This window comes from Plecotus auritus (assembly GCF_963455305.1).
Source record: "Plecotus auritus genome assembly, chromosome: 2".
In the NCBI taxonomy this organism is placed as follows: Eukaryota; Metazoa; Chordata; class Mammalia; order Chiroptera; family Vespertilionidae; genus Plecotus; species Plecotus auritus.
In genome coordinates, this window is record NC_137771.1 from 9,958,298 (window position 1) to 10,027,869 (window position 69,572).

General features: G+C 55.0%; 2 protein-coding genes across 2 annotated transcripts in view; both read left to right on the plus strand.

Moving 5' to 3' along the window:
- Nucleotides 1-30,687: 30,687 nt before the first annotated feature.
- Nucleotides 30,688-60,729, plus strand: PADI1 (peptidyl arginine deiminase 1). The gene is made up of 16 exons (XM_080655999.1): nucleotides 30,688-30,806; nucleotides 41,377-41,557; nucleotides 42,690-42,762; nucleotides 43,376-43,437; nucleotides 44,958-45,075; nucleotides 45,206-45,331; nucleotides 47,098-47,270; nucleotides 47,364-47,467; nucleotides 48,537-48,660; nucleotides 48,971-49,078; nucleotides 50,382-50,533; nucleotides 52,979-53,123; nucleotides 53,907-54,000; nucleotides 55,094-55,173; nucleotides 55,411-55,536; nucleotides 58,660-60,729. Exons 1-16 carry the CDS (start codon nucleotides 30,715-30,717, stop codon nucleotides 58,891-58,893), a joined length of 1,992 nt encoding a protein of 663 aa, XP_080512125.1. The 5' UTR covers nucleotides 30,688-30,714; the 3' UTR covers nucleotides 58,894-60,729.
- Nucleotides 60,730-62,778: 2,049 nt separating this feature from the next.
- PADI3 (peptidyl arginine deiminase 3) overlaps nucleotides 62,779-69,572 on the plus strand; it is a gene marked incomplete at both ends in the record, with an annotated part of 24,504 nt that continues 17,710 nt past the window's right edge. Inside the window, 2 exons of the mRNA XM_080656000.1 lie at nucleotides 62,779-62,870; nucleotides 68,391-68,571. Of these exons, the coding sequence (XP_080512126.1) occupies nucleotides 62,779-62,870; nucleotides 68,391-68,571 (273 nt within the window). The remainder of the gene's footprint in view (nucleotides 62,871-68,390; nucleotides 68,572-69,572) is intronic.

Sequence of the window (69,572 nt, forward strand, 5' to 3'; positions counted from 1 at the left end):
TGAGCTACCTTAGTCCAGGGAGGGCAAAATGTTGCATCTTCCCTGGCACCCCCATCCTTGGTGCTTGGTGGCTGCTGGGAGTTATATGTTGGAGGCTGAGATGTGTGTCAGCAGGAAAGTGTGTTGTGATCGATGAACAACGCCTGCCGTGCGTGGTGGAAGGGAAAGGCCCGCGTGTTATGCAACTTGCCATCTGTAACCTAATGATTTTACAGATGGGGAGACTGAGGAGGAGGGAGTGGAAGTGCCCTACTTCCAGTCCCAGGACAGTATCTGTCACACGGTGTCAGGAAAAGTCAATGCACTTGACTTGCATGAGACTAATAGCCCAGTTCTCCCAAGTCTTCGTTTCGCATTCTCTCTATTAAAACTGGACAAGTGGCCCGAGTCGTTTGGACTCAGTGGATAGAGGCATTGGCCCGTGGACTGAAAGGTCCCAGGTTTGATTCCGGTCAAGGGCATGTACTTTGGTTGCAGGTTCCCCGGCCGTGGTTGGGGTGCGTGCAGGAGGCAGCCAATCGATGTGTCTCTCTCTCACATAGATGTTTCTCTCTCTCTGTCTCTCCCTTTCCCTCCCACTGTCTCCAAAAATCAATGGAAAAATATCCCCGGGTGAGGAGTAACAATAAGTAAGTAAATAAATAAATAAAATAAAACCGGGCACGTGGCTGTTTGGTGCATGAAATCTTGCATGTTTCAGGGAGATTTTCTGCAAAGGAGAAGCTGGGGAATCAGAGTGACACACCCTTCCGGCAGCTGCAGGCTGCTGGGGGCAGGGAGGCGGGGGACAGACCCAGGCACCAGGGTGCAGGAGAGCTGACTTCGCCTGTTCAAAAAAGACCGATCCAAAACTACTAAATGTAAGAGCAGAGGCACAACCCCAAGTCTGAAGGCCCTCGGCAGACTTTTAGTTCAACCCAGCTGGAAAAAAAGGTACAGACCTGAGTTCAAATCACAGCTCTACCTCTTCCTAGGCGTGTGACTTTGGGCAAGTGACAGAACCTGTCTGATTCCATTCAGTTTCTTCATCTGTAGAGCAAGGCTAATATCTCCAGCTCAAAGGATGCAATGAAATATGCAAGCAGGTTGCCAGCCTAATGCTTGGCCCTGAAACTAGGAGCTTCCATTTTACAAAGTAAAAGAAAAAAAAAAAAAAGAAGAAAAATGGGCAAATTCTGGTTCCACAGCACGAGGGTCCATATTTCCAGCAGATACCCGTATAAGAAGGCACAGTTTACTGGCTTGTTCCACGCCTTCCAGCATATCCCATCCCCTCACGCCTCCCACTAGTCTTCAGGGCACCATCTTGTCTTTCCCACCAGTTCAACGTGGAGTTCTCTCTGTTCACTCAACATCGACTCCACGCCAGGCCCCCAGGAACAGCCAATGACAGTCCAGTGACCAGGGCTTCCACAGGGAAATCCAGCTCCGCTGGCCCTGGGCAAGTTCCTGCTGGGCCTCAGTTTCCCCATCTGTGACTCGTATGTCAGCCTGGACCAGAGCTGCGGGCATCCTACTGGCTCTGGCCTCGGGATGGGGTGGGGCGGGGGTTGGCTGCTGCTGTTGGGAGGCTGAGGGTGCGAAGGGGTGAACAGCGTGTTGTGAGCTGGGCCAGAGAGGCATGCCCTGCAGGTCCCGTCCCGTCCCGTGAGGGCCAGGCTGGCCCGGGAGTGAGCCCACAGCGAGGTTTTAGGGAGACATTAGCCCGGGATTAGGACGGGCGGCGAACGAATTAGTGACTAAGCAGCCGAGCCACAGCCCCAGGCGCCCGCCCGAACTCCTAGAACTCCTAGGAATCGGCTGCGCCCTCCTTCCATCCGAGGCCTGGTCTCACCCCGAAGCTCATTGGCTGGCAGCATCACAGCTCCAAGTTTGTGGAGGCCCCGCCTCCTCCCCGGGACAAGCCAGATGGGGCGTACGTGGTCCCTAGCACACCCCACCAGCCTGGCACCTGGAGGAAATCTGTGTTCCCAGTGCATGTGCCTGGGAGCTAGCTACTTTTACAACTTTTCCTCCCCGTTTTCCAAGTGGGGTGACTGAGAATCCATCGGGAGCTGATGGCTTATTTCTTTCTCCCAACCCACCGGCTGCCCTTGGCATCTGGGCCAGGCCCTGGGCCCTGCCTCTGTGTCTGGCAGCCTCTCCCTTAATCCCTTCTGTTTTGACCTGGTCAGGTGAGACGGCTCAGGATCAAAGCACCAAAAGGATTGGGGTGGTGCTAGGCCAAATGCCTCACTGAGGTGGGGACAGGCGTCTCAGGGGGCAAGCAGAGGGCTGATCCCCTTGGGGGCCTGGCTGGAGGCGACCGAGACTCTCTTGTGAGTCTGCTTTTGAACCCTGGACTTTGTGATTTCAGGGCTGGCCTCTCAACCTCTAGTTCTCCCAGGACGCGGTGGAGGCTCAGTGTCTGCATTCATGGCTCTTGTAACGAATTGCCACAAAGTGGGTGGCTGAATAATACACATTTGTTATCTTCTAGTTCCGGAGGTCAGAATTCCCAAGTAAGTCTCCCTGGGCAGAAATCGAGGTGTCAACAGGCCTGCATTCCTTCTGGAGGCTCTGGGGTCCATGCATGTCCCTGGCTTTTCCAGTTTCTAGATCCACCCACAGTTGCTGGCTCAGAGCCTCCAGCCTCCTGCGTTAGTCAGCAATGTTGCATTTCTCTGACCCTTCTCCCGTGGCCACGTCACCTCTGACTACAGCTGGGGAAGATTTGAACTTTTAAGGATTCATGTGATTAGATTGGGCCCACTGGGGCAGTCTAGGAAGATTCCCTATCTCAAGTTCCCTAATCTTAATCACATCTGCAAAATCCCTTTTGCTATGATTACAGGTTGCGGGGATTAGGACGTGCAGGTCTTTGGGGACCATTGTTTTGCTTGGCACAGAGGGGGTAAGTGATCTGTCCAAAATCACAGCCCAGAAGCAACAGGGCCAGCCCTTGAACCTAAACCCAGACCCCAAATCCCAGTGACCTCTCCCACCATGCTCCTCTGTCTCTGGTTGTAACCTCGATTGACTGGATGAGGGTCACACAAAGGTTTCAGGAACCTTCTAAATTAATAAAACATTTTATAAACTAAGACATCTCAGTAGGTAGGTAGGATGGAGGAGTTGGACTGCTCAAATGTCATTTCTGTCCTTGGAAGTCAGTCTTTCTACCAAGGCTGCTGAGAGGCAGGAACTTGTTTGTGAGATGTGGCTCCTTTAAGGTGGAACTGGGAAGACTGGCCTGGTCCTGGCCACTTTTCTCCACGGTGGGCTCTTTAGGACTGCCTCCCCACTTACCCAGCAGCCTCCAGGGCTTCATCCTAGATTTGCATTTGGGGGTAGAACCTTGAGGTCATTATTTAGCAAACGCTGTGGAGAGAAGAGGCAGTATGGGTGGAGCTGGAGGGTGAGTATAAGTTCCCTTGCTGCTTGCTTTCCTACAATCTACCTCAATGACAACTGGGGTCAGTCCTGTGTTTATCATGGGGATATTGTTGAAACTGCTTATATCTGTTAGTCTACTTTTCAGCAGCTATAAGTTGTAGAAAACCCAACCCAAGTAATAAAAGGGGATTTATTGGTTCATGGAACTGAAAAGCCAGAAACAGGTTAACCTTCAGGTACAGCTTGATCCAGCAGCTCACTAATGCTCAATCCTATAGCCTCAATACAAGCTCCATTCTCAGCCAGTCTTTACCCTGTGTTCCTAAGACAGCTCAAGAAGTTTTTGGGACCCTGTTTCTAGCTACAAATGCAATAGAAAAGAGAATGTTCACTTCCCTGGTGGCTCAAAGAAATTCTGGAATGGGATTTGTTGGCCCCTGTTGGTCTGCCCTGGGTCATCTGTCCATCTTCCAATCAATAACTGTGGCCAGAAGGAGGACATGTTGAGTGACTTAAGCCAGTTGGTGCCTGCCTCTAAAGCAGGGGGTGCAGTCAATTCATTCCAAAACACCAGGTTGGCAAATTCCAGGCCCCATTAGGAAGGGAGAATGGATGCTGGGGCATATATGGCCCTTCCAGGCATCATCATGGCCCCTTTGTGAGGATGCACAGCTTTGCTCTTTCAGATCAATGGGCATGTTTGTCCCTTTGGATGTCATGACACGTGTGTGTGTGTGTGTGTGTGTGTGGCATTCAAATGAAAGAGAAAATAAAATAAAGTTTCAGATAGAATAAAGCCAGGGAGAAATTAATATCACAAGCTTATACTTTGTCCCAGGCTCTCTGAGCCTGTTTCCTCACCTATAAAGTGGGGATACTAATCTTTATAGTATCTAATGATGGGGATCTAATGATGGACAAGACAGATGTGATTCCCTGACACAAAGGGTCCAGAGTTTTCCAAGTGTAAAAAGCTGTTTTTAGTATCAAAAAACACTAACATCAGGGGAGCCTCCCCAGCCAGTCATGGAGAGGTAGTGACATTTCCAAGGCTACACAGTGGTGGAGCTGGGACTTGAACTTGGAGCCTTCAGCTCCCCTGGCCTCCATCCACACCTCTCCCCTTCCCACATGGTAACCACTTCCTGGTTAATGGTCCAGACTTGCTTCTGGTGCACTTAGGAGCCGGTGTTTGATGTTGCTCTTCTTCTTTCCAGGAGCGGACAGGCCCTTCTGAAATTAACGCAGGTAATTGAGGTGGAGCGTTAATCACGGCTTTGCATTCCACTTTCCCCTGGGGCAGCCTGGCAGTGCTGCCCAGAGAGGGAAGCAGAGTGTGAGTACGAGGTAATGATTTTTTGTTCTGGGATGAAGCCATGGGGAGGAGGTCAGGCCAGTTCTGCTCCGTGTATGTGTATCTGGGTGCTTACACACAGCTCTGTGTGTGTGTGTGTGTGTGTATGTGTGTGTGTAGTATTTCTGGGTCACTAGGGCCAAGTCACCTCTCGCCTCTTGGCCTCAGTTTCTTTAGCTGTAAAATGTGCATAATCCATACCTTGGTCCTTGTCTTCACTAGAAACAGTGATGATGGGAGGGCTTCCAGGCAGTGTCCTGAGTTTTCCAACCTCACGTGGGGTGCAGAGTAGCCACAACTTCCAATGGTGTGTGGTGGCACCGTGGAGTCCTTGACTCCAGGCCAAGCAAGGCAGCCGAGACTCACAACCAGAAACCAGGCGGGGCCGCAGACTTCAGACTCCACATGGCACAGTGTCCATCTCTGATTCTGCCCGAATGCTAGATGGCCTGGCTCTGATCAGTGACATTATGATGCTATCTTTAAGTTATTAACTGAAACTTAAATGCAACTGAGAAAGGAGGAAGGGGTGCGGGATGGGGAGGATGAACCCTGCATTTATGGCACTCACCCTGATTTGCTCAAGTCAAACAAATCTTAATTGGCTGAAATTAATCTGAAGTGACCAAAGTTACCCATTGGCTAGTTTAGGTGTCCACCAGCAGGAAACAAGGAGCTTGAAACATAAACTACGTTCAGTTGCAGAAAAAGGAAGTCGTATTTCTTGCACACCTGAATTGGGAGATCCGCAGCCACTGCATACAGGGTAGGGCAAAAGTAGGTTTACAGTTGTGAGTACCTGAAACACAGATTTTATTCTTGTATTATTATGTACTAATTATTGTACTATTTTCCATATGAACAACTGTAAGCCTATTTTTGCCCCACCCTGTATTTAGATACATGTGCCTGTATAAACAGACGATCATTCGTGTATCTATTGATAGAAGTAGGAAAAAGAATCAAAGGAGAAACATCAAATATTAACATAGGTTTCCTTTTGATGGGGCTTCCCTGGTTTGTATTCAGTTGGCAAACGGGTTTTGCAACCATAACCAAGGCCAGAAAAGCAGTGGCTTTCACAAAAGAGGAGAGGAGCATGCAGAGCATATACTGTCTAAGAGTGACTGACATGCTGGATTCCAGGCTCCTTCTGTCTTGTTGCTCTGCCCTCCTCAATACTTGGCTTCCACCTCATGATCTAACCTGGCCGCCACAGTCCCTCCATTACATCTGTATTCCATCCAGTGAGAAGGCAGAAAAGGGAAAAGGAGGGTAGATTTCTTTCTTTTGTTTCTTAAGGGCACAATCTAAAAGTTGCATTTATCACTTCCTATTGTCTGACTTGGACATATTTCGGTCATATGGTCACATCAGCTGCAAGAGATGCTGGGAAACGGAGTCCTAAGCTGTGTGGCCATGTGCCCAGCTAAAGCTTTTACTATTAAATAAGGGGGGAGTAGCTCAGCCGGTGTGGCTCAGTGGTTGATCGTGACCTATGAACCAGGAGGTCAGGGTTCGATTCCCAGTCAGGACACGTGCCTGGGTTGTGGGCTGGATCCTCAGTGGAGGGCGTGCAGGAGGCGCCTGATGGGTGATTCTCTCTCATCATTGATGTTTCCATCTCTCTCTCCCTCTTCCTTCCTCTCTGAAATCAATAAAAATATATTTAAAAAATAAAAAAAGAAGGGGAGAGTGGATCTGGGGGATGGGCATCGAGCAGTCTTCTGCATGGATGGATTTCAGTATTCCTTTTTATACTTTCACGGTCAGTGAAATAATCCTGCCCTAAAATTGCTGATTCCATTTTTATGTTTTTTTTTTTTTTTTTTTTTTCCCCTTTCCTCTCTGATGGGAAGCAGAGTGAAACAGAAGGAAGAATGAGGCTCTGAGGAGGGCCTTTAAATTCTGGGTTTGTCATTTCTAGTTGGCAAGCCATTTAGACTCTAGTGGATATTGCCGTGTGCTACTAGATGCTCCCCCTACCAAAAAAAACCCCAAAATTTCCTGAAGCATATTTTCCAGCTTGAAGGGATAGTGATGGCTGGTGGCTCTCAGGTCAGTTTCTCTCCAGGACTTGCCCTCAGCCAGAGGGAGCTCTGCCTTGCCCAAGGCCGTGTCCCATTCCAGAGGGGCCAGCCCATATCCAGTATCTGGTGACCCCTCGCCTCAGCGGGACATCTCTGAATGTAGGACACTCAAACCAGCTCCCTCATCCTGTAAAATTGAAACAATAGGGAGGATCCAAGATGGCGGCGTAAACACCTAAACTGCTGCCTCGCACAACAATTTCAAAACTACAACTAGAAGACAAAACGTCTATCACCCAGAACCACAGGAAAGCTGGCTGAGTGGAAGTTCTACAACTAGAAGGAAAGAGAAAAGAGCATAGAGACGTGCACAAGCGCTGAAAAGCTGAGGTATGGAGGCGCGCGAATCGGGCTGGCGGCGGGTGGCTGGGAGCGGTGCTTTTTTCAACCTGAAGGGAGACAAGCTCCCAATTACTCCGAACTCCAGTTTCTGGGGAGACGCGGGGGACCCAAACTCCTATGGGGAGAAGCTGGACTGTCTGCCATCGGGTTGGAAAGTGAGGGTGGCTTGCTTGCAGAGCTACACACAGGAATAATTGTTTACTGCGCTGGGGTGCGGGACGCGGGGACACGGTCAGAGATGCAGAGCCGGCTAACTGGCAGCCATCACTGTTTGCCACGCCCTAGCCTAGTGATGCCCTGAGACCCCGCCCTGCACAACCTACAAACCCACCCAAGCTCCAAGCAGCAGCTTTAGCATATGAATGGCCTGCCCTATCGCAGCTTAACCTAGCAAACTTGCAGCCCAGGTCAGACAGCTCCAAAACTTCCAAACCCCAAGCAAAGAGGAGAAAACTGTAGTTCTCACTGTAGCGCCTGCTGGGTGGCCTCAGACAGTAGCTGACCTGCACCCCATTGGAGATCCAGAAGCCAGTATACCTAGTGGTCAGTGTGAGACACCAGATTGCAATCCTCACATCCATAAGTGACACATTCAAGAGGCAGACTCAGTGAGCACCAAAGCCCCACTGAAACAAGTCCTGCACCATAAGCGTGTCTCCAGCGCAGCAGTTCTTCCATTATAGACACAGCGGGTCCTCACAGCCAATTGGCCTGGAGGTCAATTCCTCCCAGTGTACCAACAGCAATCAAGGCTTAACTACACCAAGACTTTGCACTCAGCCCACAAAGGGGTGTACCAAGAGCGTCCACCTCAGGTGATTGGGGAGGCTGAGCTACTGGCCCCTATAGGTCACCTACCACACAAAGCCACTCCATCAACACAGGGAAGCAGCAAAATGCAGAGACAAAGAAACATGTCACGAATGAAAGAAATGGAGGAAAGCAAACTACTGGACGACATAGAGTTCAGAACCACATTTATAAGGTTACTCAAGAATCTTCTAAAAACTGCTGAGGAACTTAGTGAGACCTTTAAGGATCTTAATGAGAATGCCAAAAAAATGGAAAAGGACCAGTCAGAAATTAAGCATGCACTGTCCAAAATAAAGAATATACAGAAACTCAACTGTAGATCAACGTACCCCAAGAATCAAACCAAAGATCTGAAATATGAGGAAACAAAAAACACCCAACCAGAAAAACAAAAAGAAAAAAGAATCCAAAAATATGAAGATAGTGTAAGGAGCCTCTGGGACAACTTTAAGTGTACCAACATCCGAATTTTTGGGGTGCCAGAAGAAGAGAGAGAGCAAAATATTGAAAACCTATTAGAAGAAATAATGACAGAAAACTTGCCCTACCTGGTGAAAGAAATAGACTTACAAGTTCAGGAAGTGTACAGATCCCCATACAAGAGGAATCCAAAGAGGACCACACTAAGACACATCATAATTAAAATGCCAAGGGCAAAAGACAAAGAGAGAATCTTGAAAGCAGCAAGAGAAAAATGGTTAGTTACCTACAAGGGAGTACCCATATGACTGTCAGCTGATTTCTCAACAGAAACTATGCAGGCCAGAAGGGAGTGGCAAGAAATATTCAAAGTGATGAACAGCAAGAACCTACAACCAAGTTACTCTACCCAGCAAAGCTATTATTCAGAGTTGAAGGTCAGATAAAGAGCTTCACAGACAAGAAAAAACTAAAGGAGTTCATCACCACCAAACCAGGATTACATGAAATGCTGAAGGGTATTCTTTAAGAAGAGGAAGAAGAAGAAAAAGGTAAAAATAAAAATTATGAACAACAAAATGACATCAAATACATACCTACCAACAAGTGAATCTAAAAATCAAGTGAATAAAAAATCTGAAGAACAGAATGGACTGGTGAATATAATAGAATCAGGGACATAGAAAGGGAGTGGACTGACAATTCTCAGGGGGAAGGGGGTGTGAGGGGTGCAGGAAGAGATTGGACAAAAATCTTACACCTATGGATGAAGACAGTGGCTGGGGGTAAGGGCATGGGGTGGGGTGGGGAATCAGGTGGAGGGGAGCTATGGGGGGAAAAAAAAAGAGGAACACCTGTAATAATCTGAACAATAAAGGTTTATTAAAAAAATAAAATAAAATAAAATTGAACCTAAAAAAAAATAAAATTGAAACAATATTGTTATGAAGGTTAAATGTGATATTTTAAGTACATAGTAGGTGCTCAGTAAATAATGATGTTAGCAAACACTTAAATGGTTAGCACTGACTCTGCCAGAGGGTGTTCTACGCCCTGTACACGCATAACATCATCTACTCTTCACAACAAGCCTATGAGAGAGGTACTACTATCATCCCCATTTTACAGATGAGGAAACTGAGGCCCACAGAGGTTAAGTAATGTGCTCCTGGCACCAGTGTGTAAATACTCAGATGCAGCACAGATTCCTGTCAACTGGTGGGTCCGGATTACGAAGTCAGAGCCAGGAGGATGGGCTCGGCGACTCCAGGCAAGGAGCCTGGACCTCTGGAGCCTCTGCTGAGGACCTTCCACCCACGTCACCTCACGGAGGTTCCCACGAGACCGCGGATGGAAGTGTAATCCGTGCTGCCCCGGGCACCTCTGAGCGTGGCCATCTCCTGTGACTCTTTTTCTAACAATGCTAATTGTGCCCACTTATGGTACACTCACCGCATTAAACCCTTGATAAACATTGTCATTTACTTCTCATCCACCCCCAAGGCAGGTGGCTGTTAATGTCTGTGTTTTATAGGTGAGGAGAGAGAGGCTGGGAAGGTTAAGTAAATGGCCTCAGGTCCCAAGGCTGGGAGGTGCGATGCCGGATGCAAAGCCAGGTCAGTGTGAGTCTGGAGGTTGACCCTCAGCTGTTGGCCTTCGGCAGGGTGAGGCTCTGAGTGGCTGCCTCCAAACAGACCCCAAAGAGAGAGGATACGTTTACCAGGGCTGGCCAGTCTCCCAGAGCCAGGGGCCCCAGGGGATGGGGAGACACAGGTGCCCTGGAGCAGCCCCCAGTTTGATGGGCAGGCTCAGAGGCCCCAGGAAAGAAGAGACAGTGGTGAGAAGGGGCCAAGGAAAGGGAGAAGCTGGAGCAGGAAGCTGGCCAGAGGCCAAGGCCAAGGCCAGTCTCTATTGCTTCACTGCTCCTCCATCTGTTCAGCCTCTGAAACAAGCCTGTGAGTAACTGCCCGGTGGCTGGGCCGTCAGTCATGAGGACGTGATGGGCCTCACGAGGAAGCCACACAGTCCGGTGTGTGGGACCTGGTGACTCAGGAGCTGCCCCGTAGGGTTGTGGGTGGGCCAGCTCCCCCATCGCCCCTGGCTGCTCCCCTCCCCCGCTTGCTGGGTGGCGCTGTTTTTCTCTCTGGGCCTCCGTTTCCCTGTCTGCCAATGGAGGTGAATGGCCCTGGACAGCTCTGTCCCTCTATGGCTCAGTCATCTCAGGCCAGACCTCCCAGGAGTCCCCAGTCTGGGAAATGTGGTTCTGCAGACCCCTCCCCTGGTCCTGTCCCTGCTGCGTCATTCCTCACACCTTCTCAGCTCCCAGCACCCCCAAAGAGCCCCTCCGGAGGAAGTCCTTTCTGTCCAAGCCAGGGGTCAGTCCTTGACCGCATAGTGGCTTTGACTTTATGACCTACCCCGCCCCTGCGATGGGTGACATAGCAGCTTCCCAGGTCCCCTCCTTCTTGCCCTGACTGCCATCTCCTTTCCTGTGCCCTTGCAGGGTGCTGGGGATGGAGGGCACTCAGCCAGACTCAGCTGTCCCTCTGTGAGAGGACCTCCCAGGTGCACGTCCAGCTGTACATCCAGCTGCACATGGGGTTTCCCTCTGGGGTGTCCCCAATGCAACCCGACAGGGTAAGTGATTGTGACGCTCCCTGCAGTTCCCTCTGGATGTGCTATATATTATCCCCTTCCCCACACTCAGTAATTAGTTAGTGAGGCCTTTGCATGCCCCCACCCAGGGGTGGTGGCTGGGACCCAAAGGCAGGCACCCCTCAGATGGTGTGCTCTGTAGAGATGGCACTGTGTATGTGTTGCACATTCGTTTACCCCATTCCTGGACTCTAGACCTGGCACGTAGTAGGTGTTCCATACATTTTCGTTTAAGTAAATGTGGGTGACTGGATGATGGATCCGTGCAGTGAGGATGGCATTGGTTCTGACTTCGTAAGTTGTTGGGAGGAGAAATGAGAAATGCCTGTGAGGGGCTCAGCACCCGGTGAGTGCCCCGTGCCTGCGGACTGAGGTGGTTATTAGCTGGCTGCAGTTTGGCAGGGCAAAGTGATGTGAACTGGCACATGTCGCTCTGCTGGTCTCTTTTGGGCCTGGATCAGATTCCTGCCCGTGGCCTTTTGGAGTGAGTCCAGGTCAGCATCTGATGGAGGAGCTCAGAACCGCTGAGTCTCAGTCTCCAGCTGCTGGGGACTGTGGGCCACCCAGACCCCTGTGTTGTTATCGGCTCGTGCCCATAGCAGTAACTAGAGGGCAGCCCGCAACCCTTCAGTGGGTGAGGCAAGACCCCGCACAGAGGGTGACTTTGGGGCTGGACCAGCCTTTGGATCAGTTTCTGTCTCTTTACTGAGCACCTGCTCTGTGGCTCCACCCGGGGACGGTGGGATCTGGGTAAGATGTGAGAGGCAGCTGCTTAAATGGAGCTTGGAGTCAGGCAGACTTGGGGTCACATCCTAATGGGGGTGACCACAGAGGAATCCCTTCACCTCTCTGAGCCTCAGTTTCCTCAATTTGCAAGTGACGGCGTGAGCACAGAACACAGGCTCACACAGACATGCTGCTGGCACAGTAGCATTCGGAAAACAGCACCTACCTCTTACACATAATGTGAGGATATGGTCTTAGCCCTCAAGGATCTTACATTCCAGCTGAGGAGACATGACGGTAAGAAGCAAGCCGGGAGTCCTAATTCCAGCCATGATATGGGTTCCAAGTGCTATGCATCGGGGAAGAGTTAAGATGGAACCTCACCTGGCTACGGTGATCTGGGAGGGCTTTCTGGAGGTGGGGTTCTCTGAGCCAATCCCAGGGGAAGAACAGGCACATGGAAGAATGGAGGGCATTGGTCAGGGGAGCAAGGTACAGGGGGTGTAACAAGAAGGGTGCGTGAGGCAGGGCCCACAGTCTTCTGGAGCAGGTAGTGTTTGCTGCGGGGCCTGGTTTAAGGAAGGTGTTCATTGGTTCTGCACCCAGCAGGGTTGAGAGCTAGTTTCAGCAGCTCAGGGAAGAGATGAGAGGTGTGCAGCCTCCAGTTGCCTTCAGGGTCAGCCCAAGCCCCTCAGCCTACCCCAAGGACCTTTGCCACCTCGCCTCTTCCCACCTCTCCAACCTGAGCATCCCCCCGGGAATTACGCCCTGTCCCTAAATGTGCTTCTGGGCCTTTGCTCCAGTCCCCCCAAAGCCCTACAAATCCCTTAGGACCTGGCTTAAATGTCGCCTCCTCTGAGAAGTCTTCCTTGATTTGTCCAGGAGGGACGGACTCTCCTTTGTGTCCCACATCACACCCTGTCTGTATCCATCATAGCAAATGCATTTTGCTCTGCCGGTTACTGGCTGTGTGACTTTGGACACGTTATTAAATGTCTCTGTACCTCAGTTTCCTCACCTGTAAAAGCCGGGGCAGTCATGGTGCCTACCTTGAATGGGTTAACCCTTGTCCAGCATGTAAAGCAGTGCCTGGCACTTACTAAGTGGTAAATGTTACCCATTATTAAAATAATGACTGTGACCTCAGAGGGCTGTTATGAAGATTATGAGGTAATGAGTGTCAAGTGCTTAGCACGGTGCTGGGCACATAGTGAGCCCTCAACACATGGGACCTATCATCTCCACTGTCACCACCATCACCACCACCACCATCATCAGTTTGCCCACCTGCCTTTCCCAGACTGAACCCTGAGGCCCAGTTGTGTCTGAGCCAAATGTGATCCCCATGGCCAGCTCAGAACCAGGCACACAGTAGGTCCTCAGTATTTCTTGAGAGGATGAAGGAAGCAAGGCCCTGAGCCAGGGATGCTGAGGAGAGGAAAGACGTGAGGTTTTTGGAGGGAGAGTCATCGAGACCGGCCCCAATGGTGGGGTGGGCGTAGGGAAAGTGCTAGGCTGGCCTCAGCGTGGGAGCAGCCAGGACAGGGAGGTTCTGTCGTCTGCAAAGCCAGTCCAACCTTTGGATCCAGAGCTGCGGTCTCTGTTGGAGGGTTCTAAGAGGACCTGCGGGAGAAACAGGTCCCCTCTGAAGTCAGCACCCTACGCCTCTGGTCTCAGGGAGCACAGGCCCTGGAACCCTCTGGGACACTGACAGGACACTGACAGGACCGAGCCAGGCCCATCCTTAGAGTCCTGCACCTCGATGCCCGCCCACCCATGTGCATGCGCGGACACCCTGGGGCCCGGTCAGGTGGCCTGCCCCTTTGGATGCCCCGCTGTTACCAGCAGCCGTGCGGTGAGTCACGCAGCGCTGCCTCCCTGGCTGAGAGCCCAGTCAGCTGCCTTCTGTGCATCATAGTTTTATGCCAGTTAATTATCGCCATTATTGTCGTTATGAAAAAGTTATGCGATCTGGGAGGCCCAGGCAGCCCCCAAACGCCCCAGGGCAGCTGGGGAGGCTTGTCATCCTCCATGGGACCAGGAGCCTTTGAGGATAACGATGCTGTCTCCCTCATTCGTCTGGCGCTCTGGGCACAGAGCTAAAAGAATGTTTTAAAATGCATGACTGAGCCGGCAAGAAAGTAGACGAAGCACTTAAACACAAAAAGGTAATCATGAAAATAGTAAATGAATACGAATGTGTACACAAATCAAGAGAGGCTGGGCCCTGAACTGACAACCCCCTTCAAAGATTCCCGGAGACCAGACCTATGTTGGTTTTTAAATTGAGGCCAGATTTACAGAGAGTGCAATTCACCCCTTTGAGTGTAAAGCTCTTTGAGTCACTTACCTGTTTTCCATCCTAATCTAGTTTTGCCCTTTCCTGAAGGTCATGTAAATGGGTCCATGCCGTAGGTCACCTTTCGGGTCTGGCTCTTCTTAGCAGAATGCATTCGAGGGTCCTAGGTGTGATGGTGTGTGTCAGTCGTGTATGCCCTGGCACGGGTGTACCACGGCTTGTCTATCCATCCACTTATCGCAGGACAGCTGGGCTGTTTGCAGCGCTGAGGAATAAAGCTGTTCTAAACACTGTGTATAGGTTATGGTGTGCCTGTAGGGTTCAGTCCACTTGGGTACATAGCTGGGAGTGAGGTAAGTGCATGCTTCTTCGCTTTAGAAGAAACCTTCGCACTGTTTTCCGAAGAGGCTGTGCCCTTTTGCATCCCCCTCCGTGACCAGCCACGTGGAGCTTGGGTCTTAGAGCATGGGATCTGAGATTCCCCATCGGGTCAGAGCCTCCTCAGCCTACTCCACTAATGAAGGGGTAAACTTGAAACAGATCTGACTTCCCAAAGGAGGTGGCAAGAAAAATGGTTGGCCGTGGCTTTGACTCAGGATGGGGGTGGGGGGGGGGAAGAAAGTCTTCCCTGACCCCCTCAGTGAGATCAGAGCCCCAGTCCCTACTTCTTGCTCGATTCAGAGACCTCGAGCTGAGAACTTAGTTTAAAGTCGTTCTTGGCGAATAGCACTCCCAGGGTCCAGTACAACACAAACCGAAATCCTCTCTGGAGGAAAGCATAGCAACCTAAGCCTCTTAACACTCCCACAGATGGAGTCCTCAGGGTCATGAGCTCACAATAAAAAATCAAAAACCACAAAAACCAAGATTCCATGAACAAGTTTTGCTAGAACAAGAAACAGGAGACTCGGGCCTGCAAATACTCCCGGCATTGGAATTAGAGCATGCGTATTAGGAAATAAGGGCGCTCAACAACTTAAACAAATAAAAGAAAGCATGGAATGCAGGAACGCAGGATATGAGACTATTCAAAATGACCAGGCCCGGTTTCTTATCAAATTAAACATGTATTTGCCATACGAGCTAGCAATTCCACACCTTTGCCAAAGAGAAATGAAAGCGTATGTCCTGGGAAAGACTTAAATATGAACGTTCATAACAGTTTACAATAGCCCATGGGTCAGGGGGCCAGGGGCAGGCCCCAGCTCCGCTGCTGATGTGCTGTGTGACCTTGGGCAAGTCATTGCCCGTCTCTGGTCCTCACTCTTCCCTCCTGTAAGAGGCAGGGGTTGGCCAGCTCAGCCCTGGGGTCCCTCTGGCTCTGACTGTTGAAGAGTTCCAGCCTCCCCCAGGCATTTCCCTTGGCTCATGCCAAAGCTGTGCCTCGGGCTCCCTGGGCCAGATCAATAAACTGGGCTCGTAAATGCCTGGCAGGGCAGCAGCCTCCCTCAAATAAAAAACGTCTTCCAAACCGGCCTGAGAAAGGCCTGCTCTGGCAGCCCTAAGTCAGGCCCCCACAGGGGCACTGGGGCAGAGGGCACCGGCTGCCCAGCCTTTCTGGGCCAAGGGCCTGGGGAGCCAGCTTCCTTAGTTATCCCCCCTCTTCTCCGCTTTCTCCCTTCCCTCTGGAGATAAACTCGGGCTCCAGCCTTGCCTTGCTGTAGAGCCTCGCCCCTGCCGCTTCTCTTTCCCCAGTGTCCCCACTGGTCAAACACAGAGGCCCGTCTCTGGCTGGCCTCGCTCCTGGATGGTGACGAGGCTCCAGGGAGACAGCGCGTGGGAGCTCTTCGTCAGACGTAAGCAAGTGTGCATTAGAGAGAGCGGGTCCCTTCCACCGACGGGGAGAGAGCTTCCGGAGGGCTCCTCCATCAGACTGGAGAGTCCTCCAGGACAGGGGCTGCACCTCCTCCATCAGATCCGAAGATTTGCAAAAGGGAGAGAGGGGCTTTGCCTAACCCTTAACTCCTGTGAGGGAGGAGCTGTGTTTGTCCAGGCAGACTAGATGGCCTGTGTGGCTGGACTGTCTCCCCATCAGACAGGAAGCTTCCCAAGGATAGGGCTGTGCCTCCCCCATCAGACAGGAAGCTTCCCCAGGACAGAGACTGTGCCTCCCCCATCAGACAGGAAACATTCCCCAGGAGAGACTGTGCCTCCCCCATCAGACAGGAAGCTTCCCCAGGACAGAGACTGTGCCTCCCCATCAGATAGGAAACATCCCCAGGATAGGACTGTGCCTCCCCCATCAGACAGGAAGCTTCCCCAGGACAGAGACTGTGCCTCCCCCATCAGACAGGAAACATTCCCCAGGAGAGACTGTGCCTCCCCCATCAGACAGGAAACATTCCCAGGACAGAGACTGTGCCTCCCCCATCAGACAGGAAACATTCCCAGGACAGAGACTGTGCCTCCCCCATCAGACAGGAAGCTTCCCCAGGACAGAGACTGTGCCTCCCCCATCAGACAGGAAGCTTCCCCAGGACAGAGACTGTGCCTCCCCCATCAGACAGGAAGCTTCCCCGGGATAGAGCTGTGCCTCCCCCATCAGACAGGAAGCTTCCCCAGGATAGAACTGTGCCTCCCCCATCAGACAGGAAGCTTCCCCAGGACAGAGACTGTGCCTCCCCCATCAGACAGGAACCTTCCCCAGGATAGGGACGGTGCCTCCCCCATCAGACAGGAAGCTTCCCCAGCATAGGGACTGTGCCTCCCCCATCAGACAGGAAACATTCCCAGGATAGAACTGTGCCTCCCCCATCAGACAGGAAGCTTCCCCAGGATAGGGCTGTGCCTCCCCCATCAGACAGGAAGCTTCCCCAGGATAGGGCTGTGCCTCCCCCATCAGACAGGAAACTCCCCAGGATAGGGCTGTGCCTCCCCCATCAGACAGGAAGCTTCCCCAGGATAGGGCTGTGCCTCCCCCATCAGACAGGAAGCTCCCCAGGACAGAGACTGTGCCTCCCCCATCAGACAGGAAGCTTCCCCAGGATAGGGACGGTGCCTCCCCCATCAGACAGGAAGCTTCCCCAGGATAGGGCTGTGCCTCCCCCATCAGACAGGAAGCTTCCCCAGGATAGGGCTGTGCCTCCCCCATCAGACAGGAAGCTTCCCCAGGACAGAGACTGTGCCTCCCCCATCAGACAGGAAGCTCCCCAGGACAGAGACTGTGCCTCCCCCATCAGACAGGAAGCTTCCCCAGGATAGAGCTGTGCCTTCCCCATCAGACAGGAAGCTTCCCCAGGATAGAACTGTGCCTCCCCCATCAGACAGGAAGCTTCTGAGGGACGGGCAGTTGGTCTACACTTAGTCGGGGGATCTCACAGAACATGGACTCTGCACAACCCGCCCGTCCTCTGTCTTTCTCCTTCAGAGCCAGCAACCAGGAGGCGGGTGTTGTGTGTGGCTGGTGCCTGGGGACCAGCGCTGGGCATCTGGGAGGAAGGAGGCCACACGTGACCTCAGGGGAAGTGGAGCAGGAAGCAGGTGCTAAGGAAAGCAGTGGTTCGAAACGAGGCGCCCGCCCTGCCCGGCCACGCTGGCAACTAGAGCACCCAGGGCAGAGGGCCAGGGTCGGGCTGGGTGATTCAGGCCTGGGCTGGGGCTGGTTGGTTCTCAGACTCAGTCCCACCCTGACTGGCCTCACTGTGGGTCACGTGGGGAGCGGGTGTCACTGAGGCTGGGGGAGCTGGGCTGACTGACGCGGGGAGAAGTGGGGGAGGGGGAGCAGGAGGTGTGGGCTGAGTCTCTGAGTCAGAGCTGGACAGCTCTCTGAGGATCAGCTGCCCAATCCTCTCCTTACAGGTGTAAAGACCGAGGTCACGGCCAGGTGCCCAAGGCCGCCCAGCCAGTCTGCCGGGTGTTAGGGCTGGAACCCAGGGCTCCTGACTCCTGGCCTGGTGCCCCTTCCATTCTGCTTGGCTACTTCTTGGGGAGACCCAGCTTGTGCAATTAGGGGGCCTCCCCTCCCATCCGAGGGTGGATAGAACCCCTATTCTCACCCCCCTGTTAGCGCTGAGCCCAGCTCACCCAGGGGGAAAGCCTCGGACTTGTCTGGAAAACTCCCTGCGCCTTTCAGCCTTCCTCCCGGCATCACCATTCACCCTCCTTCCCTTTCCCTTTCCCCTGGGCACTTTGCCTGAGACTTTCCAAAATTTACCCCCAGGAAAGGCACACGTGGGTGCGTGCCTCGGGGGGCTGGGGTCGCAGCGGGGAAGCTGTGGGCGCAGACTCCCGCTGAAGGTCTTGCTTAGGATCTGGGGCGTGTGGAGTTTGAGTTCCACTCCACCTACAGGGCCTGTGGTTTGTCCCTTCACGTCGATTCGCAGGCATTTCTCATTCTGTTCTGGGTGTCAGGCCTTTGGCCGATACAGGAGTTATGCGTATCCTCTCCTCTAAGTGGAAATGTAACTCCTTTAGTCACCAGTTCCGGACGTCAGTGACGGATGGGCTGGGCCCTGTTTGTGCTGGTGCTGGGCACCAGGTCCAAGGCTGGGGCCCCTGCCCGCCAAGGGAACTCACCTCTAACAGAGGAGACACGTTTCAATTAGAAGGAAATAAAGGGCCAGTTCCACTCGCCAAGCTTACATCGTTTTCTTTACGAAGGTTAATGAAGAAGACTGTGTTCAGAACCCAGGCAGGGTGAAAGGAAAGGTTTCCCCATGTTTGTTTTCTGGGCTGGGTCTTTAATTCTTTGCAGTGACACTGCTTCTAGAAGTTTCCTTGACTCCACCAGCCCCATGGGCTGACCCTGACTGAGCTCACCTGCTGACCTCTCCCCTCGTTTCCACCCTGGTTTGGGTGTTCAACAGGACATTGTCCAAGTCTTGGCCCTGGAACCTGGTCCCCAGAGCTCAGTGGAGGTGAGTCATACAGCCGGGAGGGTGGGGCCCTGGTGGGGAGCAGGGGTGGGTCAGGCCTGGGGAATTCGCTGCTGAGCTGGGTCCAGTTTTGAAGTCCTCACCCGTCCTGGGGTCAGTGTGTGCCATGTCAGGCAAAACCAGACTCCCCCTCCTGCCCTTCGGGCTGCCAACCCTGACGGGGACTTCGGAGGATGTGAGCTGGACAGGGAGCAGGCCAGCGCTTGGAGGGAAGGGGCCAGGCAGGGGCCGGGTCGGGTGGGCCTGCATGGAGGCGGGCCCAGGCCACAGGAACTCTGCAGCCAGTTGCACAGATGACAGGGCCTCGCAGGCTCGGGGACAGGATCGGCAGTAGGCAGAGGCAGAGGGTGCCGGCTGGGGGCGGGAGGGGCCGCTCAGGGCCTCAGTGCTGTGATCTATGAGGTGGCCTTACCAGCTCTGGCGGGCTCTGAAGCTTGTCTAGGAAGGAGATGCTGTGAGCACCTTGGAGCAGGTTCCCAGGGGACTGACAGAGAAGCAAGGGGTGCGTTTGACCCCGGAATTGAAAACTCAGTCCTGGAATAGATCTAGAGATGTGTCCACAGAAGCATGGGACAGACTGCAGGCCCTCAGAGAGAAGGCGGTGGGTGGGAAGAGATCAACCAAAGCACTTGCATGCATATATGCATAACCCATGGACACAGACAAGGGGGTGAAGGCCTGGGGTCGGAGGGGGCAGGCTAGAAGGGGTCAATGGGGGGGGGAGGGCAGGCAGCACTGTGGGGATATGTGGTCACCCATGCACGGCCTCTGCTGACTACGCTGACCCGAGCTCTCGCCCCCACCCTCTTGAAGTCTTGGGGTCAGTGTGTGACCTGTTGTCTCTGCCTAATGTCGGCCTTCCTGGGTCAGGAGGTGGGAACAGGGGACCAGGCAGATCACCACATCCATGCCCTTCCCGCTGTCCCCCAAAATCCGCGGGTGCTGTCTCCTGGAGGCCTGGGAATCCTGATCAGCCCATGAAGCATCACAGCCACCTCGGAGGGTGGAAGTGAGGACCCCAGACCCCAGAGGGCGTGTGGCCAAGGCCAAGGTCAGGAAGAGGCAACCTATGGACCCCCAGAAGGGGGAATGTATGCGCCCCACTTCCTTACCCAAACATCAGGGCCTTCTGGAGTGGGCCTTTGCCCCAGGCTGGCTCCAGAACTCAGACCAGGCAAGGCCAGCAGGGGTGGGTGGTGAGCAAGAGTGACAGAGTTGGTCAGCCAGTGCCCAAAGCACTCAGAGACCATCACACCGTCTCATGCCCCCCGACATATACAGACAGGGAAACCGTGGCCCAGGAGGGCTCTGACTTGTCCGAGGTCTCAGTCAGGAGTGTCCCCCTCTTCTGGGCTGGGGGACATACCCTTTGACCCGGGATAGGGGTGGGTGCAGAGCACTGGAGAGCAGCAGCTGGGGAGCATGGGCTCGGGGTCAGATGACTGTCCCGATTGACCTGTGTGACCCTGGGCAGCGGTGGCCCCTCTCTGAGCTTTGCTCCCCTGTACCTGCCTTGCTGGGATGCAGGCGACCACATGAGCTCTGGGGAGTGCTCCGAGCAGGTGCGCAGTGTGTGTCCTCCCTCCTTCCTGTCAGGGTGGGGAACGTCTGGCCCGAGGGCCATATAAGGCCCATGAAATCATTTGGTCTGGCCCTGCCAAGGCAATTGCAGGTGGGACTAAAAATTCAATAAAGCTAGGAGCGTTTTTCACAGCAGCATAAATTTATATTCCGTGAATTATATCAAGCGAGTGATGTTATAAATATCCAAATGGCCCTTGGCAGAAAAGAGGTTCCACGCCCCTGCTGTAGGGGGGCAGAGCTTTTGGGGGAGCCTGAGTTCTCACGTTGCTGATGTCAGCACAGTTAGGGTGTAGCAACAGCTACGCTGCCTCTTGTCCGTTCTGCATGGAAGTCCAGGCTGGAGGGCAAGGGGTGGGGAGGGGGAGGTGCCACCTGTGGGGGCCTGGTTCTGAGGGAGGACACGTTTGTGTGGTAACAGAGCTGCCTTTCCCAGAAAAGACAGCGGGAGGTGGGCAGGAAGGAGGATGTGGCAGGGGTGTTGACAGCTTCCAGGGTGTTGGCCACAGCCCATCTGGTAAGACCTGGCTTCCTTGCCAAAGACTTAAGGAGATTACTTTGTTTTCTTTGGAGCCAGGCAAGGTGCCGGGAGCTGGCTCCCAGCCTCCGCGCTGCAGCTGACTACAGTGTGACCCGAGCCACTCACCTCTTATCTCCGGGCCTCAGTCTCCCTGTCCGTGACCTTCCCCCTGGACCCCAGCAGTGCTGGAGCCAGTTTCATGGGCTGAGTCACCTGATGGCTCCCAGCCTCAGTGTGTTCATCTGCAGAGTGGGGATAAGCACGGCCACCACCTAGAAGGTGTGCAGGAGGCCGTGTTGCAAAGCGCAGTACAAAACGGCAAGCCCCATTTTGCAGAGGAGGCCAAAACAGCCCAGAGGGGTCAAGTGGCTGCCTGGGGTCACACAGCCGGTCAGTGACGGGCCAGGGCTCTGTCCACTGTTGGCCCAGCCTGCCCACCCACTGACCACCTATACTCCAGTGCCCCTTCTTTTCTCCCCAGGGAATGGGCTGTGTGGCCTTGGATCGAGTGCTGGCCCTCTCTGGGCTCATTATCCATGACAAGCCAGGCTCCTCACAGCGCTGTAGGAACTGTTGGAGGGGGAGGGGGAGCCGGTGGACTTTGAGCCCCCACTCTGCTTGGTCCTGAGTGTCTACTCTTTTATCTGTTTTAAACGTGAACCCACAGACTTCCAGGTTTATCTCCAAAGCGGCCTCTTCCCTTGATGTTCTAGGAATGTATGTGCCCCACTTCCCCACCTCAGCCTTCAGGGCCCTCCCTGGGGTGGGCCTCTGCCCCCGGGCTGGCCCCAGGACTCAGACCAAGCCAAAGCCAGCAGGGGCTGGGTGGCCTGGGCCCAGGGTCCCAGGAGGCTCCAGGGCTTGACGGGGTGCCAGGGTGACAGAGTTGGGCAGCCAGTGTCCAAAGGACCTCACTGGTGTGAGGCAGCTGGGAGGGGTGTCTCGTGAGTCCTCCTGTAGGCCAGGCACAGGGCAGTTTTGCCCTTCCCAGGGGGGACGTTGCCCTTCCCAGGGGGGACGTTGCCCTTCCCAGGGGGGACGTTGGGGCGTATGTGATGCAACAGGAGGCTGAGGCCAAGTGGCCCCTGAGCCTGGGAGCACTGCACCGGCAGGCAGTGCACGAGGTAAGAGCGACCCTGCCTCCACCATCCTCGGAGGCAGGAGAACGTAGCAATTAACACCCCATTCCCATGGATGGGGCAGCAGCTCTGCCTCCATCCTCATTAGCAGGAGACCGGGGACTTGTTGCTTCCGCTCCCTGAGACTGGAGTCCCTCCTCTTCAAAGCAGAAACGATAACTCACCTCCCAGGTTTTGATGCAAGATTGAAAGATGGTGCTGACACGTGCTCGGCCCAGAGCTGGCGCACCGGATGTGCTCAGCGACACTGGCTTCCACTGTTACCATCCCTGCCTCCCACACCTGCACCTGCGGTCCTCGGCGCATCCCCTGTGGTGGCTCTTACAAAACTTCCTCGCGACGGCGTGTTCAGACATCCCACCTTCTCCGTAAACCATGCTTTCCCCTAAGGCAGGCTGGGCCAGGCTTGTTCCTCCACCGTCGCCTGGTCCATGGAGTGCCCACGAAATTACTGTCGAATAAATGAGCGAGTGGTTTTGGGAAAGATGTTGAACCGTCTGTGTCGTGCTTTCTCCATGGGGGGTCTTGGCAGAGGAGACCTTGTCAGCAGCATAGATGGTGAGAACAGCGGTTGCACAGGTCAGACCCAGGTGGGGTGTCCCATTGGACAGAGCTTCCCCGGAGGAAAGAAAGAGGAGTTTTTCACGGAACCCTGTCAGGCGGCCCAAGAATCCAAGTTTCTGACTCTGGAGTCGGCTTTCTGTCCTTCATCCCACTTTGCCTCTATGAGGCTGTGCGTTCTGTGGCTCTCGCCCTCTCTGGGCCTCTTCGTGTCTGTGTGTTCAATGAGGCAGGGGGGCCACGTTTCCCGGCAGGGCCGGCCGAGATGCGAAGCTCTGTGTTAGGTGATGCTCAGCGAGGTCCTCTCCTCACCCCCTTCCCAGGCCTGCGTCCCCAGCTACGAGTGAGGCAGCAGGAGGTGCTGGACCCGGGCTGATTCTCACAGTGGGATCTCAACTGACCACAGTTGGCTGACATTGGAAAATACTGGATCTCTGCTCTAGCAGCTGCAAGGAAGAGCCAACGTCAGAGAGGGAGCCCCCAAATCACCTGCCTCTCCCTATTTCATCAAAGGGTTAGATAACGCAAAGAATGCTCACGGAGGAGGGTCTGAAGGGTACCGAGCAGACACTCCTATAGACACCCCACCCCCAACACATCTGCGGATCAACCAGACCCAATCACAAGGATGTTGTGAATCACTTAGTTCATTGTCCCACACTTGCCCCATTTATTTATTTATTTATTCCATATTTTTATTGATTTCAGAGAAGAACGGAGAGGGAGAGATAGATAGAAACATCAATGATGAGAAAGAGTCCTTGATCAGCTGCCTCCTACAAGCCCCACGCTGGGGATCGAGCCCACAATCCGGGCATGTGCCCTGACCGGGAATAGAACCCTGACCTCCTGGTTCATAGGTCCACACTCAACCACTGAGCCACGCCACCTGGGTTTCCCTATTTATTAAACCCCACCCAGGGGTGGGGGGATTTCCTTCAGCTCGCAGGGCCTGGAAGAGCTGGCTTCTCTTCCTTGTCTGGGTTAGTTTTACCTTGTGAGCACCATGATTAATGGAATACTAGATTGTATTTCCCCTTTTCCCCTGGGCCACCAGGGAACTCAGAGGGAAGTACACCAACCAGACAGGATGTCCACCTCAGTCTTTGTCTCTTTCCCCCCTCCCCCACTCTTTGACTTAGTTTTCTCACTTAAAATAAACTGTTATCCTGGTACATTTTCATTCGGATGTGGGCTATACATTCACGGAGGAACTGGAGTGTTGAGTCTTCCTGTGGAGTGGGTGCTGCAGGAAGGGAGGCACAGGAGGGGAGGTAAGAGGAGGACAGGGAGGCTGCAGGTGGGCAGAAGCTTCTGGAAAAGCCCAGTCAGGGAGCAAGCCCCCAGAGGGGGAAGCGGGGGTGGGGGAAGCAGTGGAATATGATCAGGACAGGGGGTGGGTGCTGAGTGAAGGGCTGTCATCGGGGTCTGGTCGGGGGCAGGGGGGAGGGCCTTGAATGCCAGGCTAAATGTCTATTTCTTGAGGATCAACTAAATCCCAGGCACTTTACCTAAGTCACTGACAATTTCTACGCTATCCCAGATTTTACGAATTAGGAGACTGAGCCTCAGAGAAGTTCAATCATTTGTTCAGGGTCCTGAAATACAAGACATGGCCGAGCCCAGATCAAAACCCGGCCCCAAGTCTAGGCTTTGTCCACTTGGCCACCCTCCTTTAACCTGGAGGCCATGGGGGGCTGCAGCAGGCTTTTCAGGGGGGATGTCGCATGCTTCTGACAGATCACTGCTGCCTGTGGTATGGAGGACAGTGAGCCTGGGGACCGGGAGACCAGGAAGCTGCTCAGGTATCAGCTGAGAGATGGCAGTGGCTGAGTGGTGATTGGGGTGAAGGAGAGGGTGGGAGGAAGGGATGGGGCAGAGAGATTTGAAAGGTAGAGCTGACAGATCAGGTGGGGTGACTGTTTTGATGTTGGGGGTGAGGGTGGGGGAAGATCGAAGAGGTTGCCTGGGCCCAGGTAGTGTGGTTCAGTGGTTGAGCATTAACCTCTGAACCAGGAGACCACGGTTTGATTCCCGGTCAGGGCACATGCCCGGGTTGTGGGCTCGATCCCCAGTGTGGGGTGCGCAGAAGGCAGCCGATCAGTGATTCTCTCTCATCATCGATGTTGCCTCTATCTTCCTCTTTCCCTTCCTCTCTGAAATCAATAAAAATATATATTTTTTTAAAAGAGGTTGCCTGGGTTTCTTTCTTTTTATAAAAGAAACAGGAAAGTGTCTTACTTTTTTTAAAAAAAAATATTTTATTGATTTTTTACAGAAAGGAAGGGAGAGGGGTAGAGAGTTAGAAACATCAATGAGAGAGAAACATTGATCAGCTGCCTCCTGCACACTCTCTACTGGGTATGTGCCTGCAATCAAGGTACATGCCCCGACCAGAATCGAACCTGGGCCCCTCCAGTCCGCAGGCCGACGCTCTATCCACTGAGCCAAACCGGCTAGGGCTGCCTGGGTTTCTTGCTTGGGTACCTGGAGTGGAGGCAGCACCATTTGCTGAGATGGAAACAGGCCAGTTGGGGGCAGAGAAGGAGGTGATGTGCTTGGGTGGGTGAGGTGGGGGTGGGGCTGACTCTACCGACTATAAGCTCCCCCCACCCACACACACACCAATACAGTGGGCTGTATTGTGCCCAGCCAGCCCCATATCTGGTGTCATTAGCGCGACCGATGCGGCCACACAGGACCTTGGCGTTCCCAAGCCAGCAGGGAGTCAGTGATTCCTGAAGGTCTATGGTGCCCAGCGGAGACCTGGACCTGGGGTTCGGGCTCTGAGGGGACCGAGTGGATTGAGTTGGGTGACTTGTGACCCTCACTACTTCCTGCTATTAGAGCCACTGGCCCCAGGTTCTCTGCTCTGCAGGAAGCAGTGTGTACCCTGTTTTCTCATGATGGCTGAGTCAGAGCCTCTGAGGTCCCTTCTCCACCCACTGGGGGGCCAGGATCCTGCCCTGGGTTCCAGGGGCACAGGAAAGGGTTGGGGGTGACCTAGGGGACCCCAGGGGAGTAAGCCAATATATGAAGCTGAGAGTTCTCAACAGGTGTGAGAACTCCCAACTTCTAGAACAGCACCTGTATCCAGTGTCCAACAGATGTTTTGTCAATGAGGGGATGACTGAAAGCCTTGGGCCCAGGCTTGGCTTCCTGTGACTTTGCTGCGTCATCACAGGTATGTCATTGCTCTTTTCTGAGCCTCAGTTTACCCAGCCGGAAGTGAGGGCTGGATTGATGGTCTCTAGGGGCCCTTTCAGCTTGAAGTCGGGGGTTCCGCAGAGCACTGTCCCTGTGCTCGGGGCACTGTGAGTGGAGCAAGGCCAAGGCTGGCTCTGCAGATCCCCCCTCCTCCATGGCTGTCTCAAGCAAGCTCAGGCACAGACTGTGTGTGTGTGTGTTGGGGAGGGGGGTCCCCCAGAGTGGAAGAGCTGGTGTCAGCAATCATGGGGGCAGCCCAGAACCCACTCTGACTGGTCACAAGGCCTGAGGCTGGCGAGGTCCATGCCTGATGGTGGCAAGACTCACCTGGGCCCAAGTGACTTCTCCTCAGCATCAAATGACTTCCCCAACCAGTGCTATTCCCTCCATCACCTCCTTACCCACCAGTCCATACACAGGCAATGCTGGGGTCTGGAACTAACTGCCCATAGTCGGGTCTGACTTACAAATGGGTTTTGCTTGACCCATAGTGTTCTGTTTGGAAGAAATGTTGAATTTTAATGTGTGGCCAAAGCTCTGTTCCCTTTGCCACAGTTGCCACTTCCCTATTGTCTCGCATTTGGCAGCTCCACACATTTATGCGATCTGCCTGACCCCTGAAAGCATCTGAGTTTGGAAACGGTCTAGCTCAACAGCCCCATTTGCAAATAGGGAGACTAAACAGGGGGTACTTCCAGATCAGGGGTCCTCAAACTTTTTAAACAGGGGGCCAGTTCACTGTCCCTCAGACCGTTGGAGGGCCGGACTATAGTTTAAAAAAAAACCTGTGAACAAATTCCTATGCGCACTGTGGGCCCGGGACGCGTCGGCTGCTAAGCAGGACAGGCAGCGGCACCCGGCGGGCCGGATAAATGTCCTCGGCGGGCCGCATGTGGCCCACGGGCCGTAGTTTGAGGACCCCTGTAAAATCAATGGAATCCTAGATTATTTGAGATTGGAAGAGCCCATGACATCGCCAAGGTCTTATTTTCAGATCTCAGCTCCACTGTCATTTCCCCAGATAAGCCTAACCTGACCAGCCCACTCACAACAGCACCCCATCCAGTCTGGCCCTGTACCCTGCTTCCTCATGTCTCACCCCTCCTGACATCCTAGTCTCTATCCTGTGGTTTATTCTGTCTCTCTTGCTACTCTATATGCCCCCTGAGGGCAGGGACGTGGTTTGTCTAATTCACTGTTGTATCCCCAGGGCCAAGAATAATGCCTGGCACATGGAAGATGCTAGGGAGAAATTGCTGAAGCATGGGGAAAATGAGGCCTTAGACACGGCAGCACCAGCATCAGACACCTCCTGCTGCGTCTCCCTGGGTTGTTCCGGGACATCCTGGAATCGAGCTAGAGTCCCACAGTCACCCGGCAGTGGACAGGCCTCCCCCCTCCGCATGGGGTTGCGTGTGAGGCTGACCTGGACAGGCCCTCCCAGCGGTATGGTATGTTCTACCGGGAGGGGAGAGGGGTCAATGATGTCATTCTGCTCCACTGCCCCGGCGCCTCCCAAATTTGACCTATTAAGTCTGGAATTTCAAGTTCAAGTAGACCACAGAATGGGTGTACAGGAGATGCCTTTTGAGGTTTCTGAGCAGGGCAGTGGCCCTGGCAGGTCATGGTGTCTTAGAAGAAATGTTCTCAGAGCCAGAGGAAAGAGGGAGGGAGGCAGGGAGCAGATAGCAGAGGGTGGGCCGGGAGGACAGAACAGGAAACGCTTCTGGTTTTTCCCCAAGAGTAAAAATTTTTGCTCACCAAAGCTGTTCAAACAATACACAAAAGCACGAGGAAGACGGTAGAACGACCCGATATTCTACCTTCCAGGGATCTAGCCAAAAATTACGAGCCCATTTAGGGTCAGATGGCCTGGGGTCCGATCCTGGCTCCACACTTTCCAGCTGCGGATCTTGAAAGGGTCCCTTAGCGTCTCTGTGCCCTGAATTTTCATTTGTAAAGTGATGTTCCTCTCAGCCCCTCTGCCCATTCTCTGCTATTTCCCCCCTCTTTCCGCCGGCTCTGAGAACATTTCTTTTAAGACACCGTGACCTGCTTCGGCCCCTGCCCTGCCCACAACCTGCAGAAGGCACCTCCTGCACACGCATGCTGTGGTCTGTTTGAACTTGGGATTCCAGGCTTAATTGGTACCTGCCACCTAGTATTGTTGTGAGGATTAGATAAGTCAGGACATGGAAGGGGCTTAGAATACTGCCTGGCATGTGGTGAGGGCTCTGTATGTGTTTGCTCGCATTTTGTCATCATCATCATCATCATTGTTGTCATTGTTGCCATCATTGTCACCATTATCATCATCTTCATAGATAGTTCTTTGTAAACCATCCCATCTTTTCCATCCATCCATTCACCCATCCACCCATCCACCCACCCACCCACCCATCCACTCATCCACTCATCCAGCCATCTATCCACTCACTCATCCATCCACCCACCCACCCACCCACCCATCCACCCATCCTTTTCTAATGGGAATATGCCATGTGCCCTTAGGGAACCTGCATTTTACACGCTACATTACATTACATATGAAAAAATGGCTCTGGTCCTGGTTAATGACCTCACATCCCTGAAGCACGGTTCTGTTGGGTTCTGTATCCGTGGGCAAACCTAGACTTTGTCTTGGTGCCTTTGGGTGTAATAAACTTTGTAGATCAAGAATATTTGTAATCAGATATGCTGGCAGTAAGAAAGATCATTCCAGGAAGAGCTTCAAAATCAAAAGTAACCAAATAAATGTTGATGCTGTTTTTATGTTTCTTGTCTCCCTCATCAGGCTGGGGGGACCTGGAGGCAGAGCCTGTGTCCCCCTCTGGCCACATCAGACTGGTTCCCAGACAGTGGGCATTCTTCCTTTCTCCATCTCTCTCTTTGCCATCCTCCCACCCCAGACCTGTGAGGGGGGAGTTCTGGTTGTGCATCCTTTATTCCGTCCATGCAATGACTACCCGGAATGAGGGGACCCCGTGGCTGAGGAGGGGTGTCCTGTGATTCCTGAGGGAACTTTCCTCCTCATCACCCCCAACCTCCCACATGGAGGGAGCATCCCCACTCCCAGGTCTAATAGACATTTCATGTCTAACAAGTCCAACATGGAACAGCCAACCCCCTGCCCCGCCTGCACACCCCCAGCCTTCCCCGTCTCCCTCATGACAACTCGCTCCTTCTCGCTGCTGGGGCCCCAAGCACTCCAGCCACCCTTGACTCCTCTCTTTCTCTCACGCCCACATCCAATCCATCGGCAAACCTTCTCAGCTCCAGCTTCAAGAACCCAACCACTTCTCACCACCTTCACTGTCCCCCCCAGGACCAAGCCACCATCATCTTTTGCTTGGAAGAATCTCACTGCACTGCCTATTACCCACACTCTGCTTAGGAAAAGTTGAATTTTAATGCCTGGCCAGAGCAGGCTTTATTCCCTTTGTCTGTCTCCCTAGAATACAAACGCCGTCAGAGCAGGGATTGCGGTCTGTTTTGTCCATGCCCAGCGCCCGTGTCCCCATTGCCCTAAGGATTGCCTAACCCAGAGCTAGCGCTCAATGAATGACTGTCAAATGAATGAATGGAATTTCATAAACACCCAAGCTCAGGCGGGAGCCAGCTCTTCCCAATGTTAAAAGGAGGGGATTTCCAGAAACGAATCACCCCTCCCCAGTCCATTGCTCTGAGCACCTTCTCTGAGCGACACCTCTGGAGTCGAGGTAGGAGGGCAGACCCTCACATGTTGGGGGTGGAATAGTGCTGGAGTCAGAGGGACCTGGGTGCAGACTCTGGCTCTGCCACTTACTATCAGTGTGACCTGCAGCTGTGCTTCTCCTCCTGTAAAATGGAGATACAACTGATAATCACTGGCATTTCTTTAAAAAATATATTTTTATTGATTTCAGAGAGAAAGGGAGAGGGAGCTAGAAACATCAATGATGAGAATCATTGATCGGCTGCCTCCTGCAATGCCCCCTACTGGGGATTGAGCCCGCAACCTGGGCACGTGCCCTTGACCGGAATCGAACCCGGGACCCTTCCGTCTGCAGGCCGATGCTCTATCCACTGAGCCACACCAGGTAGGGCTGGCATTTCTTGTACTGAATGCTAGGTGCCAGGCACTGCACTGAACCTCTCACACATAGCTCATGCGATCCCCATACCACAACTGTCATCTTCCACGGGGAGCCGGAGCCGCAGAGAAGTGAACTACCCAAGGTCAAGGCTGCAAGAGGCAGAGCGGATTGGAGCCCAGGCATTCCGACCTCACAGGGCTTTATATGCTGCCTGACGTCCTGTCATATGAGATAAGATCTGTAAACTGCCTAGCCGGCGCCTGGCGCATAGTCAGCCCTCAGAGGACACTGACATCTTTACAGTCTGGGGTCAGGCACCAAGAATCTGAGGAGAGAGGCAGAGACAGGGAAGGGGGACGGGGGCTGATGGGAACTCGGAAGTCCTGTGTTGGCAGCTGAGCTCCCCACCAGGGGCACGAGCTGAAACTTCCTACTCCATCCTCCAGAGAAGCCTTGGGGCCTCCTCCCCAGGGCTCCGGATTGACAAGCCTGAGTGAGGAGGACTGGGCGTGGGGCCAGGAGGTGGGGACTTAGCTCAGGCAGGCTAATCAGGTCTCTGGGTGAAATTAAAAGGGAGGAGGGAAGCACGACCCATCAGAACTCACACTTCTTCCCGGCTCCGAGGTGCCCAGGAGAGGACCTGGGACACCGGGAGCAAGGAGGTCGGGAGCCAGGGTGTAGGATGGCTTCGCAGAGGGCTGTGCGGCTGTGCCTGAAGAAGCCCACCCATGCGGTGTGTGTGGTGGGAGTCGAGACCTATGTGGATGTTCGCAGGTGAGAACCGAGAGGCGCTCGCCTGGCTGCAGAGTGGAGTCGAGGCAATGGTGGGTGTGGGGCCAGTGTGGATGTTCGCAGGTGAGAACCGAGAGGCGCTCGCCTGGCTGCAGAGTGGAGTCGAGGCAATGGGGTGGGTGTGGGGCCAGTGTGGATGTTCGCAGGTGAGAACCGAGAGGCGCTCGCCTGGTACCTGTTTTGACAGTCGAGCAGGTGGGGTTGGCTGTAGAGCTTGGGAGGGAGGTTCTAGGGTATCAGGTCCACCTTGGGGCCCTGGCTCTTGGGCACCAGGGTCAGGGCCCTGGCCTTGAGCCCCTGGACAAGGGTTCCAGCTCTGAGCCCTGGGATCAGGCTTTAGGGTCTAGGCTCTGCGTTCTGGGGTCTGATGGAGCTTGTGTGGAGCATCAGAATGAATTGCTCAAATCAGGGAACAGGGCTGGGCGTCCCTCAGTTTCTTGCCAACAACTCACCTCTCTGAGGTGGAGGGGTGAGGTGTGTGGCAACTTGATCCTTGGAGGCTAATCAGAGTGATAGGCATCAAGAGGGACTAATTAGGGGCTGATTCAATGAGTTAAAAAAAAGGAAAAGAACTTGCAACAAGACTGGGGCTTGTGTTGGCCACGATGGGGGTGGGGGAGGGGGTAATGGTGGCAGCGATGACATCCGAGGGGCAGCAGCAGCAGCAGCAGCAGCTTCTGTCGGCCCAAATCCTCCCTGACCTGGCTCTGCCCAGATCGGGGCGGGCCCAGGGACCTGGCGCAGCCTCAGGTTCCCCACTTGGCTGCTGATGGAGTTAGACTTGAGGATCCCTGGGGCCTTCCCAGCTCTGACAGATGAGCTGTGGATTCCATCTTGCTGTATGGATAGGGCTGGGGCCCCTGCAGATGGGGGCTCAAGCGGGAACCCTCTCCTAGAGGGGGCTGGGGCTGTTACACGGTGGGGGTCTGAGCTCCTATGGCCCTCCTGGGTCTCAGTACCTGCACTCTCCCAGTCTGGTGAATGAATGCTGGGCCCGGCTTGCCACCCGGCCCAGGTGAGCCTCTGGCCCAGAAGCCCTCCGGGCCGGCCTTCTCGCAGCAGTGGCCTGAGGCCCCAGTGACAGGGCTGGGGAACCCTGGAGAGCCAGGAACCCTTGAGGTCATACTGGGGGCCCTGCTGTGGGGTTGGTTCTCTCAGAACTAAGTGGCTAGCAGAGATCCCATTTTCTCTTGCTCCTTTACAGAAAATTGTTTCCCTTTCTCTGATTTTGAGAGCATGTTTATTAAAGCTGGGGGCAGTGAAACAAGGAAGGGCCTAGGGTAGGAGAAGCCACAGGAGAGAGACTAGGCCGAACTGCTTTGGCTCCAGACATGTTTGGGGAAGAAGCAAGCCAAGGCGGGGCTGCTGCCAGCTCCCTGCAGAGTCAGAGAAAAAGGGCCTTGGGGACAGGCTCGGGGGACCCGCTGTTGCTGCCCATTGCTGCCCTGGCTGCAAGTCTCCTGGGGTCCCTTAGAGTTTAGGAGGTGCACACCTGTGGGGGAGACAGAGGGGGGAGGCGAAAGCACAGGCATGCTCCCGGGAGGGAGAGTGGGTCAGTGTTTTTCAGTTGCAGTTGACATGCAATATTATGTTAGTTTCGGGTGTGCAGCATAGTGATTAGTCATTTATAGAACTGAGGCAGGGACCAGCCGGATCAGTCTAGTGCCCATCTGACACCATCCACAGTTATTACATACAATATTAGGACGGTACTTTATTCCCCCGTCTCCTGCCCTTTTAACACGGGGTGTTTGCCAGACTTAGCAAGTGAACACAGAGGACTCCCGGTGAGGGCTGCGTTTCAGATAAACAGCAACTTGTTGTTGTTGTTGTTAAGTACAGTAGTTCCCCCTGATCCGCCGTTTCGCTTTCCACGGTTTTAGTTCGCCGTGGTCTACCGTGGTCCGAAAATATTAGGTGGAAAATTCTGGAAATAAAGAATTCAGGTGTTTTAAGCTGTGCACCGTTCCGAGTAGTGTGATGAAATACCTCGCCGCCCCGTTCCATTCTGCCTGGGATGTGAATCATCCCTTTGTCCAGCACCCACCTGCTTGCATCTCGTCACGGAGGCCTCGCATCCGCTCACATCAGCATGAGAAACGGAAGGGCGAGCCCCATACAATAAGGTCTTTTGAGAGAGGAGAGGCCACAACAGTCCTATAACTTTTACTGCAGGATCTGGTTATAATTGCCCTATTTTATTATTAGTTATTGCTGTTCATCTCTTCCTATGTTTAGTTTATAAATTAAACTGTACCGTAGGCATGCACGTGTAGGGCGAAACATGGTATGTATTTCAGGGGTCCACTGTGGGTCTTGGAATGTATTTCCTGCAGATAAAGGGCGTCTAATATATTGCATGGGACGTACTTGTATTTTTAAATCTGCTGTTCAGCTGAAATTCTAACTGAGCGAGGCGTCCCGTGCTTTCTCCGGCAACCCTGCTTTAATACAAAGGGGAGGGAAGAGGTCCCTCGTGGGCCCCATCTTCCCGACTCCAGACCCCTGTTCTCATCCCATGGGTGGCTGTTTCTGGAAGGTAATTTCAGAACCTCAGGCCCTTGGTGAGCATTTGACTGGGAGCCAGGTCACCTCTGACGGAGTTGGACGCGGGGACCTCTGGGAGCCTTCCCCTCGGCCACTGACTTGTCTGGCCTGGGCCAAGTCGCTGGCCCTCTCTTAGTCCCAACAAGATGAGCTGCGTCCCCTCTTCAGTTCAGCGTGGAGGTGAAGTGCCCAGACTCTGGAGCTGGACAGACTTGGCTTCTCATCCTAGCTCCCCCCATTCATGGCAGAGTGCCCCCGGGCAAGCTGCTGCACGTCTCTGAGCCTCAGTTTCCTCATCTGACAAATGGAGAAACAACAGCACGCACCGTAATGGGTGAGGAGGAGGGCATATGAGACGTGCATTGCAGGGCCCTGTGCATGGATAGTACTCACAGCCATGACGGCTCTGGGGGATCCTCCAGTACCTGCGCTTTCCATCATGCCTCAGAGCACGGGAGGTCAGAGGGCAGATGAGGGTGCGTGTGGTGGGAACAGAGGACGATGCTGCCTGTGTCTCCTTTGGGACCACCAAGCACCTTAGCAGCTCCAGTGCGGGCCCTGGGTTGCTTGTAACTCCAGGCTCTGCTTGACTCTGGGAGGGGGGGTTGCTTCGGGGTCTTGAGTGAGCACTCTGAGAGGCATCCACTCAAGAGCCCGCCAGGAACCTTCTGCTCGGTGTTGGTGGTGACTAGGGTCCTAGCCACTGCGTCTCTGCACTAGAAAGCAGGAGCTGCTTCGGCAGCGGATTGGTTGAAAGTGACCTAGAGAACTCCCTGCCTGCGAGGCCTGCCATGGGTGCAGAAAGGGACGTGGAGTGTCCAGGGAGGTGAACAAAGGGGGATGGTGTTGTCAACCTGGGGAAGTTGGAAGAGGAGCCTGAGGCTCACTGCAAGGCCTTGGCCAGCTAGGGGGAAGGGGCTGCACCTGATCATGAACTTGGGGCTCCCCCACCCCCTTACTAGGTGTGTAGCCAGCTGAGGCCACGTAAGGGGTTTCTAGCCAGCCTTGCTGGTGGAAGGGGGAGCCTCCCAGAAGAGGAGGTGTGCCGTCACCCCAGCTGCCCGGAGTCTGAACCCTCCAGGAGCGCCCGTGGAGATGGGCGTGTGGGGGTGACATCATGGGAAGTGATTCATTCCCCCAGGTGCGGAGTGGACTGGTGGTTTGGAGAGATATTTGTGTTTGGGCGATCATGTGCCCCAGGGTGTCTTAGCCCAAGAAACCCTTAGAGTTCCCCTGTAGCATGTGCTGCAGATCCTACCCCTCCCTGAAGCAGGCAAGCTAATCACCCTGACCTCTCACCCCAGAGGGCTAGCTTATCACCTTGACCCAGGTCTGGCCAGACTTCCCTGGCTGTCTACATCCTTGCTTGGAGGTGGCCCCCAGAGGACTCATACAACCCGGGGAATCCATTAGTGGTTCAGCCTGGCCCTCCTTGTCTGCCCAGAGGCCACAACCAGAGCCCCAGCCTGGAGGCCATGATGAACATTTACTTCGGGATGGAGGAGAAGAAGGCTGGCTGGGTAGGGGACAGGGATATTCTCCTGGAATTTTCCCCAAGCCTCCCTCAGCCCTGCAAAAACATCAAAGCAAAAGAGACCCTTGGGATCCGAGACTAGAATTCAAGGAGTGTAGGGGGAGGTCGCTATGGGACGTCTCAGACGAGCCAGAGTGAGGACCCAGGCGGCTGCCTTTCTGTGGGGCTCCCTTATTTCAAAACAAGAAAATGCCGGAACAGAGTTCTAAAATGTGGCCAATATGTTCTTAATTTCTTAATTATTCAGGAATAAACGAATGCTTTTAACTTGCACAGAAGTGCAGTGAGGCGTAATTGTGCTCTTCACGTGGTAATTTAATTACATGATTGATGCCGGGGTTAATCACAGTGACTGGCAGGTTCCGACAGCCGGGCTGGGACACGGGTTTCACGCCTCGTGCGGACCTTCGCTCCTCCTCCCTCCATCCTGTTCCGCATCCAATTCCATCGCACGTGTTAACGTTTGAATTTGAGGGTTCTTGAAAAATAGGAGGCCAGGGTACCCCATAAGTTCCCTGGGGCCACAAGAGGTCCGTGAGCTGTAGACTCTGGATGTGGGAAGGTGGAGTGTGCGTTCTTGAGACGCACAATACTGTTCATCAGGGAGGGCCTCAGTGGCCAGCCACCCCTCAGCTCAGGGGGCTACCTGACCCCTGACCCCTGCTGCCACCTGCCATTTTCAGCCATATCGGCCCCTCTTTCCCTCCCGCTTCTGGCCCCATTGCTGCTCCCCTGTGCCCCCCTCTCCTTATCATTTCCAGTCTTGGCATCACCCCGATTCTTCACCTTCTTCTTTCCCTTTCCAGCTCCTGTACTTCCAATCTCCAGTTTTCTCTTCCCCTCCCAGACCCCGCCCCTCTGCCCTGGGTGGGCTGGAGGGTCTGAGAGAAGATTCCAGATGTAAGGAATGGGGGTGTCGCTCACTGGTGATGGAGATTCCTCCTCGATCCCAGAATGCTTTCTGGGATGTGCTCTGCCCCTCTCTGTGGCTTCTAAGCAGCTATTCAGCTCTGCCAAGTGGTCCTGATGCTCAGAGATGTGGGGTGGGATGTGGGGCTGGAGGGATAGGAGAGTCACGTGCTGACAGCTGAGCACAGGGCAGCTCTTAGTCATCACCACTGGCAGGGGCCAGGCTGGTCCTCGCAGACCGTGTGAACTTGGCCATCGCTTAGCTTCTCCGAATCTTCCCCCCGCACCCCTGCCCCCGTGCTAGATGGCGATAAACATCGCCTGTGAATTTGACCCCCCACTTTGCAGATGAGGAATTTCACGATCCCATAGCACAGGCTGGCTTGCCTTCATTCTACAGATGGGAAACCGGCTGAGAGGGGAGAAGTGATTCATGACCCTGACTCTCCATTCAGGGCCTTCGCTCAGGGCCGTTCTGGCCCCAGCCCCTGTTCGCCTCTGCCGGGAAGGCTCCTGGGCTGAGCTGCCCCCCCTTCTCCCAGGCCCATTCCTGGGCAGGCAGGGTCCCCTGGCCAACCTGGGCCCTCCTTCCAGACTCCGAGTGTGCCCCCTCCCCCCCAGCAATGGCAGGCATAAGGCACCCATAATTGTTATCTCGGGGGAAGAGGAGTTCCCTCTGAATTTCAGTCCATCTTCTGTAAAATGGGGAGAGGAACCCCCCCCCCCCAGCATACAGGGGCTGTGGGGGTGGACTTGGAATGGAGGAAAAGTGTGTTGTAGACTGCAATGTACCCACTCGGTCTGAGCCCTACCCTTGTCACCCTGGGGTGACTCATCCATCCTTTCTGGTGCCCAGTGCAATGCCCTATGCACAGTAGGTGCTCAGGAGATGAGTGGGAGCAGCTGGCAGCACTAACAGGAGACCCATGTGCCCCTGGGAGCTGCCATCCTTCAGGACTGGAGCTGGTGGGGCCAGTCGGCCATGGTTGAGTCTCAGCTCCAGGCAGAAGTGCCCACAGAGCTGACCCCACCTGCCGGGACCTGCTGGCTGGTCCCATGGTATCTCTTATGGCTTCAGTTCAGGGGCCTTCAAGTCCAGGACTCCTGGAGGGGGGCACCTCGGGGCCCCTGTCCTGCAGGCGGCTGGCCAGGTGTGAAGAGGAGCCACGGCTGCCCACGGACTTGCTCTTCAGCCTTTCCATTCAGTTCTGCATTATTCTCCCCTCCTGCCCTCGCCTCTCCCTGGCGCAGTGCTGTGGGCAACCCTCCAGGCACACTGGCCCTTTGCTACCCACCCACCCACCCATCTGCAGGCTGGGGCAGTGCCACTCTGACCTCCCTGCCCAGACCGTAGTTCAGGGGTCTGGGGCCCTACCAGACCCTAAGCTCTGTCCCCAGGGGCTGGTAAAGTCTAAGTGGCAGGGAGGATGGATGGCATGGGAGGAACTTTGCCGTGACCTCTGTATCTCTCCTCTACCTGGAAACCAGATGGTAAACTTGAAACAAGGTGTGGCCTGTGGAGCCCCAGCGAGTGGAAGCTTCTGGGAGGCAGGTTCCAGCCGAGCCAAAGGAAAAGCTTTCTAGTTACCCGAGTTGTCAAAGCACAGAGGGGTGTTAGGTAGTGAGCTGCCTGGCATGGGAAGTGTTCAAGCATGGAGTCCTGTGCTGGGCAGGGCCTGACCAGGGTGACTTTCGAGAGTCCTTTCTGAGCTAAGGCCTGTGCAGATGCCCTACAGCCTCATTCTCCTGGGCCAGGCAGAGCCCCGCAAGTCATGAGCACCGTTCCCTTGGCCTGCACGGCCTCACTCCTGCGAGGCTCAGGTGCGTGGACGGGGGGGGGGGGGGAATACGGCTTTTCTGCCTCGGTGCCCTATATTCTGCCTTAGGCCTTCCTGTCAGGCCCCAAGGACCCTGATGAAGAAATTTGTGTTGCAGTGTCTACATTTTCCTTTTTCCTTCCTACATTTTCTGGTCCCGCTGGGGGCATGCTCGGGGCAGGCACACTCATTTTAATGTCAGCCAGGACAGCATACAGTAGAAGACAAATAGCTGCTTCCGTCTCTTTGACCCTAGGGAGTTATGTAACCTCTCAGATTTCTTCATCTGCCAAATGCAGACAATAACACATACCTGGGAGGGTTGTTGTGAATGTGGGTGAGGTCATAGGTATCAAAAATTGAGCTTGTGCCTGGCACATAGAGTAAGTGCTTGAAAACACCACCCCAATAGACCCCACCCCCACATTGCCCATGAAACATGCCATCCTTACGCCAAAGCAAGTGGGCCTAGCTGAGGATGACCTGTTCATTTGCAACTCCCCGTCCTACCCTCTGTGCCTCTTCTCCTGAGGTTCTCTGAGAACTGGCTCCATTCTCCTTGTACCTCTTTACTGACCTGGTGACCCGGCCTGCTCTGGGCAGGGGGTGCAGGGACGGGCAGCGTGAGTCAGGCAGGGAGCTGCTCTGGCCAACACAGACGGACTGTGAAGGGGCCCCAGGAAGGTTTGAACCAGTGCTGTGGGGACAGAGGCGAGGACGCGGGCTCTGGCTCCAGTGGGCTGGGCTGTTGAGGGAAGAGTTATAGGAATGACAATGATGGCACCTAACACTTATTAAGCACCTACTGTGTGCCAAACACTTTAACTACATCATTTCATGGACTCCCCCGACAGCCCCAGGAAGTAGCTCTTTGGGTTACATCCATGTGACTGAGGAGGGACATTGAGGTGGGATTTGAGGCCACACTCCATACAGAGTCCATACCCTGCTCCATGAGAAGGGGGTATTTGAAGTGGATATTTAAGAATGCCAAAGATGGCCCCCCTCCCACATCCCCTCTACCCCCCTCCCACATCCTCTCTTCCCCTCTCCCGCAAAGATAGGGGAAGGGCACTGGGGGGCAGAGGGTGGGAGAGGTCACAGACTCACCAGCATGACCCCGGAAATGATGATAAAGATCGGGATAATTACCCTGCCAGGCAGGCGTCTCCTGTGTGGAAATGACTGTAGTTCCTTTCATTTAAAGGGATATTTCAAGCCCATTACTTTGCCTGGCACGCCAGGGCTGCACTTGGGGTTTTGGTTGTGTCTGGGGCCTGAGCCAAAGGGACCAGGTCGAAGAACTGGCGAGGCAAATCACACTGGGGGCAGCCTGGGACTCACCCAAACTCCCGTACCTGCCTGTCCCACCCCCAAGAGGGTTTCATATTTGGGTGGGTTCTCAGGGGTCCAGGAAAGGACGGAGGCGGGAAGATCTATCAAAGGCCCCTCTGGCCCTGGCATCTTTGCAGTCGAGTGGGTCTATGTACATGGACTTGATCTTGGGAGGTGACCTTGAGGCTGATGGCTCTGCCCTGCTGATGGCCGTGGAGAGCCCTGATGTGCAGGGAGGGAGAAGCACCTGTGGTTCCCTCCTCTGACTTCCTCTCCGGCCGTGAGCTCCACGGAGCCCAGGCCCTCATGGAACCCAGGGCCTTAGCGTAGCGCTCAGTAAGAGGGTGCACAGTTCAGGTTTATTCAGGGGACGAAGGACAAGAGGCACCCTCTGAGGCCCTGTTGGCTTCGCTCTGGGTGCCTGTGGCCGGAATTTGCAGAGCATCGCCTCCTCTATGGCCCAGGAAGGCCAGCTCCTCCGTGCTGTGGCTGGGAGCAGCTGGTGGTGTGAGGAGTGGGATGGAGGCCTGGCAGATGAGCGCCCCAGGCTGGGGGCTGACAGACAGAGGGCTTCTCAACCCCCCTTTCTGGAGCCCTGGGGTATCAGGTGGATGTGGTGTACCAGGTGGACGGGGAGAAGTTGCCCTGGGTACTGGCACCAGCCAAGTTCTAGATCCCTCCTGGGTACAGATGGGCCGAATCTCTTTGCCGAGTAGTGGTACCTGAACCCATTCATGCCTTTAACAAGGGCTTATGAGCACCGACTATGTGCCACACACTGTTATCGGTGCTGGGGACACAGCGCTGAGCAAAACAGACCACACTCCCTGCCCTCATGGAGCTGAGCTTCCAGCAGGAGAGATGGGTAATACACTGAATGAGCGAGCATCAGCAGAGTAACAGGAGAGTGGGGGAGAAGGCGGGGTGAGCTGCAGATTAAATGGGGTGATGGGAAGGCTCATTGAGAACATAACATTTAAGCCAACCCCTGAAGGGGGTAAGGAGGGAGCCTTGCGGATGGCTGGGGGGAAAAACCATTCTATGCAGGGGCAGCAGCCAGTGCAAGGGCCCTGGGGCAGGCCAGCCTGGCAGCTCCATGGAAGAGCAGGAAGGTCAGTGTGGCTGGAGCAGAGTGGGCAAGGGGGAGGGGTGCGTGGTGGTCGGGGAGGTGGCAGGGAGCCCACCAGGAGAGACCTTGTGTATCACTGTGGGGCTTTGTTGAGTGTGACAGGACCCACTGTTTTTGAACATAAAGGAACAGCACAATGTGACTTAGGTATGCTGAGGGTGGAACAGGCCGGAGAGGGCTCCGTAGGCCTCGGGAGACCAGTGAGGAGGCTGCCCAGCGACCCCGGGAAGTGGCGCCGACAGTGGATTTCCTGTTGGCAGCATGAGAGTGGGAAGCCTTGGGGTGGGGTGGGGTGGGGGTGTCCAGAGGTTTGCTGTCTCTGCTTCCTGGAGTCTCGGGGTTGCTATGAAACTGGAGGATTGAACTTTGTGGCTTGGCCCCATCCCCATCTCCCCTTTTTTAAAAAAATCCTCACCGGAGGATATTTTTTTCCATTGCTTTTCAGAGAGTGGGAGGGAGGGAGAGAGGAAGGGGAAGAGAGAGAGAGAGAGAGAGAGAGAGAGAGAGAGAGAGAGAGAGAGAGAGAGAGAACAGATTGGTTGCCTTCTGCAGGCACCCGGACTGGGGATGGGGAGTGAACCCTCAACTCAGGTACGTGCCCTTGACCGGGAATTGAACCCTTTGGTCCGTGGGCTGAGGCTCTAACCCAGTGGTTCTCAACCTTCCTAATGCCGCGACCCTTTAATACAGTTCCTCATGTTGTGGTGACCCCCAACCATAAAATTATATTCGTTGCTACTTCATAACTGTAATTTTGCTACTGTTATGAATCGTAATGTAAATATCTGTGTTTTCCGATGGTCTTAGGCGACCCTGCTAGCGGTTCTCAACCTGTAGGTTGCGACCCACAGGTTGAGAACGGCTGCTGTAGAGCCTAAGACCATCGGAAAACACAGATATTTACATTATGAACCACTGCTCTAACCACTGAGCACGGCCAGGGCCCCAGCTCCCTTTGGGCTGTCTGACGTCTCGGGCTCCCAGGGAGGTCTGCTGAAAGGGCTCTCCCACTTAAACGAAGCTCAGGACCAGTGCTCTGCTCCACCCCCTCGAGTTACAGATGGGGAGACTGAGGCCAGGGGTAATGTGCCCGGGCGAGTCACATGAAGGTCAGAGGACAGCTGGATGGAGCCTAGGCTGCCCAGTGCCCAGCAGGCTGGCCTCCTGGCCCGTGGCCCTCCCCCACCATTCCCCAGCCCAGCTGTTGGGTGGCATTTGGGTGGCCTTGCTATGGTCACACTCCTGAGACCCGGACCCTTCCCCCTCTCCTCTCTCTGGCAGCGATGTACCCAAGGGCGCCGAGACCTTCAGGGTCTCTGGGAGCTCCGGGGTACACATCTTCATCATCTACGACCCAACACGGGTGACAGTGCCCACAGACCAATCCCACTGGCCCCTGGACACCAATGTGGACCTGACTGTATCCGTGGAAACAGCCAGTAAGGCCTTAAATGATCTCAAGGTAAGAGGCCCTTCCCCACAGGAAGGGGCTGCATCTCCCCACCTGCACCCAAGGTAAGAGCCCCCAAAGCACACCTCATTCACATACCACCCCACTCAACCAAACCCCGTAAGGCTTTTGAGACCTGCGTCCACATGACACATCCTGATACAACTCCACAGACACCCCAAACACGCAGGCCCGCCCAATACCCAACGTGACATGTCCACATGAATGAATTCTCCCTAAAAACACAGCCTGCTCCTCTCCGTCAGGGTCACACACATCCCACACTAATCCTGTGCTCAACCTACACGCAGACGCCCAAACAAGTCCCCCACTCTGGTGTAGGCTGGACCTGTGCGCGCATCTGGGCAGACGCAGTGCACACCCAGATGTGCGGCGTCTCCCACACTTAAACAATTGGGAAGTCTTCTTTTGCTCAGAGGACAGCCTCCTCACTCGCCCCAGCCTCCCACCACACACAGTGACCCACTGATTGGGCAGGGACAACGCACACATGGACTGAGCAGCCTTTGAAAGCAGAGGCCCTGGAGCCCGCCGTGGGCTCAGACCTTGCTCCTTGGCTTACACGCTATGCGCCTGCCAGCAGGGCCCTGAGCGGCCTCATTACGCATGGGCCCTGTCTACTGGGGCCATTCTGGGGGGGCCGTGGAAGTGGCCTGGAGAGAGCACTCGGCATGGGTTCTGGATCCCGGGAAAAGCTCATCACCACTGGCTGTTATTATGGGATGTAGGTCATTGTTCCCATTTTACAGGCGAAGAAACAGAGGCCTTGAGGAACTTGGCCTAAGTCAATGGCGATGGATGTTCCTTCTCTCATTCGTTCTCTCTGACATCCCCCATGAATTTCTGAGGGTCCACCTGCTCCCTCTAGAATCTGCCCCCACCCTGCCCGGCCCTGGAAGCTGGGGAGGCACCCACAGCCTCTCTAGCTGGAGAAGGCAGCTCGGGATCCAAGCTTGGAGCCCGTGAGACATGGGCCTGCAGTAGCAGGGAGGACCTGGGGACCCCGGGCCTGCCCTGCCTCTAAGCAGGGCTGTTGGGAGGTGTGGGTCCCCCCCAAACCCCTGGTCACTGCCATCTCTGAAGGGGCAGCCATGCTGGCTTAGGGCTGACCATGTCCCCACAGGTGAAGGTCTCCTACTTCGGGCAGAGCGAGGACCGTGCCCTGGGCCACAGCGTGCTCTACCTCACTGGCGTCGGTACGTACCGCCTCCCTGGCTCTCTGTATAGCCCCACACTCCTCCGTGGTGGCTGTTGAGGGTCTTAGGGGGGCCCTGAGTGCAAGCCCATGGCCAGCTGCTTCCTTCACCATTGAGGGGTGTGGCTCCCTAGAACATCAGAGACGGGGACCCAGCAATACTTAGGGCCACAGGCATCTAGAAACTGCACCACCCATGTGTCAACAGCTGGACCCACAATAGGCCCCTTCACCTGGAGTCCCAGCTGTCACAGCCACTGGAACCCCCAGGCCAGCACTAAACCCTGGACAGCCACGTGCCCCCCCCCAGCCTGAGCACCAGGGCAGCTGGCCCCGAGAGCTATGGAACCGGCACCCAGAGCTTCAGGCCTCGTCCCCAACCGTGGGAGTCAGGGCCTCCAACTCAGCGAGTGTAGATGAGCAAGAAATTCCAGACACGAAGATGTGGGTCCCTCCAACACCCAGCACCACACAGGCTGCCCAAGGGTCGTCCCAGAACAGGGCTTCCCACTTCTCAGGGGCCGGGGGAGGGGCAAAGCTTTCCTCTACCTGGATGTTGTAAGCAGAAGGTGGGGCCCCGTGAGCCCTGGCAATGCCTCTCTATCCCTTTCTAGACATCTCCCTGGATGTTGACACAGCCCGCAAGGGCAAGGCCAAGCGGAGCCAAGGCGACAAGGTGAGACTTTGCTGGCTACCCCAAGCCAGCAGGGTAGACAGGTAAACCTGGGGATGGGCCTGGGGTGGGGTGGGGTAGGTGGGGGGGGCCCTCCCTCCAGAAGGGCCAGGGATGCCGAGGGTCTGTGGTACCCAGCAGTGCAGGGGACCCATCTGGGGACTGTCAGATTGCCCAGTGGGAGTAACTTACACTGTGTGATGCACAGCAGCTTACCCTCTGGGTCTCTCTTATGCCACCTTAGACTTGGGGCTGGTTCGTCTGCTTGGTACGTTTTCTATTTCGTAGGCTGTATTTGGAACCTCACACGTGGCAGGTGCTTCATAAAGGTTGCTGAGCGACTGAATGAAGGCGAGGGGAAGGCGAGGCTTCCAGTGGAGGAGGCTGGGTGGGCAGCCCAGTTACACCCTAAAGAGTGCAGGGGAGGCGGGGGTGGGCTCAAGGCAGTACCCCACAGGAAGTACCCAGAGCCACCCTGGGGGGCAGAAGATGTGGTTTGCAGAGAAAGGCCCCAGAGAGGAAGCCTGGACCACAGGATCGTGGACAGGGTGGGGCAGGGCTGCCACGGATGGCCGTGCAGCTCATTCCTTGCACGGTTGCCCGGATCAGGTGGTGAGTGGGGCCAATCTTACAAAGCACGTCTTGGGCCCTGGTGCAGGGCAGCCCCTACCCAGAGGGATGAACTCAAGCGCCATATATGCTAGCAGTGCCCCGAGACCAGAGTTTGAATCCCATCTACGTGACGTCCCACAGCCTCTCTCCCCTCTCCTGTGAGGTGGGAGAGTGAGCCTGCACTGCGGGGTTGGTGGGGAGAAAGCAGAGACGTGTCAGGAAGAGCGTGGATCATTCGATGGACCACGGAGGCAGGGCCCCAGGCATCCTTCCTGCGGGACTGTGTGGGTGCACAGGCCCCAGGAGGGTGCGGGGATGAGGAGGGCTTTCTAGGACTCTCAGTCCCATCGAGGTCAGGGCGAGGCAGCCTCTGCCCTGGGCAGGGCCAACGCCCGCAGGCTGGAGAAGGGCAGGCTGGTGAAGGCTGTTCTGAGTATGGTGACTGATGGCTGGGTGGAGCCGCTGTGTTCGGTGGCACAGGTCATTCACCCCACGGGGTGGGGGGGGTGGCTCTGGGTCTAGAGACCTGGATGGAGCTCAGTGCCCAAATCTATGAGCTCTCTGTAAATCTTCTTTTAAAAAACATTGTATTTATTTTAAAATATATTTTTGTTGATTTCAGAGAGAGGAAGGGAGAGGGAGAGGGAGATAGAAACATCAATGATGAGAATCATTGATCAGCTGCCTCCTGCATACCCCCTACTGGGGATCGAGCCCGCAACTTGGCATGTGCTCTGACCAGGGATCGAACGGTGACCTTCTGCTTCATAGGTCGAAGCTCAACCATGAGCCATGCCGGCTGGGCATGTAAATCTCCAAGCTAACAAAGCAGCCAGCCCTAGCCATGTCCAGAGCCCGTTCCCAGAGCCCCCTGGGTCCCACTGACCCCGAGGTCTCTTGTTTTACCACAGAAAACCTGGCACTGGGGCCCTGCGGGCTATGGGGCCATTCTGCTGGTGAACTGTGACCGGGATGGTCTCAGGTCCACGGGGCTCGACCTCGCCGACAGCCAGCTGACGTCACTGGATGGTGAGCGACAGAAGGTACCCTGGTGTTGTCCAGGGTGATGGTGTGCAGTGGTAAAGCGTCAGAGGGGATGGGACGGGAGCCGGTCAGTGGGGTAGAGGGAGGGTTGTCTCAAGGGTGCCACTCGCTTCAGACCTGAAGGACATGTCCCCAATGGTGCTGACCTGCGATGGCCCTGACAAGCTCTTCGACAACCACAAGCTGATCCTGAACGTGCCGTTTTCTGATTCCCAAAGAGTGGGCGTCTTCTGTGCTCGGGGTGAGTGGCCTGGTGTCCTGCCCTGTCCATCCTCCGCTTCCCAAACTCTTTCTTCTCTCATCCACATCTCTCCCTTCCTTTCATTACCTCTCGTAACTCTCATTACAGCTTACAAACAGCCACTCCATCCGGACACAACATGTCACCCAAGAAGGAGGCTCGATAACTAGTCCCATTTTACAGAGGGATAAACTGAGGCTCAGATGCTTGAATTTACTGTCTTAAGGTCACACAACCCCTTGGGGGGTAGAGCAAGCATTCAAACCCAGGTGTCTTGAGTGTCAAAGCCCCTTCTCTCTCCACCTCCCCCATGTCCTCTCCTCCTTCTCCCTCTGGTCACTCAGCTCGGGATGAGCCCCCGATGCCCAGATAAGCACTGTCCAGGGGGAGTGAAGGAGGACAGGAACCAGCAAAGCTGAGGCCCAGGCCTTCCCTGGGAACTCTGCTCTACCAGAGATTTAATTAATCCAAGTCTGTGGCTTCAAACATACCCATCCTTAACCCTCAGTGCCCTTACTCGTTTTTATTAATAGCAAGAGGCCTCTCCTGTCCCTTCCTTCTCCCTCTTCATGCATTTCTGTTCAAACAGACCCAGAACTTGTTGTTCTGGCTAAAGGAGCCTGGCAGGAACCAGAGGGTTCCTTTGAATGCATCAGTGGTGGCAGGTTAGGCAGGGGCCGGGCCTGCGAACACCGTGACACCAGAGCAGGAGCAAGCCTTGGTGCGGGGACCGGTAGTCTTCCGGGTTGAGACCAGAACCGCCATGGACAGTTCCCAGGAGAGGAGGAGGCGGGCAAAACTACCACTTTTCTCTCTCTCAATTTTACTACTCTTTTTTTTTTTTTTTTAAATCCTCACCCGAGGATATGTTTTTATTGATTTCTAGAGAGAGAGGAACATTGATGTGAGAGAGAAACATGGATCAGTTGCCTCCTGTATGCACCGCCCCTGGGGAACAAACCCGCAACCTAGGTATGTGCCTAATTGGGACTTGGACCCGCAACCTTTTGGTGCACGGGACGATGCTCCAACCAAGGAGCACCCATCCAGGGTTACAACTCAATTTAAAAAAATGGAGGTGAAATTCAGATAGCATGAACTTAACCATTTTAAAGGGAACAATTCAGCGGAACTTAGTACATTCTCAATGTTGTATAACCACCACCTCTCCCTAGTTTCGAGACACTTCCATCCCCCCGCCCCAAAATAAAACCCTGTCCTCATTACTAGTCACCCCCCATTCCCCCCGACCCCCAGCTCCTGGCCAACACTAATCTGCTTTCTGTCCCCGTGGATTTGCTTATTCTGGACAGTTCATGTAAGTGGAGTCATACACTGTGTGGCCTTTGTGTCTGGCTCCTTTAACTTAATGCTTTCAAGGTTCACCCATGTTGCAGCATCTATGAGTACTGCATTCTTTTTTCTGCATGAATATATTCCCTTGTGCGGACATATTACAATTTGTCTATCCATTCATCTGTTGATGGACATTTGGGTTGCCTTCACCTTTTGTGCCAGCTGGTTTAAAGCTTATATTGACCTCATGAGAAATATAATGTTAGCCCATTTCACAGAGGAGGAACTACGGCTCAGAGAGGTTGAGTCATTGGGCCGAGTCACACAGCTTGTGCATGGCAGAGCTGGAGAGGAGCCCAAGTAGATGGAACACAGGGGTGGCTCTGCCCCTGCTTTCCTCACCTCCTGTCCTTATAGCCCCACACCCCTGTCCCAGCACTGGCCCCCTGTGCTGACTCTGGTTCCCCTAGGTGGGAATTCCCTCTCAAACTACAAGCAGGTGCTGGGGCCCCAGCACCTGTCCTACGAAGTCGAGAGGCAGCCAGGGGAGCAGAAGATCAACTTCTATGTGGAGGGGCTCACCTTCCCCAATGCTGATTTCTCGGGACTGGTCTCTCTCAGCGTCAGCCTGGTGGACATGGGGGTATGTACGGCATTGGGGGCTGGGATAGGGGCTGAGGGACTTGGGGGACCAGTTTGGAAGCTTCAGGACCACTGAGTCCTCGTTTCCCCCTAGACCCTGCCCGAGGTGCCCATCTTCACAGACACTGTGGCCTTCCGCATGGCCCCCTGGATCATGACCCCCAATACCCAGCCCCCCGTGGAGCTGTATGTGTGCAGGTGAGGCCTCACCCCCCCTGCAGCTCTCCTGCCATCTCTGGAATCGTGGAGATGGGAACAGATGCTGTTCTGTGGTGGGCCCCTCACTCGGACTGGATGGATTCCATGAGGGCTCCCACAGGCGCAAGCTGGGAGCAGGGCAGCAGCTGGCGGGCTTGGGCCCATCAGCCCACCTGCCCTGAGCAGCTAAGGCCCTGGTTGAGGTCACGGACTCAACCTCCAGTGCCCCTGCCTCTACCCTGTCCTGCCTGCAGCAGCCCCAGAACATTTTGGGTTCAGTGTAGGCAGTGAGACCAGGCCCTGTTCAGGCTGCTGGTGGCTGCAGGAGACCTAGCCTCTCTCTGATGTGGGGGTGCTCCTGGGCCTGAAAAATACATGGGAACCCAGACTCCGGGGTGGACTGAGAGCCCTGGCCCATCCCAGGTCCCTGTCCTCCTGCCATCTCCCAGAATCCTTGTCAGGCCCCTCCCCTCGATGGCTGGGTGAGCCTCTGTTGGCAAGGCCACCCCACGTCCCTGCATCGAGGTCAGACCAGTGGAAAGTGCCACTGATGACCTGAAACATAAATCAAGAGGCAGGGAAGGGTGTGGCCAAACAGGTTTGCTCTGCTCACCTTGCGCAGGTGCTCAGAGGGAATTCTTTCTTTCCTTTGGCTCACTGACCCCACCCGGACTCCTCCGTTCAGGTCAGGCGTGTGGAACAGGTGTAGATGGGCTACCTGCCCCCCTGGCCACCACCTTAACCAGTGAGATCCAGTCCGTGGCTGCCCCTGCTGGTGCCTCACCTCCACCATGGCTGCCCCTGCTGGTGCCTCACCACAGGGCTCCGTAGCCCTGGGCTTGCCCCTCACCTTGCACCTGTCACCTGATGTGATAATGGGACATTGTCCATCTCTCAGCCTGTGAGCCTCTCTAAGGCAGGGCTGTGCTTGAACCCCTGCATTCAAGGGCCACACAGGGCCCAGCACAGACTAGATCAAGGCCACCCCATCCATCCCCCACCTCCTGGCCCCAAAGCCACGGTCACGGTCAGAGGCCGTTATTACCCTCCCCTCTCCCTCTGGTTGCAGCGTGATAGACGCTCATGGCTCAAATGAGAAATTTCTGAAGGACATGTCTGACCTGGTGTCAAAAGCCAACTGCAAGCTGATCATCTGCCCTTGGATCGAAAATCGAAATGATCGCTGGATCCAGGTGGGCGCGGAGCAGACCCTGGGGGAGAGTGGGGAAAGGCTCTAGAGAAGCCAGGCCATCAGGGTGGGGGTATGCAGGTTAGGGGAACGCTTCCCGCTGCCTGCATCACCCCAGTCTCTCCTGCTTCCCTCCAAATGCCCTGGTCCCAGACAGAGTTCTCTCCTAGCCAGGGTCCCTAAGGGGCCTCTCCTGCACCCCCAAGATCTTGGGGAGGATCTGCTGCCCCACCCTGCCCCAGGCCTGGGGGGATCACCCCGTTCTGAAAAACCATTCCAAGGAGGTCTCTGTAGTCTTTCATCTCTCTTCCCAGGACGAGATGGAATTTGGCTACGTGGAGGCACCCCACAAATCCTTCCCTGTGGTCTTTGACTCCCCCCGAGACAGGGGCCTGAAGGGGTTCCCCTATAAGAGGATCCTGGTATGTGGCAAAGGGCAGAGTGGGAAACCCTTGGGTGGCTCCTCCTATAGGACCCCGATCAGTTTTGCCTAGTCCTGGCCTTTAGGGGCCAAAAGGACACAGGTGGCGGGCTATGGCAAATGGGGTGTCAGTGGGAGGTTTGAGCAAATATGCAAATAGAATGCAAATTGCTCCATGTTCTGGGAGGGGCTAGCTAATGAAGTCTTCTTGAGGACCTTTCTCCCCCAAGGAAGGGTCATCCCTGGGGAAACCAAACTGCCTTTTGAGGGGAATGCACCCTTGTTAATCCTCATGGCTCTTACCTTTATGAGCTGGGGCCTCTCTTCAGGTAACAAAGATTTTCTGAACACCTACTGTGTGCCAGGCATGTGCTGTTTCCTACACACAAGAGCAGCTCTAGCAATTGTGCACTGAGGTCCAGGCACTCCCCAACTTTACAAGGTTATTCATTTAATCCAGGGCGCACCTCAAGTCTCTCCTTCCTGAGGCTCAGAGAGGTTAAGCTACTTGTCCAAGGCCACACAGCTGGTGGTGGCACCAAGATGCAAAACCAGAGAGGCTGCCTCCATAGCTCCTGCGCTTTACTGCTGGGCTAACCTAGAAAGGTCCTGAAGCTCAGGGACTCTGCCTGTTACCGGCCTCCACGCCCCCACTGCCTGGATAACCCTGGTGTCTGGGGCGGGGGGGGGGGGGGGTGCGGTGGGCTGTGGTGGGGAAGTTGGGTGCTCAGGCAGACAGAGCAGGACATTCACCCCAGCCTGGCGGGGTCAGGGACGAGACCCAGCAAAGGGACAATGAGCCCTGCAGGGTGAGTCTGCGTCAGGGCTTGACCTGACCAGGGCATTTTCCCACTGACTTCCACTCTCATCTTTATCCTTTCCTTCTTTCTACTTCCTTTGGGTTAATTGTCATCTCCCCCCGCCCCACCCCCCCCCCCCCCCGGCCCAGCTGGAAACAGAAGCTAAGAGTTGTCAATCTTTTCCCTTCCTAATATGTGTTCAGAGCTAAGTGCTTCCCCAGAAGGACAGCTTCAATACGTTGTATTTTTATTGCCTTTCTGTTCAAAAGGCTGCCCAGTGTCCACTTGGATGTAGTCTGTGGCCCACAGGTTCTGCAGAAGTGTGTCGCCTAATTTCCTAACACTGGGGGGTTTTCTAGTGATTGTTCTCTCATTGGCTTGGACTTGAATTGTAGGGTGCTCAGAGAATGGGGGAGTCTGTGAAAAGTGAATAGAAGTGGTTTTCCTGTTCTAACTGACCCTTCCTTCTGGTGGGGGGCTGGTGTCTTGCTGGTCCTCCCACAGGGCCCCGACTTTGGATACGTAACCCATGAAATCCCTTTCGCTGGCGCCTCCGGCCTCGATTCCTTCGGCAACCTGGACGTCAGCCCACCGGTGACCGTGGGCGGCAAGAAGTACCCCCTGGGCCGGATCCTCATCGGCAGCTGCTTCCCCAAGTGAGAGGCAGGGCGGGAGGGAGGCGGAGGGCGGAGCACACTGACCGCAGCATCCACCCTCCAACTCCCTCACCGCGAACACAAGTCTCCAGTCTGAGAAGGGGTCTTAACTTCCTGCATGGATTCAAGAATCAGAGACTTGGAGGCCTAGACTCTTCGATTGGGAAGGTCACAGAATCCTAGGAGGACACTCACAAACTGACGTTCACGGTCTTTGGCCTGCCTAGAATTGCGTGAGCTTAATGAAACATGTACATATATAGCTATGTCTCAGGAGGCCTCACATAGAAAGCCAGATTTCCAGCCTCCTGAAAGTCAGAAGAGCTGGGGAGATGTGCAGTTTGATGCAGAGGCAAGAGATAGAGCTGTTGCCCTCTCCCTGTAGGAGGTCAAAACATCTGCTGTCCTAGCCAAGCTCGAAAGGGCCCAGGGGTCGGCATGGGCTGCAGGTGAGCGAGTGGCTGGTTAGGATAGCGTGGGAGCCTCAGGCCGGCACACCGTGCCCAGCAAGTGGTGGTCCATGCTTCATCGTGGGTTCTCCACTCGCTGCGCTCACATTTAGAACAATCTCTGTGCAATGCTGCCTCCTGGTGGCAGCTTTGATGTAGCTCAGAGACCAGGTCCGATGCCTCCTGGGTTGCTGTCCTCTGCTCCATGGCCCTGCCTCTGGGCAGATGGCTGTAGAGCACCCCTAGGAGGGACTCTGCCCTTCCTCAACCCTCCATGTCTCTGATTCCTGCTGCTTTCTGCTCATATGCAGTTTCTAAAGTCTAATTCTTCTCCACCATCTCACTGTTTTGTAAGAAGTCTTTTAAAATTGCCAACACTGGCCCTAGCTGGTTTGGCTCAGTGGATAGAGCCTCGGCCTGAGGACCAAAGGGTCTCGGGTTCGATTCTGGTCAAGGGCACATTCCTCAGGAGGAAACCAATTGATGTGTTTCTCTCACATCGATGTTTCTCTCTGTCTTTCTCTCTCTCTTCTACTCTCCCTAAAAAAAAAAAAAAAAAAAAAAAAAAAAAAGGAAAAATACCTCAGGTGAGGATTAAATAAATAAATAAGTAAATAAAATAAAATTACCAGCACTCTATTAAGATAACAGAAATACAAGAAAAATATTTCCCACAATCCCATCCCCAAAATCAAAGCAGTGTTGTCCAGTCTGGGACTTCCTTCTAGACGGTGTCTATGACATATTCAAGTTATATAGGCCCTGGATTAGCACACAGTGGTTCAAAGGAATGAATATCATCCACAGATATATTTTTAGCATCTATTATATAAGAGATACGGAGTGAGTATAGCCAAAAATCCCAGCCCTCCTAGAACTTGCATCCTAGTGGGATGCCAGACAATAAGACACTAGTACCGGATGGTGTAGAGAAAAATAAAGCTGGTAAGAGGGTTGAGGGCTTGTTTTAATTTCAAAGGCCTCATAGTGGAAGAAGGTAGCATTTGAATTAAACTTGTGGGAAGTGGGCAGCAATCCTTAGCAGAAAGAATAGCATGTGCAAAGGCCCTGAGGTAGGAATGTACCTGCTATATTCGAGGGACAGCAGGAGGTCAGGCTGGAACTGAGTGATTGAAGAGGAGAGTGGCAGGAAGGGGGACGTCAGAATTGGTGGGGCTGTGCAGGTCCTTGTGAAGACTTGGCCTTTACAGTTAGTGAGATGGGAGTGATGTGAGGGCTTTGTCCAGAGGAGGGATATGCTCTGACATATCTAAAAGCTTCCCTCTGGTTAGGCTGCGGAGGAGCAATGCCGAAAGCGGAGAGAATGGGGAAAGGGACAGGCCACTGGGGTTATTTAGGGGAGGGAGGTGTCACTGGCTGGGTGGTGGCAGAGGAGGGGCCTGGGCCAGGCCGGATTGTGTTCTGTTTAAGGTAGACCCACCAGGTTGGATGCGGGCTGGGAGTTCATCCGTATGTCCTTCAACTGACAAGCCAGGGCAAGAAAGTGATCCCTTTTTTGTAAAACATATTGAAAAAAATCTCTGTACGTGTGTTTGCACATGGTTACTTGTGTCAAGGAGAGTGGAAAGTGCCCAAAGAATAATATATTGTTCTGACTTTAGACAAGGCTTCAGCTGCCTCAACTGTGAAACAGGGACATGGCCCTTGCCTGGGCAACGTCTCCCACAGCTCTGGGACTCCAGCTCCGGCTCCCCTGTCCCCTGTTCTAGGCCACCCTCGTCCCTCCCTCCTTCCCTGTCTCTGCTAATAAAGGGTGGTTTGAAAATGCTCAAGCTTCATCTCAAGAACCACAAACTGAGTGGGGCAGTGGTTCTCTTGAGTCAGCTAAGATGCTTGTCAAAATGCAGATTCCACACCCTCAGATGCGCTACATCCTCGACAACTCTGAGATGTAGACGACATCAGGGCCCTGCGTCTGACCCCCACACCCACAGGTCACCATGAGGTGATGGCCACGCTCTCCCTCCCCCGACAGGTCAGGTGGGCGGCGAATGGCCAAGGTGGTGCGTGACTTCCTGAAGGCCCAGCAGGTGCAGGCGCCCGTGGAGCTCTACTCTGACTGGCTCTCCGTGGGCCACGTGGATGAATTCCTGACCTTTGTGCCCACCTCCGACCAAAAGGTGCGCCCCCTCTCCTGCGTGAACCACCTCTGCCCTTGCCTGGCCTGAGGGGACGAAACAGGGCAAAGCTACTTGGGACCTACTCAACACCTGAGCTCAGAGGCAGGGTACCTTTGAGGCCAGGGGGCATTAATCTTGGAGGGCTTCTTGAAGGAGGTCAGAGCTCAGGTCAGGGGGGCACTCAGTGGCTCACTACTCACATACATTCTCACACTCACTGGGTGTTTCCTCTGATCCCCACCTCTCAGCCAAGACCCTTGTGAAATGACACTGATAAAAAATTGGTAACATTTACTGAGCACCTATTATGTGCACATGTTTTAATTCATTTAATTCTCATGAGGTGGCTACTATTATCATTGTCCCCATTTTGTAGATGAGGAAACTGAGGCTCAGAAGGGCAATTAACAGGTAGAGTAGGATTCAAACCCAGACAGTGGGCTCTGGGCCAATATGTTAATCCCTCAGTTTACAGCCTTGTAGAGATGGCCAGGGAGAGCACAGCCTTCAGGGAGCAAGCAGCCTGGGAGGGGGCCTGAATTCCCAGATGGGTAAAGCAGGGAAGGAACCCCAGGCAGGGAGAACGTCATGGACAAAGGCCTAGAGGCCTGAACCAGCTTGGAGGACCTGTTGGTAGTTCTCTGTAGCCAGTGGGTGACGTTGAGGTGAGAGGAGTGTCCCGTACGCGGTCTGGCCTCTGAACTCAGGCCCCTCCTGAGTTTGGGGTCTCTTGCATCTAGGGGGAACCCGTGCACTGAGCTCTTTTCCCTCCCTCTGTGCCAGGGCTTCCGGCTGCTCCTGGCGAGCCCCAGCGCTTGCCTTAAACTGTTCCAAGAGAAGAAATCAGAGGGCTACGGGAAGGCGGTCCAGTTTGATGGTGAGTGCCAATGACCCAGGCGTCCCGCGCGGACGCTGCCCTGACACTGCCAGCCCTGGGCACCGCCGATGCCTTTCCTGACTGTGCCCCGTCTACAGACCCTTTGTCTGCAGATCTGAGCTCAGAGCCGGACGTCACTAATTCTCCTGACTCTCACGTGGGAGCTAAGGATGAGGGCGCTCCCTCTCTTGGGCTAGGAAAGGGGAGCTGAGAGGTGGTGATCTGCCCGAGGCGCACCCAAGGGGGTGACCTCCTCCATACAGTGGGCGGTTCCTGGCCACACCCCGGGACAGGAAAAGAACAGGAAGCAGTGAGCATGCCCCTGTGCCATTCTGTGCTGGGCACTCGTTCTTACCCCTTCGGATCTCCCACGCCCTCTCCTTATCCCTTTTCACAGACAAGGAGACCGAGACTCAGAGGGAAGTGGCTTTCCCAGGGCCGTGCCGCAGGGAGCAGCAGGGCTAGGGGCTTAAGGGAAGAGGGCCCAGAAGCCAGGTGGGTGGTCAGGGCCCCTCTGTAGACCCTCCTTTGGGAACTGACAGACCCCCCAAAGGCCTGTGGGCCCCCTTGAGCACCTTCCCCTCCCCACCACAGAGCTCAGAGCTCCCCCCTGAGGAATGGAGCCTGGGAAGGGATGTGGAGTAGCCTGTGACCCAGAGAGACCTGGGGTCCAAATCCTGGTCTTGCCATTTGCTGGCTACGACATCACGATGCGTTCTGAACCTCTCAGTGCCCCCCGTTTCCTCTTTTCTGAATTGGGGGGATAATGAACCCTCTCTAGCAGTGCTTTAAAGTTAATAATAAACGCAGTGGGAGTCCCAGAACATGGTGGGTGTTCAGTAATGGTAACTGTATGGCGATTATTAGGCCCGGAGCCCAGGTGTCCCTTCCCAAGGGGTCTGTGATCCATCCCCAGGATTTACTGGCATCCAGAGCCAGGTCGCATCAGGGTTTCCTTCTCTGGCTTTCTCTATCCTTGCTTCCGGCCCTGGCACTGAGGTGGGAGGAAATTCTGGCCCAGATCGTGAAGGCCTGGGCCCACGATGGCCTGGGCAGGACTCCCTGAGCCATGTACAGTCTCTCTCTTTTGCAGGGTTAGAGCAGCAGGTGAAGAGAAGCATTAATGAAATGCTGGCCGACAGAAACCTCCAGAGCGACAGTCTCTTTGTGCAGGTGAGGGGCAGGCCTGCTGCCTGTTCTTGGGGGTCCCCCATCATCCAGAGAGAACAGCTGGGGGCTGCTGAGACCTGTGGGTAGGGTAGGGCCCTAGGGAGGGTCATTTGAGCCTCAGTTTCCCCACCTTGGGGTAGCAATGGCACAAAGATCAAAGGCGCTAAAAGGAACTAAAAGGCGCAGAGGCTGCACATAGTAGGCACTCTGCAAGCCTTGGATCCTCACTCACTCCCCCAGAAATGCATCGACTGGAACCGGGAGGTGCTGAAGCGGGAGCTGGGCCTGACGGAGCAGGACATCGTGGACATCCCGCAGCTCTTCTACCTGAGGGGCCCCCACGCAGAAGCCTTCTTTCCCGACATGGTGAGAGCATGGGGTTGTTCTGGTTCTTGGGGCCTGGCAGGGGCCTGCTGGGGACCCCTTTGGGCCTCCAGAGAAGAGAAGAGCACCCCCTGTACAGGGAAAGGTGGCACAGGCGGGGCGGCCCGCACCCTCCAGCTTGTGTGTGCTTTCCGGGCCAATACAGACCGTCCATCAGTGGCTCTCAACCCGCCACTTTGCCCCCAGGGCATTTGGATCGCCTCAGTAAGGGGGTGCCGCTGGCAGCCAGTGGGGGAGGGCAGGGACGCTGCACAACATCCCGCAGGCGCAGGGCAGCCCCACGGCGCAGAGCGTGGTTTTCCCCAAACGGGAAGAGGAAGTGTGGTTTGGGTCCAAATGTTTTGGGCTTCCGTTTCTGGGCCTCAGCCGCCTTCTCTGCTCCCCAGCGGGGCTCCTGAGTCCAGCAGGTGGGGCAGGTGGCAGCCACCTCCCGGGCTGTCATTAACTCGGCAGCTGACAAGCAGGTGAGAGATTGTGAGCTCACCAGCCTGGCCCCTGGGAGGGGCCTGATGCTATCGGCACAGCCCTGGCCCAAGTGCCCATTATTCCCTTGGGAAAGGGTGTCGGGATCTCTGTCCCTACCTGCAAGATGCCAGCAGCACCCCCCTTGTTGTGACAACCAAAATGCCCCGGGGGCAAAATCGCCCCTGGTGGAGAACCACTGTCCTGCGCAGTGCCGTGAGAACTTTCTGGGATGATGGGAATGTTCTGTATTTGCACAGTATGACATGGGAGCCACCGAGCCATGTGTGGCTACTGAACACTTGAAACGTGGCTGATGTGGCTGACCAAGTTGTTACTTTAATTTGAGTTTTAACAGTCACAGGTGGCTAGTGGCTACCGTACTGGACAGCAGAGTTCTAAGGGGTGACCAGCTCTGATCTGGCTGAGGGTTGCTGGCAAGGCCTGGGTCAGAGCCCATGACCTTGGTCAGCCCTCCTTTGGCTGTGGCCTTGCCCACACCTGCCAGAAGCCCACTCCCCAACACACACCATAGGATCCCTGTCTGTGTTTACTGGAAGGGCCTGTAGGGAATGCTCAGTTAACCCCTCATTTGTCAGATGGGGGAACTGAGGCCACAGAGAGGAGGGGTTGGCTTGCTCAAGGTCCCCAGCGAGCCAGGGGGCAGCCTCCAGTCTCCCGAGTCCTCATTCAGGAGGAGCCCATCTGGCTGGCTCTGTCCTGAACCCTGCGCCTGGCTCTGCTCCCTCCCCTTAGCCTCCTGGCCCCACCCCTTCCCTGGCAAGTTCTGGCCCATTAGTGAGCAAGTGGGTCGCTCAGGGCCAAGGCCATGGAGCTGGCCTGAGACCCTCCAGCTTAATGTTGGTCCCAGCCTAGATGGCTCCGCAGGGCAGACTTGAGGGGGAGGGGCTAGGGCTTGGAGAATGCCATGTCACAGAGTCCAGGGCAGCCCACTCCACACTGAGATGACCCAGCACTACCTTCTAGAACAGTGGTTCTCAACCTCCCTAATGCCGTGACCCTTTAATACAGTTCCTCATGTTGTGGTGACCCCCAACCATAACATTATTTTCGTTGCTACTTCACAACTGTAATTTTGCTACTGTTAATGAATCGTAATGTAAATATCTGTGTTTTCTGATGGTCTTAGGCTCTACAGCAGCGGTTCTCTACCTGTGGGTCGCGACCCACAGGTTGAGAACCGCTAGCAGGGTCGCCTAAGACCATCGGAAAACACAGATATTTACATTACGATTCATAACAGTAGCAAAATTACAGTTATGAAGTAGCAACGAAAATAATTTTATGGTTGGGGGTCACCACAACATGAGGAACTGTATTAAAGGGTCACGGCATTAGAAAGCTTAAGAACCACTGCTCTAGAAGCAGGTTTAGAATGTCCCCTCCTCTGGCCATCAAGCAGGGACTGACCTTTCCTCTAAGAAACCTCCATACCCTGCACTGGGGAGATGTCCCTTCCCGACCTCTAGGGCCCCCAGCCAGGGCCCCCCAATAGGGAAGCAGAGATGCCACTGGAGATAAACCCAGGTACCCCCAAGGGCTCCCAGCTCCTTGCCCCAGTCTCAGCCCCAGGCCGCCATAGTGCTCCATTCTGGCAGAGGATAGAGCGTGTGAGTTTTGGTATGGGTCAGACCAAACCAAATTTCAGTCTCCCACTTCTGTGTGTGGCCTTGAGCATGTTGCTTAACCTGTTCCAATCACAGCCTCAGAGGAAGGCTGTGGGTTTAGTGATGATATATCTGGCACATAGTACATGCTCAATACATGGTGATAATTATCAGGGCTTCCAGGGACATTTGAGCAAACTGCGCACTGAACAAATGCACCAGCCCTACAAAGGACAGTCACATCAATAAACCGTGTAGATGGTATATATTAGATGGTTTGATTTCAGAGAGGAAGGGAGAGAGATAGAAACATCAATGATGAGAGAGAATCATTGATTGACTGCCTCCTGCACGCCCCCTACTGGGGATCAAGCCTGCAACCCAGACACGTGCCCTTGACCGGAATCGAACCTGCGAACCTTTAGTCCGCAGGCTGACGCTCTATCCACTGAGCCAAACCAGCTAGGGTAATGGCATATTTTTTGTACAAGTTTCTGACAGATGATGGTAAACTCTTGTTCTAACCAAGTTGTTATGACAATTTTCTGATAGATGGAAGAAAGTGTTAGAGGAAAGTGTGTCTTTATAGAAATTTCCCATGTATGTTACTAATCCTCTCTTCCAACCATGAATCTATTTCTTCTCTACTTCCATAGACCTTCTTCGTTCTTTCTTTTAAAATATATTTTTATTGATTTCAGAGAGGAAAGGAGAGGGACAGAGAGATAGAAATATCAATGATGAGAGAGAATCATCCATCTGCTGCCTCCTGCCCGCCCCGACCAGGAATCAAACCATGACCTCCTGGTTCATAGGTTGATGCTCAACTACCAAGCCACACCACTGGGCAGGACCTTCATTCTGAGAGAGTCCCGGCCCTGGTGGCCCAGGGATGCTGGCCAGGGTGGGACAGGCCCTGGGCATGTGTCTGCCAGAGCCACAGGCCAGAAGGGTTCCCCATGTGCCAAGTGTCTGCAGCCAGCTGGGCCTCCCTCTTGCCTTGTCTCTTCTACAGGTCAACATGGTGGTCTTAGGCAAGTACCTGGGCATCCCCAAGCCCTACGGGCCCATCATCAACGGCCGCTGCTGCCTGGAGGAGAAGGTGCGGGCCCTGCTGGAGCCGCTGGGCCTCCACTGCATCTTCATCGACGACTACCTGTCCTACCACAAGCTGCTCGGGGAGATCCACTGCGGCACCAACGTGCGCCGGCAGCCCTTCTCCTTCAAGTGGTGGCACATGGTGCCCTGAGCCTGCTCCCTACCTGCCATTCTCTCTGCCCACCTGTTGGGAAGCCCGCCAGAGTGAAAGCGAGGAACCTCTACCTGGCCTCCATCCTCTAGCGGGAGGTCTACTAGGCACATCCCTCAAGTGCCTGCAAACGTGCTGGCCACCGTGGGCACGGGGACACAGGATGGGCACCGCACAGCCTCGCCTCTGGAGCGGCCTGCCCGCCCGAGAAGGACCCCCCTCAGTCTTCCCTCCCCCCTCTCCATCACAGCTCCCAGAGGCCTGGAGAAGACCAACAGCTCTGGCGTGTTCAAGGACGGCGATGCGTGGCCTCAGCAGGTGTCCGCTTTGCCTCGCTCCCCCTCCGTCCTGAGGGGCCCTTTGTGCTTGCCAGTTGTCAGTCCTCTATTCCAGCTGCCAGGAATGAGGTCCAGGGAGCCTGGGCTCCGATGTGAGGGCCCTTGGCCTGGGCCACCTGTGGCTCCTGTAGGACCAAGGACCTGGGCTGTCTTCTCCTGCAGGGGGCCCCCGGGCTGTGACCTCCCAGCCCCCTCAGCCGGTTTACATAGGCCGATAAGGACAGGAGAAGCCAGCTGCGGAGGGTTTGCTTTAAAAAGAAAAAAAAAAAAAAAGCAACAAAAACCCTTTAATGCCTGACTCTGTCCTCAGAAGGGTGCTTGTTATCTGCTTGGCAAGCCTTTAATTACGAGTGCTGGCTGCTTCCAGCTCAAAAATGCTATGAGGTCAGAGTGAGGCCTGGGAGGGCATCAAAGGCAGGAAGCCTGGCAGGAGGGGGGGATGCCAGGCTGGCAGAGAGGCCTGAGGCACGGGACAGAAGCTGGGGCCAGGCTTCCGCGTCCCAGGCTCCTGGGCCTTGGGTTCTGGACCCTGCATGTGAGGGCAGCCGGCTGTTCCAGATGTAGCAGGGAGGGGCCCGGATGTGAGAAGAGGGTGGGGGGCCATTAGGCTATCTCTGAAGGTGGGGTTTAATTCCCTTTAATAGTCTCTAATTAGTCCCTTCCTTCTGCAGGCAGTGGGAGGGGAAGGCTTGCCAGGCACCCTCAGCAACCCCAAGTCCCAGAGTGTAGCTTGGGTTTCACCTGTGGGTAAACTCCCGTGACAGCCCTGTGTCCCCTTGTCTAGAAGAAAGATGCAGCTGCCCCAGGGGTTAATGGTCCGGCCCCGGGGGAGGTCACCAGGACATGCACAGGCAGGCAGGCAGGCTTGGCCCGTGCAGGGTGAGAGGTGGCCCTTGCCCCAGACAGGCCTGGGCAGCAGGGAGCAGACCTCTTCTCTTTCTCCCACTGCTTGAGGGGCCACCTCAGGGCCCCCCAGCCCCTGGGCCTTTACCTTGGGGTTTTCAGTGGCCCCTGGTGAGACCTGGGTTGAGCCAGCTGCTGTTAAACTCTATTAGCCTTGGGACACGTAGTGATCAGACGCTTTCGTGGAAACCCAACATAGGAAACTGATAAAAATGGAACCATGGAACCGCTCTGGTGTAAGGTGGCGAGGGCAGCGTACCTTCCCCTTCCCCTTCCCCTTCCCCTTCTGGAAGGCTCTGTCGGGACCCCATCTGCAAGTCCCTGGTCTTACCTGCTCATTCTCTGATCGTAATCATGAGGAAACCGAGACGGAGCCAAGAAGAGAAGGGAGATCTTCAGGGGCTGGGACCCCAGGTGAAGGTGGAGAGGGAAGGGGGTAATGCAGAGAGAAGGGGAGCAAGTCCCTAGAGCAGCACTGGGTGTGCGAAGCGCTGGAATTGCCGCAGGGGCTGCTGGGGGACACTCATGTCCCCTCTGAAAACGATCCAGGTGACTGGTCACCTCCTTTCTGATTAATAAAAATGTCAACATGCATTTCTTCAAGTGGCCGCCTCCTTCGCGTTTGTTTGTTGGGCTGTGAGGAGGAGGGAAGAAAGTTTCACCCACCGCACCACCAGGTAGCCAGGCAGGCTGCTCCGTCAGGACGGCTGGCACACGCCCGCTGCCTGGAGCCAGGCCCTGCTGAGCTGGCTGTCAGCGGAGGGGGGCCCCGCCTCTTCATTTCATCTCCCTTCCTGGGCTGCCTCCGCTGCCTCTCAGAGGGAAGGCCGACTGGGGCTATTGACAGAGGCCGGAGGGCCCTCAGCGAGACTGGTGCCCGGGTCCACATGCCACTGACTCGCTTTCATTTCTGCCTCTAAAGCCACTGCGTTACTCAGCGGTCTGATTTCAGGGCTGAAAGTATCGCCCTCGCATCCTACACACCTGTGGCTGCCTCAGATTGCACCCTTTGACATTCACTCACTCACCCACTCACTCACTTTATTTTCGCTTTTGTTGTGAACTCAGAGGCAAAAACCTTGCCATCCGTCATTGACACTTTAGTCTGAACGAGCCACAGATCTGTTCCTAAAAGCTGGTCATAACTGGGAAGAGGTAAAGGCCTGGGTCTGCTGCCAAAGGGAGAGTCAGGACTCTGTTCCCAGCGCAGTGGGCCAGTGCCGGGGTGGTGGGGGGTGGGAGGTGGGGAGCCCCCCACTTCCTGTGTCTATTTCCCGACGGTGCTCACTGTGGGCTGAGGAGACTGTCTAGGATTTCCTCCTGAGCTCAAACTCTTACCCAGAGCCGAGTCAGCCACCAAGCATTTTATAGCCCAAAGCGTGAGGCTGTCACCGGAGCCGCTCTCCCTGAGAAGAACTTCCCCCCAGAAACTGGGAGACCGGAGCGCCAGTCTTAGAGTCTTGCTGAGGTCCCCGACTTCGGCACGTGCTTTAGCTGGGGACTCTGGGAAGCGGGTCCTGGTCTCCACCTGGCCTCAACCATCCGCAGCACCAGGGAGAAGAGAGGAAACCTCTATTCAGCACCTTCTAAGCCTCTGGGGGCAGGGCGTGCCCCTGCCACGCTCTCTGCCAGGGCTGGCGATTAGCCATATTTTCTACAGGTGAGGAAACCAAGGTCCCGAGAGCCCTGGTCATGGTGGAGTCTGAACCCAAGACTCCTCTTGCCAGAGCCCTTGCTCCTGCTGTTCCTCCAGGTGCCGAAAAGTCCGCTCTGGCCTCAGTTTCCCCACCGAAGAGCAAGCCTGCTCCAACATTCTAAGCTCCCCCTAGTCAGAGAGCTTTTTCACCCTCATCACTTCCCCCTCCCAGAGGCTTTGGTATCTGATAATAATAATAACAATAAACAATAACAACAAAGCTCATCATGAAATAATGCCAAGCTCTGTACTAGAGCTCTACCCACATTGTACATGTAAGCCGCACAGCAACCACTTATCAGATGTGAAACGTGAGGCACAGAACAATCAAGTGACTCGCCCCAGGTCACCCAGCCAGGATGTGGCTGAGCCGGGGCTGACATCCAATCCTGCTTCTGAAATCCACACGCTTAAAGAAAGAGGCTGGTGTTCCTCAAAGTGCATCCACATTCTTCGGGGCGCTTGTAAAAAATCCAGATGCATCAGACTGGAGGCCGGGCCCAGGAATCTGCATTTTGCCAACTCCCCAGCAGGGTAGACAAGCTCCGCACTAAAGCAAATCATCTCTGAAAATGCAGGAAAAGGGGATGAGGAGGATGGAAAGTGAGGGACATAGACCAATACTGCACAGCTCTGTACCCCCGCCTCCCCGCCCCCCCAGGCCCTCGTGCTCTGGCCAGGTACCTGTGGCGACTTGCTCACCTTTAAAGCCAGAAATTAACTCCCTCAGTGCTGGGGTGGAAGCAACAAGTTCACATGCAAATCAGGTTTCTTCCAGCCAATCCAGAGATCCTGGCTCTAGGAAGGGGCTTGGCTTCCGGGACAGCAGCCAATGTGAGCTAGCACCCTAGGCCAGAGGGGCAGGGCCAGGCTCTTTTAAACCACTGGCCCGGGGCCTGTAGGTAGGCAGTGCTGGGTTTTGTGGCCCCAGCCCAGTCGGAGGCCAGCATGTCCCTGCAGAGGATCGTGCGTGTGTCCCTGGAGCATCCCACCAGTGCCGTGTGCGTGGCTGGCGTGGAGACCCTGGTGGACATTTATGGGTAAGAACCAGAGGCCTGGGCTCTGCAGGTCCTCGGTGTGATCTCCCTGGGTTCTCCCTATGAGCTGTGTAGGGCATCTTCAGGCTCCGGCCTGGCTTGGCTGCCTTCTCCTGAGCCTTGGCCTTGGAACACCAGCCAACCACAGGAGCTTGGGTCCTCACCTTTGGCGAGGAAAGACTCTGGCCAGGAAACTTGAGACCAAAGGTGGGTAGAGAGGCTTGTAGTGGCTGAGCTCTGGCCAGGACCTTGGGGGTGGGGGTGCTGGAGCCACGGGGCTTGCGCATTTTCTCAGTCTGGAGGACCCTGCAGGCTGGGCTGAGAATCTGGCTGAGCACTTAGGAATAGGAAGAGACATACTGCCCCTCCCCATACCCAGTTCCTGCCGATGAGCCTGAAAACAGAGCGCCAATCTTTTTTTTTTTTTTTTTCAATTATTTACATGTAGATAGCACTTACTCAGTGCCAGGCACTGTTCTAAGAGCTTAACAAGCCTCTTACATTTAACTTTCACAGCCACCGTATGAGCTCAGTTTATTCTTCTTCATCTTATTTGACAGGTGAGGAAACCGAGACACAGAGAGGGCAAGCCATTTGCTCAGGTCACACAGTTACTAAGTGGCCGGGTCGGGATTTAAACCCACTCATGGCCAGGAGTCTTAGGAATTTGGCTGCCTGCCACTGGAGGAGGAGGGGTTTCCTCCAGCTGTTTGATGCCCATGCGTTATGCCCCCACCGTATGCCCATGTCCTTAAGGCCAGTGGCTGGAGACGAGACCTCACCTTCTCCCTCTCCCAGGAGGAAAAGGAGACTTTGGGAAGGGTTTTGGCTGAACTGGGGACAAAGGTAATCAAGGGTCTGGGAGGGGAGAAGGCTCCCATCTTACTGACCAGGCTTCTCAGCCTCAGCACTATGGACGTGGTCGCTCCCTGGGGCTGGGGAGAGCAGGTGGCCCATCTGCGCACTGAGATGCTGAGCAGTGTCCCTGGCTTCTACCCATCGGGTGCCAGGAGCACCTTTCACTGGTGACAACCGAAAATGTCTCCAGGCATTGCCAACTGTGCCCGGGGTGGAGGGGATCACCCCAGCTGAGAACCAGTGTCCTAGATTAAAACTTAAAAATTGGAGTGAACTTAGTCAGAAGCAGAGATAGGTTGGTCCCGGGGTAGTAGATGAGAGGGGGTGAGGAGCTGGTCATGGGAGGGAACCAAGTCTGAGCAGGCCTGGCCCAGCGAGGTACTGGGAGCTAAAGCCGGGTTGAGGTTGGGTGGGCAGTGAGGGGTGGGAAGGGGATTTGGTGGCTTCTGAGGAGGGGGCAGCCACAGAGACTATTCCAGAAGTGATGAGGGAGGAGGGGTACTTGTGAAGCCAGGCACCACGGCCTTCTCCAGCACTTCATGCCCATGGGGGTGACTCATCTGCGCCCCCCCCCCCGCCTCCTGCCCTTAGGGCAGATGTGCCCGGGAAGCCCCGGGGCTAGCTCCTCCCCTGAAGAGCTCTCTGAGAGGATGGAGGACAGATTGGGGTCATGAGAGGCAAAGGCAGCAGTGTCTTGGGGTAATGGAGTGGGTGGGCCATGTTGGGGTTTGCAGAGGAGGCTGCGGGTGGGTTAGCCACAGGGTGGTGGGTGGAGCCTCCTGCACCTTCGAACTAGGGATTCTTGGGTCTCAACGACCAGCCCCCCTTGGTATTTCTTTTGGGTCTAGTGTGTGCCAGGCTCGGGGGACACAAAGGTGAACAGGCAGGCGTGGTCCCTGTGCTCTGAGGGGCCCATCCTGCAGTTCTGCAGAAGCTGGGTCAACCCCCGCCCCGAGGGGCGCTGTGGAAAGGACTCCTGCCTGGCAGACAGAGCAGTCCTGGGTTAGCACTGAGGTCTCTTGCAGCTTGGAGAGGCCATGATTGAGCAATCCTGATGCTCAGACTGTGGGCCAGCGGGAGAAGGGACAGTGGGCATGGTGACTCGGTCCTGGCTCCGCATTTTAGCAGCTGTCTGACCCTAGGAAAGTCGCTTTACCTGAGTCCTCTGTATGATGGAGATGATATAATAATAATAATAATAATAATAATAATAATAATAATAATATCAGCAATGATACTTAGAGCCTGCTCCACCCAGTCACTGCCTGGCGCTTTACATATGTTAAGTAATTCTCTTAATAATTCTAGGAGGCAGGCATTATCATCCTTCCCATTTTATAGATGGGGAAACTGAGGCACAGAGAGGTTAAGTAACTTGCCCCATGTCACACAGCCAGTGAGGAGTGCAGAGCCAGGATGCAACCCAATTAGGCCTTTTGTTCCAAGGGCTCTTGGGAAAATTGAATGAGATTATGCGTGCAGAGCATGCAGGTGAAACCTGGCATGTGGTGAACATTCAATTATGGTGACTGTCACCATGATTATCATCGTTGTCACCATATTAAGGCTTTATCCTGACCCTGTGGACAGCCTCAAGTGTCCCCAGGCCTGCCCCACACTGGGGAGCGACCTCTGAACTGTATTGGGAGAAGGAGATGAGAAAAGAGACCTTAGCATAGGCTGAGCAGTCAGGGCAGGCTTCTTGGAGGAAGGGCACCAGCCAGAGTCTTGAAGGATGAGCACAGGCAAGACACTGGGCCGCTCTATCTGAGGCAGTGGATTAAACCCTGTCTTCCTGCCTCGTGTTGAGTTGGAGATGGCCCTGACTGGGCGAGGGGGCTCTGTTTTCCAGAGCAGGGATTCATGCGCTGAGCCACGCCCCGGGGATGAACGTACAGCCAGGGTTGAGAGTCGCTGCCCTCGGTGGAAGGGCAAACAGCCCACGTCACCCCTTGCTCAGCAGAGGTGGTCTAATGGGGTGAAAAGGCTTGGGCACCTGTGGGCCAGTGACCCTGAGGTTTGGTCCGAGGTCTGCCACCATTTGCAGTGTCATTTGGAACAACCTCCTGCTCCTTCCTGGGCCTCAGTTTCCCCATGTACCCTGAAGAGCAGTGGGTTTCAAGCTCTGCTCCCAGGGGCCTCTGATGTGACAAAGCAGCTCCCCGCTGTCTGCAGCCCATTTTCACGCGAGAGCTCTGACTGCCGTGCGGAGCAGGGCCCTGGGAGGCGGCGCTTCTCCAACTCTTCAAGATAAAAGTGTGGCCGCACTTTCCTGGGGCGGGAAGAACATGGGGTTACGGAGGGCCAGTGATGTCCTGACCCTGGTTCTGTTGAGAGGCCAGGATCTGGGAGCCTCACTGAGCGGGAGGAGCAGCTGGTACCTCCCCTTGGAGCCAGAGCTGCCTGGGCCTTGGTCTCCCCTGCCCCTGGGGGCCTCTCGGTGGGGCCCTTGGCGGTCATCTTGTCGACCTGTGTGTTTTCAGCTACAGGGACCTTTCCTGTCAGTTCCTTGGCTCAGAAAGTCTGCTTTTGTCTTCCCAGAGGTCGATGGGTTTGGGTTTGCAAGGGAGTGGGGACAGAGCTGGCCATGAGTCCTGGCTGTCACTTACTAGCTGTGTGCCAAGTCACCTGTCATCTCTGAGCCTCAGTTTCCTCATCTGCAAAGTGGGGATAATATGGCTATGGGAGCTACCTTCATCGCCATTCTCACCGTTGAAGGGAAGACACGAGACACCAGGGGAGACCTGACTTGTCTTGTTTCCCAGGACAGGGTGGGCTCACCCTGAGTCATCCCCGTGTGCCCTGAGGCACCGGGCTCCAGCATTTCTGAGACAGCCCACCCTTAGCTGTGCTTCTGGCTTCACTGGGCATCAGGGTGGTTTTGAGTGCAGGTTCCAGGGCCCTGCCTGCAGCACTTCTGGTTCTGGAATCACCAGGTGGGTCTGAGGTTGGGCACTGCGAGGGTGACCAGCTGTCCCAGTTTGCCCAAGACCTTCTAGGTTCCAGCACTGAGAGTCCTGCACCCCAGGAAATGCCTCCATCCCTGGAAAACCCCCTGCTGCGCTTCACCCTCCATTCCCCGCCTCCTAGGCTGGCTGGGAGGGCTTGGTGCTGGGGGGGCCTTGGCCTGTCCTGTGCGCGGACAGCCTCGTCTGGGGAGAAACCGCGGCTCCAAGCCACATGCACCTCCTGGGGCTGGGTCTGGCCACTTCTGCTGACTTCCAAGAAGTGGGACACCCAGATCCTCCCGTACCTGACCCAGATCCTCCCGTACCTGACACAGGTCCTCCCATCAACCATCCCTTTGATCTTCCTAACACACAGCTTCCGTGACGGGGCATGAGCACTGCCCTGGGAGTCTGGAGCCCTACCATCTAGTCCCTTTTCTCTGAAGCCTCAGTTTCCCCAGCAGTGAAATGAGGGCACGGGTTCAGGTGACCCTGACTTTTGCTCACCCTGAGCATTTACACGCCCCCCACTCCTTTGATCTTCTCATTATCCCCCCTTTATAGACGCTGGCACTGAGGCAGAGGGAGGCCGCACCACTCCCTCGAGGTCACACACCTAGTGAATGGCGAGGCTGGGATTTGGACCAGGTGACCTGGCCCCAAAGTCCACAGGCTGGACCACCTCCTAATTAAGAGCCATCGCTGGCTCCCCATTACAGAGGGGTGGGAGAAAACAGCTGGTTTTGTTGATTAAACTTGACTTCCTCAGGCTCCGTGGTAAAATGTCTTCCCCACAGGTGTGTCCTCCTTGTCTCGGTTCACCTGCCTTCCTCAGGGGAGCCTTCGCAGACACCCCGGCCCACACTCTCAAACCGCCTCCCGCTTCCTGTGCCTTAATCCACTTTAAGAACCCCTTCCCCACCCTGGCGGGCAGTGTTCCAAGCCTTTCCTTCCAATGACCACATTTGAGTCTCATGATGGCCAATGAGTTTGGCTAAGTGGGGGGGTCATTATCTCACTTTATAGGTGAGTGACCGAGCGCAGGGAGGCCAGGCGACTACTCAAGGTCACCCGGCTACTGTGCGACCCAGCCTGTCTAGTATCTGCCTCCTGACTCTGGTCCAGGCCCCACCCCTGACCCCGTGGCCCTGAGCCCCATCTGGCTGCCCTGGGCAGAGCTCTGTCCTCAGCTCCCAGTGGGATCGAAGGCTCTGGGGAGAACAGTGCCTGTGTACACAGTGGGCGCCCCTCAGACAATAGGAAGATGACCAGACTGATTTCAAACAGGACTCCCCGACGAGCTGGAGTGGGGGAACCACAGTCCCAGGGTCAGATAACATCACAGACTTCTTAATCCCACAGTTAATGCCTGGGAAACTCACAAGGGAAATGTGAATGAACATGAAGCCTTGGAGTGCAAGGCTGTGTATACATTTGTGGGTGGTCGAGGCTTGACTCCCAGGAACTTACTGGGAGGATCTGAGAGGCCTGGGGTGGTCAGGGAAGGCTTCCTGGAGGAAGCAAGACTTTGAACCAAAGCTCAAGCATCTGAACAAGGGCTGCCGAGCATTTACAGACACCCACTCCTTTGATCTTCTTACAGACACTGACACTGAGGCAGAGGGAGGCCGCACCACTCCCTCCAGGTCACACACCTAGTGAATGGTGAGGCTGGGATTTGGACCCAGCACTTCCCATGGCTCCCTGTTCTTCCCAGGTCAGTACCGGAGGGCACAGAGATGTTCGAGGTCTACGGGACCCCCGGCGTGGACATCTACATCTCTCCCAGCATGGAGAGGGGCCGGGAGCGTGCGGACACCAGGCGGTGGCGCTGTAACGCAGGGCTGGAGATCATTGTGGTCATGAACTCTCCCAGCAATGACATCAACGACAGTCATGTGAGTGGGTCCCTGGTCTGGGGGCAGCGCGGGGAGGCAGTGATCTAGCTTCACCGGGCCCTCTTTTCACCCAGAGTACAGAGTAGCACGGTGAGTAAGTGCCTGGCCCTGGAGCCAGCCAGCACTGCCACTTAAAGACACAAAGTGAGGCCCTAGCCAGCATTCTCAGTGGATAGAGCATCAGTATCAAGGGCATGTACCTCGGTTGCAGGCTTGATCCCCCGCCCTGGTCAGGGCGCATGTGGGAGGCAACCAACTGATGTGTCTCTCTCACATTGACATTTTTCTCTCTCTTCTTTCCCCACCCTTCCACTCTCTCTAAAAATCAATAGAAAAGGATCCTCAGGTGAGGATTAACCAAAACAAACAAACAAGAAACCCAAGTGTGTGGCCTTGGCCAGTGGTTCTAAGTGGTTAGAGCATTGAGCCCACGCACTGGAGGGCTGCAGGTTTGATTCCTGGTCAAGGGCAGGTACCTGGGGCAACCAGTCAATGCACCTCTCCCACATCGATGTTTCTCTCTCCCTCTCCTCCCCCTCCCTCCCTTCCTCCTTTCCATTCTCTCTGGAAAGCAATGGGAAAAACATCCCCTGGTGAGGATCAACAACAAAACAAGAACAAACAACAACACACAGTGTGTGTCCTCGGCAAATAGTTTCCCCACCTGTGGGCTGAGGGTTGCTCAGGTTATCCCTGCAGCTCTGTGTGAAGGAGAGAGAGCAGGGACCAGGGGCAGGGAGGGATGCTCTTTCTGGTGAGACCCCCTTCCCATGGTGACATCTCCCCAAGTTGCCTCTTCCTCTAATCTACTCTCTTCCTGTCCCCATTCTCTTCCTGGGGGCATAATGACTTCCCTTCCCTCCTCTCTCTGCTCACTCAGCTAACGAGAGTGTCTTTAACCTGCCCCAGCTGTAGGCAACATTCTGGCCCCAAGGCAGGATACACTTAGAATGTGGGGAAAATGGGGTGGCCCCTGAGCTTGGCACAGGCGATGCCACCTT

Bases quoted from the DNA above. Each gene is read 5' to 3' on its own strand.
- PADI1 (XM_080655999.1), top strand. From the start codon at position 30,715: ATGGCTTCGCAGAGGGCTGTGCGGCTGTGCCTGAAGAAGCCCACCCAT. The intron at 43,438-44,957 runs GTGAGACTTTGC...GTTTTACCACAG, and splicing joins AGCGGAGCCAAGGCGACAAG to AAAACCTGGCACTGGGGCCC. The intron at 49,079-50,381 runs GTATGTGGCAAA...GTCCTCCCACAG, and splicing joins TCCCCTATAAGAGGATCCTG to GGCCCCGACTTTGGATACGT.